General features: G+C 43.2%; 2 protein-coding genes across 7 annotated transcripts in view; one reads left to right on the top strand and one right to left on the bottom strand.

Annotated features, from left to right (window-relative positions):
• Positions 1–4,234, top strand: part of LOC135513282 (kynurenine--oxoglutarate transaminase 3-like) — a 9,444-nt gene extending 5,210 nt beyond the window's left edge. For all 5 annotated transcript variants that reach the window (XM_064936154.1, XM_064936157.1, XM_064936156.1 and 2 more), the window contains exons 8-14: positions 524–644; positions 821–897; positions 1,580–1,669; positions 1,913–2,099; positions 2,658–2,731; positions 3,328–3,414; positions 3,591–4,234. In XM_064936154.1, coding sequence (XP_064792226.1) covers positions 524–644; positions 821–897; positions 1,580–1,669; positions 1,913–2,099; positions 2,658–2,731; positions 3,328–3,414; positions 3,591–3,644 — 690 coding nt within the window. In that variant the 3' untranslated portion in view covers positions 3,645–4,234. The remainder of the gene's footprint in view (positions 1–523; positions 645–820; positions 898–1,579; positions 1,670–1,912; positions 2,100–2,657; positions 2,732–3,327; positions 3,415–3,590) is intronic.
• A 4,037-nt stretch (positions 4,235–8,271) lies between these two features.
• LOC135513283 (serine/threonine-protein kinase N2-like) lies at positions 8,272–58,532 on the bottom strand. 2 transcript variants are annotated; one of them, XM_064936160.1, is made up of 20 exons: positions 57,913–58,532; positions 28,129–28,405; positions 22,098–22,252; positions 21,747–21,870; positions 20,503–20,660; positions 19,821–20,034; positions 19,118–19,303; positions 18,697–18,806; positions 15,452–15,595; positions 15,243–15,318; positions 14,918–15,089; positions 14,650–14,773; positions 14,163–14,366; positions 13,796–13,887; positions 12,851–13,027; positions 11,145–11,207; positions 10,922–10,998; positions 10,274–10,524; positions 10,025–10,105; positions 8,272–9,872 (listed from the first exon to the last, which is right to left on the bottom strand). In XM_064936160.1, exons 1-20 carry the CDS (start codon positions 57,931–57,933, stop codon positions 9,669–9,671), a joined length of 2,910 nt encoding a protein of 969 aa, XP_064792232.1. In that variant the 5' UTR covers positions 57,934–58,532; the 3' UTR covers positions 8,272–9,668. The 2 variants fall into 2 exon arrangements, with proteins under 2 accessions (XP_064792232.1, XP_064792230.1); XM_064936158.1 differs by lacking the exon at positions 57,913–58,532 and adding an exon at positions 48,195–48,466.
• Between the last annotated feature and the right edge of the window lie 13,557 nt (positions 58,533–72,089).

Genomic DNA, 72,089 nt, shown 5'->3' on the forward strand with positions numbered 1-72,089 from the left:
ATCGTTAGAATGAGACCAGTGTGCAGCGTGATAGGAATACATTCTTTTATTTAAATGTTCCACCAAGGGGGAAAAAAACAATACAACGAATGAAAAGCTTCGTTGTGCAAACTACATGCACTCAAACAAAGACAAGATCCCACACTGAAGGAGGGGAAAAGGGCTGCCTAAGTATGATCTCCAATCAGAGACAATGAAAGACAGCTGCCTCTGATTGGGAACCACACTCGGCCAAACACAAAGAAATAGAGAACATAGAATGCCCACCCCAAATCACACCCTGACCTAACCAAATAGAGAAATAAAACGTCTCTCAGGGCGTGACAGTCCGAGAAACATTTTTCCAATTTATTCCATTGTCTGAACTATGTCCTGTTGGCGAAAAAGTCTCCCTTGTGAAGAAGTTATTCTGGCCTAAATGGTTCACCCTGGTTAAATAAATAAAGACTTAAATACATCACTACCCTGTCCCTATCACACTGACTTGTGAGTTTCTGTGTTTAATCCACGTCCCATATTCCAGATATTCACCAAGGGTGAGCTTCAGACTATCTCCGACCTCTGCATCAAACACGATACTCTGTGCATCAGTGATGAGGTGTATGAATGGCTCATCTACAAGGGACACCAACACATCAAAATAGGTACTGTACTTACATCGTTTTTAGGCTGTGAACACAATTCCTCACATCATATAAAGGAAACAGCTGTGTTTTGTGTTTAGTTCAGTGTAGTTTGTAGTTTTACTCCGTTTTAGTTCAGTTTAATAGTTTGTTTACCTAGGTTACGGTTTCCTCAACCCTGTGTTTTGTTTTGCTAGCCACTCTTCCTGGCATGTGGGACAGAACGATCACCATCAGCAGTGCAGGGAAGACATTTAGTGTGACGGGCTGGAAGGTAAGATGGGATTTCTGTTACCATGGGAAACCTCTGTCATGACTTTTAGAGATGAGGGATTTCTGTTACCATGGGAAACCTCTGTCATGACTTTTAGAGATCAGGGATTTCTGTTACTATGGGAAGCCTCTGTCATGACTTTTAGAGATGAGGGATTTCTGTTACCATGGGAAACCTCTGTCATGACTTTTAGAGATGAGGGATTTCTGTTACCATGGGAAACCTCTGTCATGACTTTTAGAGATGAGGGATTTCTGTTACCATGGGAAACCTCTGTCATGACTTTTAGAGATGAGGGATTTCTGTTACCATGGGAAACCTCTGTCATGACTTTTAGAGATGAGGGATTTCTGTTACCATGGGAAACCTCTGTCATGACTTTTAGAGATGAGGGATTTCTGTTACCATGGGAAACCTCTGTCATGACTTTTAGAGATGAGGGATTTCTGTTACCATGGGAAACCTCTGTCATGACTTTTAGAGTATTATGTGTGTGTTTCCCGTTTGTTTTATTATGTGTGTGTGTGTGTGTGTGTGTGTGTGTGTGTGTGTGTGTGTGTGTGTGTGTGTGTGTGTGTGTGTGTGTGTGTGTGTGTGTGTGTGTGTGTGTGTGTCCGTGTGTTCATGTGAAGTTGAGTTGAAATGGTTGTGTATATTCTAACCAGTCGTCTTTGTTGTGCAGCTTGGCTGGTCTATAGGGCCAGAACACTTGATAAAGCACCTTCAGACTGTTATGCAGAACACCTTGTACACCTGTCCCACGCCGCTACAGGTAAGGCCTGCTCATCATTGTAACAACACGTATTCCGTTGAAGTGTTAAGAAATCAAATGAGTGGAAATTCAAATATTGTTGTAAAACCCAAACCCCTCGTCAAAACAACGCATTTTGCCTTGTTGTGAGAGAATGGAAACCCGAAGAACATTTCTATTCCCTATATAATACACTACTTTTGACCAGGGCCCGTAGGGCTTTGAATAATGCATGTGTATCAAGACTATGATCTGTTTCTGCAGGAGGCTGTGGCCCAGGGCCTGCTGAGGGACTATGAGCTGATGGGTCGACCTGAGTGTTACTTCTCCTCTCTGGCCGTGGAGCTGGAGGGGAAGAGGGACCGCATGGCTGCTATCCTCCAGGACGTTGGCATGTCTCCTATCATACCCGAGGGAGGGTACTTCATGTGCGTGGACGTCACACCCCTTAGTAAGATACACTTTTATGAAAATAGTACGTTTTTACTTGGTTGTTGTGTAGATGTGACAGTGTGGTAAAGATTACATAAGATCTTCCATTTGCTTTAATGTCCAAGGAAATTAGGAAATAAAGATAAATTGGGCCAGGCTAACTCTAAGATGGGCCAGGCTAACTCTAAGATGGGCCAGGCTAACTCTAAACTGGACCAGGGTAACGCTAAGCTAGGCCAGAATAGCGCAAAACTGAGCCAGGCTAACTCTAAACTGGGCCAGGCTAACTCTAAGATGGACCAGACGAGCGCAAAACTGAGCCAAGCTAACTCTAAACTGGGCCAGGCTAACGCTAAGCTGGGCCAGGCTAACGCTAAACTGGACCAGGCTACCAAACAGGCTTGGGATGATCAGAAGTGGAGAGGTCCTATCTCTGTTTTACTTAACAGTAGATAACAAAGAGGATGGACCAAACATAAAGAGTTTCTACCTGCAGACTGTTTGGCATAACAACTACAAGGACTCTTCATTACTAACTGGCTATAGTTTGACCCTACTATATTTTTCATGGTTGTAGATGAGGACTTGTCTCATATGGGAGATGATGAACCTTACGACTACAAGTTTGTCAAGTGGATGATTAAGGAGAAGGTAAGAAAAACCAACAGCTTGATGCCACATCTTATCTGCGTTTCAAATGGCACACTATTCCCTTTATTTATTTAACCTTTATTTAACCTTTTATTTAACTAGGCAAGTCAGTTAAGAACAAATTCTTATTTACAATGACGGCCTACCCCGGCCAAACCCGGACGACGCTGGGCCAATTGTGCGCTGCCCTATGGGACTCCCAATCACGGCCGGTTGTAATACAGCCTGAAATTGAACCAGGGTCTGTAGTGACTCCTCTATGCACTGAGATGCAGTGCCTTAGACCTCGGCGCCACTCGGGAGCCCGAAAATTGCACCTCCTTTGGCCAGTCGAAAGTAGTGCACTACAATAGGGAATAGGGTGCCAATTTGGGACAGCTCTGTGGTAACAGTAGTTTTAGGGAACATTTTAACATGAAATATTAATATTACTATCACACGATGAATGCAGAGTAATCTCTGTATGTTAATTAACATTGTAGGTAGTATAAAAGGCTTGTTGAATGAAGCACAAGTTCACATGAGGATAATTACTATCAGCAAGTTGAACTCTCCAGAGTGTGTTGTTGAGTGTTGTTGTCGTGGTTTTGTTGTAGAAACTGGCAGCCATTCCGGTCACAGCGTTCTGTGGTGATGCTTCCAAGAAGCAGTTTGAGAAATACATCCGTCTATGCTTCATCAAGGTAAACATGGGTTCTCTCATTCAGAAAAAACAGACTTTCTCACAGGCCAGTTCATAAAGAGTGGACCGTGTTAAAATATATATATTTTTAAAGATGTATTCTTTCGGTTTGCTTTAACATGATCATGTGAATATTGAAGAACGTATCTCATCACCTGTCTCTGTGTGTCTCTGTAGCAAGACAGCACTCTGGATGCAGCCGAGGCTATTCTCAAGAACTGGAACAAGTAAAATTTGTCCTGTTGGATGTCAGGGTTTGTCTCAAGACCCTCTGTTTTCACTGTGACACCCCTATAACACGTTACTTTGTAGGACAGGTATGGAGCTGTTTGTAGGACAGGTATAGAACTGTTTGTAGGACAGGTATGGAACTGTTTGTAGGACAGGTATGGAGCTGTTCGTAGGACAGGTATGGAATGGTTTGTAGGACAGGTATGGAACGGTTTGTAGGACAGGTATGGAACGGTTTGTAGGACAGGTATGGAACGGTTTGTAGGACAGGTATGGAGCTGTTTGCCCTGTTTATATTTGTAGACATTTTCGTGTTTTTCTGTTCTTTTATTAATGTATTTTTAATTGCCTTTTTTTGTTTGAGTTTTAATCTCATTTGATTGGATTTTATATGACACTTGGAATGGATTAACTTCCAGGTTTGAATTTCCTCTTTGTGACATAAGCGCTCGCTGAGTGGCACGCGTCATCCTGTCAACATTGTTTTCCTGTACCCTTCATATGATGGGATAGAACAGTTTTGATCCTGTGCAGCCCTCCTGGTTTGGTGTTGTATTTCGTCTGTGAATAAAATAGAACTTTTTAAAATATCAGGAATTCAAGTCAGTTCTAACCGACATAGGTAACTAAAACGGAGTGTGGTTCTGTGTATGATGAGACTGTTTGTAAAATAACTTTTTTGTCACATTAATGTATTGGTAAAACACAGATAGTACACAAGAGGAGGCTGGTGGGAGGAGTTATAGATACATGATCTGATAGGACACGCCTACTGTAGAGGCATTATATACCAAGTGGAAATAAGCAGGGAGTATTTATGCCTACGCTGTGTGTACTTTGCACTAGCAATCCTAGCTCTCAGTAGAACCTTGTCTGCCTGATGAAGTTCGACCAGTGGATTGAGCTGGTGAATTATGGGCACATACAGTATCCTCCTACACCTTTTATAACGGAGGCCAGGTGTGTTTTATAAAGACTGATCATACTTCACAACTAGCTTGGTTTAATAAAGACTGATCATACTTCACCTCGAGCTTGGTTTTATAAAGACTGATCATACTTCACAGCTAGCTTGGTTTTATAAAGACTGATCATACTTCACAGCTAGCTTGGTTTAATAAAGACTGATCATACTTCACAGCTAGCTTGGTTTTATAAAGACTGATCATACTTCACAGCTAGCTTGGTTTTATAAAGACTGATCATACTTCACAGCTAGCTTGGTTTTATAAAGACTGATCATACTTCACAGCTAGCTTGGTTTAATAAAGACTGATCATACTTCACAGCTAGCTTGGTTTTATAAAGACTGATCATACTTCACAGCTAGCTTGGTTTAATAAAGACTGATCATACTTCACAGCTAGCTTGGTTTTATAAAGACTGATCATACTTCACAGCTAGCTTGGTTTTATAAAGACTGATCATACTTCACAGCTAGCTTGGTTTTATAAAGACTGATCATACTTCACAGCTAGCTTGGTTTTATAAAGACTGATCATACTTCACAGCTAGCTTGGTTTTATAAAGACTGATCATACTTCACCTCGAGCTTGGTTTTATAAAGACTGATCATACTTCACAGCTAGCTTGGTTTTATAAAGACTGATCATACTTCACAACTAGCTTGGTTTTATAAAGACTGATCATACTTCACAGTCATTGTATACCTTAGAAAAATCTTGGACTTATTGTCGTGGGCCCAAATGTGATCATGCTACCATTATCATGATTTTTCATTCATGCAAATATTTACAGCCAGCCAGACTCTTTCCCGAAGGACCGCCAGCCAGACTCTTTCCCGAAGGACCGCCAGCCAGACTCTTTCCCGAAGGACCGCCAGCCAGACTCTTTCCCGAAGGACCGCCAGCCAGACTCTTTCCCGAAGGACCGCCAGCCAGACTCTTTCCCGAAGGACCGCCAGCCAGACTCTTTCCCGAAGGACCGCCAGCCAGACTCTTTCCTGAAGGACCGCCAGCCAGACTCTTTCCCGAAGGACCGCCAGCCAGACTCTTTCCCGAAGGACCGCCGGCCAGACTCTTTCCTTCATTATCCACCATTACTGGTTAATTTCAACCCATTTTTTATCTGTTGATCTGTGTGGACAAGTTTGCTCCGTTATTTTGTGTCTCTTCCTGCCCCCCAGACAGACAGACTTCTCTGGAATGATCCCAAATTGACCAGCTCCAGGGCAGCGACCCCCCCCCTCTGGCTTATTTCATCACTTCCTCTTCCTTTTGGAGAAAGAATGGTATTTCACTGTACTTGTGCATGTGACATTAAAACTTGAAATTGAAAACTCTTCCGGTCTAGAAATCTGTCATTTCCCCTGGAAAAAGTTCGGCCTACATTAACATTTCTTTCCTGTCGGTCGATGAGGGACCTGAAGACAAGAACCCACCGAGTCATCCCTTTGGCTAAGGACATCCTGTTTGACCTAGTAATATATAATACTATATGTCTACTACTACCACCAATCTTGTATTCTGCTCATAATGTAGGTAGATTTACAGTCCAGTGAAAACTATGTTCAGTTTGGAAGAGAGTTTGGCGAATCCAAGGTTTTGTTCATTGTGAAGGTCTGATGTTTATCATGCTTAAGACCTTCAGTAGACAACACATTCCCATATATCACTTAGTAAAGGGGTCAGGAAAAAAAGAGTTTCCTATCAAACCCAATGTTGTAAAATCTTCCTGGAATGATATATCGCCACTGCTCTACCTCTACTTGTATGCATTTGATTAAACAGTATTGGGAATATCACCCTCTATCAGCAGTAGGTTTATACAGTGTCAGCATGGGTGGTTCCTGCTGTCAAACTACACACACACACACCCCGTTTCAGACCAGTCACGCAGGCTGGGGCACAGTACAGCCTCTTCCATGTGCAGCCCTGGACCGTGGGAGAGGGATCCTGTTTCTCAAGTCAGACTCATCTGAGTCAGAGTATACTTGTAGTGTAGCACGCACACGCGGTCTGAAAACGTGACTTGAGGCTTGTTTGTCAGGTTTCACTAGTGGTACCAGTTTGAGTGTTTCAGTTCAGGATGAAGTACCAGTCAAAAGTTTGGACACCTACTCATTCAATGGTTTTTCTTAATAAATTGACCATTTTTACATTGTAGAAGAACAGTGAGACAAACTATGGAATCATGTAGTAACCAAAATGTGTTATTCTAAATATATTTTATTTGAGATTCTTCAAAGTAGCCACCCTTTGCCTTTGACAGCTTTGCGCACTCTTGGCATTCTCTCAACCAGCTTCATGAGGTAGTCACCTGGAATGCATTTCAATTAACAGGTGTGCCTTGTTAAGTTAATTTGTGGAATTTCTTTCCTGCCTCAGTGTGTTTGAGCCAATCAGTTGTGTTATGACAAGGTAGAGGTGGTATACAGAAGATGGCCCTTTTTGGTAAAAGACCAAGTCCATATTAGGGCAAGAACAGCTCAAATAAGCAAAGAGAAATGACAGTCCATCATTACTTTAAGACACGGTCAGGCAATCTGTAAAATTTCAAAGAACTTTTAATGTTTCTTCAAGTGCAGTTGCAAAAACCAAGCGCTATGATGAAACTGGCTCGCATGAGGACCACCACAGGAAAGGAAGACCCAGAGAGGATAAATTCATTAGAATTACCAGCCAAATAAATGCTTCAGAGTTCAAGTAACAGACACATCTCAACAACTGTTGAGAGGAGACTGCGTGAATCAGGCCTTCATGGTCGAATTGCTGCAAAGATCCCACTACTAAAGGACACCAATAAGAAGAGACTTGGTTGGGGCAAGAAACACGAGCAATGGACATTAGACCAATGGAAATTTGGCCTGATGAGTCCAAATATGCGATTTTTAGTTCCAACCGCTGCGTCTTTGAGACACAGAGTAGGTGAACGGATGATCTCTGCATATGTGGTCCCACCGTGAAGGAGGTGTGATGGTGCTTTGCTGGTGACGGTGGTCTGTGATTTATTTAGAATTCAAGGCACATTTCACCAGCATGGCTACTACAGCATTCTGCAGCGATACACCATCCCATCTGGTTTGCTCTTAGTGAGACTATCATCTGTTTTTCAACAGGACAATGACCCAACACACATCCAGGCTGTGTAAGGGCTATTTGACCAAGGAGAGTGACGGAGTGCTGCATCAGATGACCTGGCCTCCACAATCACCCGACCTCAACCCAATTGAGATGGTTTGGGATGAGTTGGACTGCAGAGTGAAGGAAAAGCAGCCAACAAGTGCTCAGCATATGTAGGAACTCCTTCAAGACTGTTGGAAAAGCATTCCAGGTGAAGCTGGTTGAGAGAATGCCAAGTGTGCAAAGCTGTCATCAAGGCAAAGGGTGGCTACTTTGAAGAATCTAAAATATATGTAGATTTGTTTAACACTCTTTTGGTTACTACATGATTCCATGTATTATTTCATAGTTGATGTTTTCACTATTATTCTACAATGTAAAAAATAAGACACACCCTTGAACGTGTGTCCAAACTGTTGACTGATAGTGTACGTTACCAGACTGTGAACCGTATTCCCCTTTGGCCCCATGCCACACCATTAGTCCCTCAACAACCTATATCTCCTAATTACTAGAAGAGGAATTAGTCAGAGACTTTGTTTCCATTATATGAAGTATGTATTTAATTACTTGTGATATGTTGGTCTAATGTTTTCTTGACATGAGCTAGCCACACAGAACCATAGTTGTATAAATGACTGATAAAGCATGGTCCAATCAGCAGACATTCTGATTCAGCTAACAGACAGAGAGACAAAAAAAAAAAAAAAAAAAAATCCATCGAGCCCTAGAACATTTAAAACAGTCTAAAATTGAGATCAAAATACTGACGAGGTGGTTGGCACACCATCATGAACCATTCCACACAGGAGCAAACACCACCAGACTAGGACTGTCTTTTCAAAATGACTACAAAAAAAGTATTCTTGTTTCGGCATGTCACACACCAACAACAATTACACTATTGTTATTGTGAATATATATTTCTACATTCAGTTTGAAAATAGCTCAGTCTCTCACGAGCTGCCTGTCTGGCATCTCCATCTTCATATACCTGTATCCAAACATCCTGTAAAACATGATTTATACTGTACATCAGAGTCAACGTGATAGTGTTCTTTCTTATAAAACAGTATAAAACTAAGTTAGCTTTTTTTTTTCAATACATGACGTATGGGGTGGGGATTGCTTGTGTTTGAGAGGAGGAAAAACTGAACACCCATCAAAGAGGAAACACCGATTGGAGTTAAACTGCTATACAAGGTTCAAGTGCTCCAATCAACGTTTAATCTTGGCCAAGGTCTCTTCTGTCAGATGCAGATAGTTTGAGAAGAGAAGACTGAATAGGTTTTCAGTACCTGATGATAGTTACTGATTGAAAGCCCTTGAAAGCCCTTAAATTGTGTTAACATTAAACTGTGTAAGGCAACTTTAAAAGAAATACAATAACATCCTGCTAGATCAGTCAGAATGATACATGTGGTAACGCCTTTCATACATTTCTTGTTATTGGGCCATAATTCCGTTCCTACACGCCACAGTTACACCTCATAAGCTATTAACTTGATTTTCAGTCTATCCTTTTTTTGTTCAGAGAAATATCAAGAGCTGAAGATGACCTGAGAAGGTGATTATGTGGAATGACCCAGTGATCTGAGAAGGTAATTATGTGGAATGACCCACTAATCTGAGAAGGTGATTATGTGGAATGACCCACTAATCTGAGAAGGTGATTATGTGGAATGACCCAGTGATCTGACAAGACTAAATGATGGCTCTTAGCTGTCTCAAATTGACAGTTAAAAATAAAAAAGTTGTAAAACTTCATAAAATTGCCAATCCCTTACATGGCACAGACAGCAAGGAACAGAGTGCAGCAACATGTCGTTGATATCCTTAGGGGGGGGAAGAGTTGATATTGCTGTTGGTCTCTGTTACAGACAGTTCACAGTGTTAGGGAGGGTGTAGTAGTGTTGAGGAGGAGCAGGACGCTGGTAATTGGCTAACACCAGTCTGCGATGTAGTCAAAGTCGGCAAACATTTCCTGGTCCTCGGCTGTCAGAACCCTGGGCTCCCGGGGCGGAGTCAGGATTGGTACTTCCGAGGTGAACTCGTCGTCAAAGTTACTGACGTCCTCTCTACCCTTGATGGTGGGAATGAACTCTGGCCGCACCTTCTTAGCCAGTAGACCGTCCCAGTCCACACTCTGAGGGGATACAGACCGTCAAGAGAGAGAGAGAGAATTTCATTACGTATAACTCATACAGGTGTTATGAATGGGCTCATAATGCATCATGAAGAGTTCATAAACTTTTCACACTTTGCGATTGGGATCATAAACCAATACGGGGAACCTACCCTAAAGAACGGATGTTTCTTAACTTCTTCTGCATCTTTCTCACCAGCCCCAAGACGTCTCTCTGGGTTTCTCCTCAACAGCTGGGGAAGAGTCGAGTTAGTTACAAAAAGAACAGGCATTTATTTACATGTATACTCCATAAAATGGTGAACCAATAGTCCAGTAAACACGACTGAATTCTCAGTGTACGTTGAATTATTTTACATCTAAAATAACCATCCTGAGATCCACAAGTAAACAAACCATACCCTTCTCATGATGGAAATGGCTTCGGTAGAGAGGAATCGTGGGTAGCGGACTTCATCGTTTACGATGCTGTCAAACACCTCCTCTTCGTCATCTCCAGGGAATGGGGACTCACCCACCAGCATCTCAAAGATGAGCACCCCTAGGCCCCACCAGTCCACGGCCCGCGTGTACGACGTCTCTGTCAGCACCTCAGGGGCCAGGAACTCAGGAGTACCGCAGAACGTACTGGTGCGGTCCTGATACCCCATCCCTACAGGAACCAGCAGACAGAGAGATGATCAATGAAGACAACTATTACAAAGCAATACCAAAAATGGGGTTAATATTCAAGACTGAGGGAATTAGACATGTCTTGCATTAAACCCCGAGGGCCAGTTTCCCCAGACACAGATTAAGCTTAGTCCTGGACTAAAAAGCTGACGGTGTCGAACATTCTGAGGCGGCAGGCAGCCTAGTGGTTAGAGCGTTGGACTAGTAACCGAAAGGTTGCAAGATCGAATCCCCGAGCTGACGAGGTACAAATCTGTCGTTCTGCCTCTGAACAGGCAGTTAACCCACCGTTCCTTGGCCGTCATTGAAAATAAGAATATGTTCTTAACTGACTTGCCTAGTAAAATAAATAAAAGGTAAAATTAAAATTCACCCACCTTCTTTACATAGGCCAAAGTCAGCAATCTTCACGTATCCCTCTGTGTCCAGCAACAAGTTGTCTAGCTTCAGGTCTCTGAAGAAGACCATCACAGAAATACAAGAGAGGGGCATTCATCAACAATTGTAGTACCAAATCATCATATGTGGTGTTAATAAGGGACTAACCAATTCATGTATAGTACAGTAATATATACACACACAAACTGTATGTGGGCATACCTGTATACAATCTTATGGTCATGAAGATACTGCAATCCCAAGACAACACAAGCAGCATAGAACCTGATGGAGACAGGAAATAGAGTTGTTAGATATTAACAACATAAATCTACCCAACTGAGAATAAACAAAGATTATTATCCAATATGAAATTACAAAAAAAATTTAAAAAAATGCAACATTCAACAATTTCAGAGATTTTAACAGTTCATATTAGGAAGTCAATTCATTAGGCCCTAAATTTTTTTGATAATCTATGGATTTCACATGACTGGGAACATACAGATATGCATCTGTTGGTCACAGATATCTTAAAAAAAGGGAAGGGATGTGAATCAGAAAAATCAGTCAATATATTCAGGTCCAGAGCATCCCAAACATGCTCAATGGGTGACATGTCTGATGAGTACGCAGGCCATGGAAGAACTGGGACAGTTTATGTGTTCTCTGAATTGTGTACAGATCCTTGTGACATGGGGCCGTACATTATCATGCTGAAACATGAGGTGATGGCGGTGGATGAATGTCACGACAATAGGCCTCAAGATCTCGTCACGGTATCTCTGTGCATTCAAATTGCCATCAATAAAATGGCATTCTGATGCCTGCCTATACCATTACCCCACCATGGGGCACTCTGTTCACAACGTTGACGTCAGCGAACCGTTCGCCCACACTATGCCATACACTCTGTCTGCCATCTGCCCAGGACAGTTGAACTCGTGATTCATCCATGGAGAACACACTTCTCCAGCGTGCCAGTGGCCATCGAAGGTGAGCACTAGCCCACTGAAGTTGGCTACGACGCCAAACTGCAGTCAGGTCAAGACTCTGGTGAGGACGACGAGCACGCAGATGAGCTTCCCAGAGGTGGTTTCTGACCATTTGTGCAGAAATTCTTTGGTTGTGCAAACCCACAGTTTCATCAGCTGTCCAGGTGGCTGGTCTCAGACGATCCCGCAGGTGAATAAGTCAGCTGTGGAGGTCCTTGGTTGGCGTGGTTACACGTGGTCGGAGGTTGTGAGGCCAGTTGGACGTACTGCCAAATTCTCCAAAACAACGTTGGCTTATGGTAAAGAAAGAAACATTAAATTATCTGGCAACAGGTCTGGTGGACATTCCTTTTATTTTTATTCTACCTTTATTTTACCAGGCAGGTCAGTTAAGAACAAATTCTTATTTTCAATGACGGCCTAGGAACAGTGGGTTAACTGCCTGTTCAGGGGCAGAACAGATTTGTACCTTGTCAGCTCGGGGATTCGAACTTGCAACCTTTCGGTTACTAGTCCAACGCTCTAACCACTAGGCTACCCTATTTCTGCAGTCAGCATGCCAATTGCACGCTCCCCCAAGACTTGAGACATCTGTGGCATTGTGTTGTGGCAAAACTGCACATTTTAGGGCGGCCTTTTATTGTCCCTCAGCACAAGGTTCACCTATATAATGATCATGCGGTTTTAAATCAGGTTCATATGCCACACCTGTCAGGTGGATGGAGTATCTTGGCAAAGGAGAAATGCTCACTAGCAGGGATATAAACAAATTTGTGCACAAAAATTGAGAGAAATAAGCTTTTTGTGTATATGGAAAAATGTCTGGGATCTTTTATTTCAGCTCATGAAACATGGGACCAAACACTTTACATGTTGAGTTTATATTTTTGTTCAGTATAGAGTATGGAAAGAGAATAAAGAGTTGTTACTCACACGGCCCGAGGTTCTTGGAACACGTCTGTGTGTATGTGCATCATGAGGTCACCACCAGCTGCATATTCCATGACAAAGCACACGTGTTCCTTTGTCTGGAAGCACGCAAACAGGTTGACCAGGAAGGGATGTCTGACGTTGTTCACAGTCTCAAAGATACGCTTCTCACACATCAGGCTGAGGAGAGGACAAGAGGTCAGTTATTTTACTGCAGATCATTTCTAAGGCTTTTTAATGCATCAGAGAGACAATATACATCAATATAGATGCATCTCGAATTTATATTGAGTGGGAAAAACATTAAGAACACCTGCTCTGTCCATGAAATAGACTGACCAGGTGAATCCAGGTGAAAGCTATGATCCCTTGTTGATGTCACTTGTTAAATCCACTTCAATCAGTGTATATGAAGGGAGGAGACAGGTTAAATAAGGATTTTTAAGCCATGGACTGTGTGTCATTCAGACGGCAATAGGCAAAACAAAATATTGAAGTGCCTTTGAAAGGGGTATGGTAGTAGATGCTGGGTTTTTCATGCTCAACAGTTTCCCGTGTATGAAGAATGGTCCACCACCCAAAGGACATCCAGACAAATTGGGACTGTTCTGAGGGCAACTCCGTTGGGGGGGGGGGGTAAGTCAATATTAGGAAGGCGTTCTTTCCTTTTTCGTTCTCTCCCCAATTTTGTGATATCCAAAATTGGTAGTTATAGTCTCGTCTCATCGCTGCAACTCCCGTACGGACTCGGGAGAGGCGAAAGCCGAGAGCTGTGCCGAGAGCCTGCGACAGAGACTGGACTCGAACCCAGAATCTCTAGTGGCACAGCTAGCACTGTGATGCAGGACCTTAGACCACTGTGCCACTATGGAGGCCCCTAGGAAGTTGTTCTTAATGTTTTGCATGCTCAGTGTATATTGTCATTAAGTTGTCAGCGTTACTTCCCACCTGTCTACTTCATCACGTGATACAATGTCTCCTTTCTTCAGGGCCTTGATAGCAAACATCTCCCCAGTACTTTCATAGTCAGCCAGGAGCACCTGTTGAACAACAGAGAGCAGTTAGATCTAGCGTGTGACATCACGACTGCCTTTTTTTCCCTACCTTTATTTAACCAGGCAAGTCAGTTAAGAACACATTCTTATTTCAGGGGCAGAACGACAGATTTGTACCTGTTCAGGGGCAGAACGACAGATTTGTACCTTGTCAGCTCGGGGGTTTGAACTCGCAACCTTCCGGTTACTAGTCCAACGCTCTAACCACTAGGCTACCCTGCCGCCCCTTCCTGAGACATGAAGATCATGTGTGGCCTTACCTTTCCAAAGTGTCCTCGGCCCAGGACTGCCACACATTTAAAGTCTACGAGACTGAACTGGAATTCTTCCTTCTGCCTGGTATCCGTGGTGTGTTGGACAGGTAACCTCTCATTGGGCTGCTCTACAATAACACTGTCGTCTAGGTTACACTTCAACAAACTGTTCCTGCTCTCATTCAGGAAGTCAAATGTAGACATGGCTTCCTGGGAACAAAAAAACACCGAATCACAATCGAGGTTAGATCAAAATACACCAATCACAGTCAAGTAAAACCAACTTTAACAGTTACAGAACTGTCACGGCACGTTACGTTATAGACCATGTTCTCTAGAGCAACTTAAAAAGGGCAATTAAATACCATGGCTGAAGAACAGCATGAAACGAGTCAGAAAAACTGATTAAAACGGTCATGTCTTTACTAAAAAGAACCAACAGCAACGTGAATCTTTCAGAGTTTGTGAATTGATACATTGTATTCACAGCTACCTGTACTTTCTCTCCGTCTGCAATACTGCTCTCCAGAATGGGCTCTCCAATAGAAGCCACAGTGTGGCGCTTCAGGGGAAGTGGGGGCTCTTTGCCAAACTCCAGTTTGGTCACTATCAGGTCACTGAAGCGAGAGAGAGAGAGGTCATTTCAGAAGGGGACTAAACTGACAGTATCATGCAACTTTAAGTTTTAGATTTGTGTTCACTTCAACAATTTGTAAGGGGTGGACCAAAAGATAATCACTGGACGAGGCGTGTGTGTTTACCTAGGGGAGGTCAGGTGCAGGATGGACTGGGACTCAGGACCTAGCTCTGTCCCCATGTCCGGCAGCTGAGCTGGACTGAAGGAGTTGTTGACAGAGGGGATGGCTCTCCTCACCAGCCGACCCCACGTAGCGATATTTATGTTCATCTGAGGCGCACGCAGGAACGTCTTCCCTGGGACACAGAGGGTCACAACCATAGCTTCATTCATCCAATCAATAAAAATCAACAAACTTAGACCTTTATTCAACCAAATTATGTTACACAGCGCTTTAAAAATAACACCGATAACATTAAAGCTTGGACTTTACAGAATAAACTACTGACCTTGTTGTTTGGAGAATATCTTTTTTTGCCTTTGAAGTTTTGACCTCCGCTCAATAACTGGGTTGAAAAATGTAACCTGTGGGAACACACACACAGGTCATAGGTCATGAGTACATTTTGTAAATATTCGGAATAAATCAGTTTTTTTTTAAAGCAGGAAAAGGTAAACGTGGGTGTTTTGTTGGGAGAAGTGGGTAATTGAACCGTACCTCAGCAAACAGCTTCCCCTGAGGCTCCAGGTAGAGGCACATGCCATGTCGTTGGTTGTCCAGGAAGTCTTCCAGGCGAAGGAACTTGACGGCACACAGTGATCTCCAGTCCCTCCAGTAGACTGAGATCTCCAGCTCACGAGACTGTGGAAGACAAAAACTGTAACATCTCTCCACCGGGTCTCCTCAGTCACCAGTCATCGGGTCTCCTCAGTCACCAGTCATCGGGTCTCCTCAGTCACCGGGTCTCCTCAGTCACCGGGTCTCCTCAGTCACCGGGTCTCCTCAGTCACCAGTCACCGGGTCTCCTCAAACACCAGTCACCGGGTCTCCTCAAACACCAGTCACCGGGTCTCCTCTAACACCAGTCACCGGGTCTCCTCTAACACCAGTCACCGGGTCTCCTCTAACACCAGTCACCGGGTCTCCTCTAACACCAGTCACCGGGTCTCCTCTAACACCAGTCACCGGGTCTCCTCTAACACCAGTCACCGGGTCTCCTCTAACACCAGTCACCGGGTCTCCTCTAACACCAGTCACCGGGTCTCCTCTAACACCAGTCACCGGGTCTCCTCTAACACCAGTCACCGGGTCTCCTCTAACACCAGTCACCGGGTCTCCTCTAACACCAGTCACCGGGTCTCCTCTAACACCAGTCACCGGGTCTCCTCTAACACCAGTCACCGGGTCTCCTCTAACACCAGTCACCGGGTCTCCTCTAACACCAGTCACCGGGTCTCCTCTAACACCAGTCACCGGGTCTCCTCTAACACCAGTCACCGGGTCTCCTCAGTCACCAGGTCTCCTCATCGGGTCTCCTCAGTCACCAGGTCTCCTCATCGGGTCTCCAACACCAGTCATCGGGTCTCCTCTAACACCAGTCATCGGGTCTCCTCTAACACCAGTTATCGGGTCTCCTCTAACACCAGTCATCAGGTCTCCTCTAACACCAGTCATCAGGTCTCCTCTAACACCAGTCATCAGGTCCTCCCTAACACCAGTCATCAGGTCTCCCCTAACACCAGTCATCAGTTAGTCCCCTAACACCAGTCATCAGGTCTCCCCTAACACCAGTCACCAGGTCTCCTCAGTCACCAGGTCTCCTCATCAGGTCTCCTCTAACACCAGTCACCGGGTCTCCTCTAATACCAGTCACCGGGTCTCCTCTAACACCAGTCACCGGGTCTCCTCTAACACCAGTCACCGGGTCTCCTCTAACACCAGTCACCGGGTCTCCTCTAACACCAGTCATCGGGTCTCCTCTAACACCAGTCATCAGGTCTCCTCTAACACCAGTCATCAGGTCTCCTCTAACACCAGTCATCAGGTCTCCTCTAACACCAGTCATCAGGTCTCCTCTAACACCAGTCATCAGGTCTCCTCTAACACCAGTCAGTCCCCTAACACCAGTCATCGGGTCTCCTCATCAGGTATCCTCTAACACCATTCATCAGGTCCTCCCTAACACCAGTCATCAGGTCTCCCCTAACACCAGTCATCAGGTCTCCTCTAACACCAGTCATCGGGTCTCCTCTAACACCAGTCATCGGGTCTCCTCTAACACCAGTCAGTCCTCTAACACCAGTCATCGGGTCTCCTCATCAGGTATCCTCTAACACCATTCATCAGGTCCTCCCTAACACCAGTCATCAGGTCTCCCCTAACACCAGTCATCAGGTCTCCCCTAACACCAGTCATCAGGTCTCCCCTAACACCAGTCATCAGGTCTCCCCTAACACCAGTCATCAGGTCTCCCCTAACACCAGTCATCAGGTCTCCTCTAACACCAGTCATCAGGTCTCCCCTAACACCAGTCATCAGGTCTCCTCTAACACCAGTCATCAGGTCTCCTCTAACACCAGTCATCAGGTCTCTAACACCAGTCATCAGGTCTCCCCTAACACCAGTCATCAGGTCTCCCCTAACACCAGTCATCAGGTCTCCCCTAACACCAGTCATCAGGTCTCCTCTAACACCAGTTAGTCCCCTAACACCAGTCATCGGGTCTCCCCTAACACCAGTCATCGGGTCTCCTCTAACACCAGTCATCGGGTCTCCTCTAACACCAGTCATCGGGTCTCCTCTAACACCAGTCATCGGGTCTCCTCTAACACCAGTCATCGGGTCTCCTCTAACACCAGTCATCGGGTCTCCTCTAACACCAGTCATCGGGTCTCCTCTAACACCAGTCATCGGGTCTCCTCTAACACCAGTCATCGGGTCTCCTCTAACACCAGTCATCGGGTCTCCTCTAACACCAGTCATCGGGTCTCCTCTAACACCAGTCATCGGGTCTCCTCTAACACCAGTCATCGGGTCTCCTCTAACACCAGTCATCGGGTCTCCTCTAACACCAGTCATCGGGTCTCCTCTAACACCAGTCATCGGGTCTCCTCTAACACCAGTCATCAGGTCTCCCCATCAGGTCTCCCCTAACACCAGTTAGTCCCCTAACATCAGTCATCAGTTTCAGGCTTCAGGGGAAAGCAATAGATTCCTGCAGACTTGGTACCAGCCGGTCCTGCAGACTTGGTACCAGCCGGTCCTGCAGACTTGGTACCAGCCGGTCCTGCAGACTTGGTACCAGCCGGTCCTGCAGACTTGGTACCAGCCGGTCCTGCAGACTTGGTACCAGCCGGTCCTGCAGACTTGGTACCAGCCGGTCCTGCAGACTTGGTACCAGCCAGTCCTGGCATTCAGAGTTACAGTTGCACAACTCCAGAAGAGAGCTGCTCTCACTTTTCCTGCCTGGGTACGACGTGCTAATGAATCCGTGTGATTTGCTGAAGGTTGTGAAATAGAAACAATGACCCAAATACAAACAGAAATCTGGATAAAAAAAAGTGTTTGAGGCGATTTCAGACACTAATGGCATTGTATGGGAAAGGGGAAACCTTCCCAGAGTAATCGAGGTAAAGGCTAGGAGTTTTTCCCTAGCCACCGTGCTTCTACACCTGCATTGCTTGCTGTTTGGGGCTTTAGGCTGGGTTTCTGTACAGCACTTTGAGATATCACCTGATGTACGAAGTGCTATAGAAATAAATTTGATTTGACTTTGATTTGAAGTAGTTCGTGGTCTAGATTACCGTGTCTAGTTCCACAGTGGATATATAGTGAAGTAGTACGTGGTCTAGATTACCCTGTCTAGTTCCACAGTGGATTTAAAGTGAAGTAGTTCGTGGTCTAGATTACCCAGTCTAGTTCCACAGTGGATATTTAGTGAAGTAGTTCGTGGTCTAGATTACCCTGTCTAGTTCCAATGTAAACTTCTGGTCCCAGGACTGGTTGCTGACTGGTTTCCAGCTGGTCTGTCCCACTTCAGTGTTGTCCAACTTCAGCACAGCACTGATCTCATCTGGACAGAGCGAGAGAGAATACGTTTATTCAATCTGGACCCAGGGTAATGTTCAGTAGGCATGAAATGGACTGAAAACAGGGAGGACTTGTCCAATTGTCTGTACTCGCGCTTTAAGAAAACGCTTGTTTTGATTTTCTGTGCAAAACATTTTGAACACCAACCCCGATTTCACCCCTCTGTTCAAACCGCAGGCAAAACACTGAGCAATATTTCACAGCGAGACGCAAGGCATTAGTCAGAGCAGCTTCTCCGAGCAGCTTCAAGCCATCAGACGGAGACACATTGGGGTCAATAGAGCAACACTCAACTGGACAGGTCGTCGGTCTTGGAGAGGTTGCGTGAGCTGGCTCCTTTGTTCTTGTTGCTTCTGGACATGAAGGAGGATCGCTGTTCACTGGGGCTCCAGCCGGGGTGGGAGGCTGAGGGGGTCTTACAGCGACCTGGGACGTCCTCCAGCAGGTCCTGACAGCCCATCAGTCGCACCTCCAACGTACCTTGGTGAAAAACAGGTAAAAACACACTAGACAGTAGCCCAGAAAGACGAAGGCCGGGGGGCACACTGTATCAATCGTCTCAGAGTAAGGGTGCAGGTCTAGGATCAGGTCCCTCCTGTCCATGTAAATATTATTGTGATCTAGAAGGCCAAACTGATCTTAAAATCAGCAGTCCTCCTTGATACATACTGCCACTGCACTATGGACTTACACGTTGTTATTGTAAATGTAAAATGTTGCTCAAGTCTGACCCGAGTGGATGAGGCATTACATACCGACTCAATCTGAAGTTTATCATCGTCTAACAGCGGTTTATTCCATTTACAGTACAATGTGCACGTGTGTTTGGGATGAGGGTGGCTGTGTTATGCCGTGTCATCTCCGTTGACCTTATTAAGGAATGCCTCAGACAGAGCTTGGAACTTAAAGAGAGGCTGCTGTGTTTTGACATCTAGGGTATCCCGTAACGATAAAGACAACACTGAGTTATTGCTTCTAAAAAAAAGGACAGTCTTACCTGTGAGTGCAGCAGGCTTGGTGACCGTGCTGTACTGGTTGTATGTAGACATAACGCTATGGCGTGGGCTGAGTGGCGGGGACACCACCATGGCTAGCTCCTCCATGATGAGAAGGTTCTTAGGGTGGTTCTTCGGCAGCTCACTCAGTCGCTGCTCCAGAGATAACTTCAGCAGGTCCAACTTCTGATTGGACTCATTGAACCGGGCTTGAGCCTGGGGGGGGGGGGGAGAGAGAGACCAATATTAAAATGTTTAAACATACTAGCACATAACCATACGACTGGACACATCTGAAAACTTCAGTTTAGTGCAAAGCATTCAGAACGCATTCAGAGGTTAACACTATGGAACACCTGGGTGAGGAACGGTATGCTGTGGAATGTTTCTTTTTATATTCCTCACCGATGTGTTATGGTAAGCTGGCTTGACTCTCTGCAATATTTGACATTTACCATCATTCACAGAATTTCCATGATCTGAAAAGAAGATGGAAGATCGGCTTCTTCACACTTCAGCCAGCCCCCCCCAAAAAAACCTGCCTAGAGACTCCCAGATCTCCTGCTTATTCCCTACTTTTTCCTGGGAATCTTCCAACCAGGATTTCTGGGGGAAAAAAAACCTAGGAATTTTAGGTAAAGTAACCAGAATTTTGCAACCCTAGGTATACATCCATCGTCTCACCTCAGAGTGGGCCTTCTTCTCCGTAACTTTCCCAGAAGAGCCCAGCAGGATCATGACGTTCTGGGCTCCATCAGCTACAGCATGTTCTATCCTGGAGTGATGGCGCAACTCCTCTAGTCTCAGGTCCAGAGGACTGATGATGGGCTTGGACACAGAGACTGAGGACCAGAAATGTATCATCATTATCACAGAGACTGGGGAAGACAGGGGACCAGAAATGTATCATCATTATCACAGAGACTGGGGAAGACAGGGGACCAGAAATGTATCACCATTATCACAGAGACTGTGGAAGACAGGGGACCAGAAATGTATCATCATTATCACAGAGACTGGGGAAGACAGGGGACCAGAAATGTATCACCATTATCACAGAGACTGGGGAAGACAGGGGACCAGAAATGTATCATTATCACAGAGACTGGGGACCAGAAATGTATCATTACCACATTTTCATAACCCAGAAAATATTTGAACATGAAATGTTTGTTACGTGTAAAAATCAAATCATACAACATTTAAAAAAAGGGATGTACAAAGTCCAAAAAAAAAGCCTAATTCCCCACAAACACTTTACATAGCAGAGGGAAACGCCTAATCCCCCACAAACACTTTACATAGCAGAGGGAAACGCCTAATCCCCCACAAATACTTTACATAGCAGAGGGAAACGCCTAATCCCCCACAAACACTTTACATAGCAGAGGGAAACGCCTAATCCCCCACAAACACTTTACATAGCAGAGGGAAACGCCTAATCCCCCACATATACTTTACATGGCAGAGGGAAACGCCTAATCCCCCACAAACACTTTACATAGCAGAGGGAAACGCCTAATCCCCCACATATACTTTACATGGCAGAGGGAAACGCCTAATCCCCCACATATACTTTACATGGCAGAGGGAAACGCCTAATCCCCCACATATACTTTACATGGCAGAGGGAAACGCCTAATCCCCCACATATACTTTACATGGCAGAGGGAAACGCCTAATCCCCACATATACTTTACATAGCAGAGGGAAACGCCTAATCCCCCACATATACTTTACATAGCAGAGGGAAACACCTAATCCCCACAAACACTTTACATAGCAGAGGGAAGCGCCTAATCCCCCACATATACTTTACATAGCAGAGGGAAGCGCCTAATCCCCCACATATACTTTACATAGCAGAGGGAAGCGCCCTCCAACAGACAACCCATGCCCTTGGTGAGAGATGTGTTAGTGGTTCATACCGTCGTTATCACCGTAGTTGGTTTCACCAGTCTGGCTGGCTTTGAGGATCTGCATCCTAATAAACTCTATCTTGGTCTTGCTGTCCTGCAGCATCTGCTGAGCAGTGGCAAGCAGCTTCTTATCCTATTGAAGTTATGGGGGGGGGGGAGATACATGTAAGCATGTTAAACACGGGCTATTTCTTTGGCTCAGTGTTTTAACCATTTTGTTTTCACCATCTGTTTTGATTTCTCTTGGACTTTGTACGACTGTGTACATGGTCTTCCAAATGAGGTTAAAAGCATTGAGACATTCCAGCTCAACTCAAATCTAATTGCTTTTGAGGGTAGCCATACACAACCCCCCCGTACCTTGGAGGATCCATTGGAATACATTTGAATCATATTCTCAGCTCCTTGTTTGCATTTTAGCTCAATGTCGTTCTGCTTCTTCAGAGCCCCCAGTCTGCTACTGCACATTCTGGACTCACTGCTGGGGGTGTCTGGGGTCAGAGGGCAGCCGGGAACTACAATAACAGAATAGATATGAGGGCAGTCCAACTACAACACAAACAAAAAAACAAAAACAAGGATGAAATTAGACAATGTCATAATGCAAAAGGAAGCAGAGTGGACTCCCGAGTGGCGCAGCGGTCTAAGGCACTTCATCTCAGTGCGTCACTACAGACCCTGGTTCGATCCCTGGCTGTATCACAACCGGCCGTGATCGGGAGTCCCATAGGGCGGCGCACAATTGGCCCAGCATCGTCCGGGTTATGGGACTGTTTGGCCAGGAGTAGGCCGTCATTATAAAATAAGAATTTGTTCTTAACTGACTTGCCTAGTTAAATAAAAAAGGTTCAATTGTATCTTGATAGCCAATGTAATGGTCAGTGAGCTTATTTGAAAATGTACTGAATTGTACCCGACACAGTCTATGTTGATACTGTAAAAATAATCACTTAGTAATATAGGCCTAAATTAATCAAATTGAGCTGGTTTTTTTTTGGTATAAAGACAAATATGTCTGGGAAAAATTCTTTCTATTTAGAGGCTGTTGAGCAATATTGGTAGCTGTCAGATTGTTTCAATGTGGCATTGTTAAGGCTTGTACAGACAAGCTGAGTTTCACTGACAGACAGAGAAAAATCAGGTTTCAGTGAGACTGACTCCCAGGTGAAATGGAAAGAGTGGGGGCTCCCACACCACAACGGTACGTAGCGTACACATCCAGGCCACAGAACAGACTGAAACATTTCCCCCTTTTGGATCCTCAAGACACTTCCTAGTCCCATTTGGACAACATCTGACAATTATCAGTCTTCCATATAACCTTATAACCCCCCCCCACGGCATACCGAATCAAAGTAGTTTATTTCCCACAATAAAAAGCCCCTGTGATGTACAGGACAATCCCTCCCGATGTACAGAAGGGAGTCACATGACTTCATCCCCGTTTAGGTATTTTCCCTTTGGGTTACAACGTCGATCACAAAAGAGCACTGCTGTGCTGTACTCTGCGCCACTCCAGACTCCAGAAATTCATACCAGGTCGTACAGGAGACAACTTTCTATCATGAATGAATGATCCACTGTCCTGTCTATTTAACTCAACATACAGGCCCTACTGTACCTTTCACAAGAAATTACAAGAACACAATGTTTATACGATACTCTCCGTGTCTTAGGAAGACAGTCTGCTTGTTTAGACTGTAGTACAAATCACTCTTAACTAAGCAAGACATGTACAGTAACAATTCTCCATATCTTCAAAAAGACCTCCCTGAAATCTAAACACTTCCTACTTCCTGTATAGGGCACGCACATCAGCTCAGAAAGATGGAGGACAAGACAGATGATACTTGTACCTTCAGATAAGTGTCCAAGAAAAGAGCCACATAAAGCATCTTAATAAATAAGGTGTTTGGCCACCAGCAGCCAGAACAGCTCCAAAGCTCCTTGGCACAGATTCTACAAGGTTCTAGAACTCTATTGGAGGGATGCGACGCCATTCTTCCACAAGAAGAAGTGGCGGTGTTCAGAATCTCCCTTCCCGGCCGAGCAAAAACTGGTTGAACATAAATGTTGTTTCTACATCATTTCAACCCCCCCCCCCCCCAAAGAAATTCTAATGTGACGACATTGAATCAACATGGAAAACTGATTGGATTTGCAATGACATTTTTGGTTGATTTCACATTGGTTAACAACTCCACCAAATGCAAAATCAAATCTAGACAATGAACTGGCGTCTGAGCCCAATGGGATAGGTGCTGACACACATCCTTTATGGTCCGTTCAGACCACTCTTTCAAAGTCACGGAGATCTTTTCTTCTAGCCATGGTAGCCAAAACAATGGGGCAACTGGGTATTTTTATACCCTAAGCATAATGGGACGTTAATTGCTTAATTAACTCAGGTGTAGTACCTATGTGGAAGCACCTGCTTTCATTATACCTTGTATCACTCATCTCCTCATGTGTTTTTAATCATTTTGGCAGTTACCTGTACTACAGTGCTTCATCAACAGCATAGAGACGGTCCAGGTTCAACTTGAGGGAGGTCAATACAATACCATATAGTGTACAACATACTGTACCTGTAAGCCTACATAGATGACTGAGGTTTGATAAGACCTATACAAAAGGGCTCACAGAAAACAAGAGTGAGTGTGTCAGAGGATAAATAGATTTACAACTAGCAGCTAGGCTTGCAGAGTGAGCGTGTCAGAGGATAAATAGATTTACAACTAGCAGCTAGGCTTGCAGAGTGAGTGTGTCAGAGGATAAACAGATTTACAACTAGCAGCTAGGCTTGCAGAGTGAGTGTGTCAGAGGATAAATAGATTTACAACTAGCAGCTAGGCTTGCAGAGTGAGCGTGTTAGAGTTTGCATCCCAAATGGCACTCGATTCCCATATGGTGAAAAGTACTGCACTATATAGGAAATAGGGGCCCATTTGGGACTCACTCAGAGGCTGTGAGAAGGGCACTCTGTCTCAAGGCGACACACTGCAGCTTTAATGGAACTAGGAGACAAGGGTTTCCAGACAGACAGATGTAGTTTCCTAGCGAGCATATTGAAACATGGTTAAATAGACCTACTGGAGAACCTTTGTCACGTCCGAATCCCCCTTCACTCTGGAAAAATGTTTTTCCCTGTTCATGCTGCCTGATGTACACCTCGCCCCCTTTTCAGTCTCATCCATTTCACTAACAGGATGGCTATAGTCTGGTGGAGACTAGACTACTTGACTTGAAACTCTTCTTCCCGTCCTAAAGACCCTTGTTTACTGGAAGAGAGGGTCTGGACATAGAACAAGCCTCATAGCTCCTGCTTCCTGATGTCCTACTCAAACACGTTCACTTCCTCTCAAACACAGAGCTCCTGCTTCCTGATGACCTACTCAAACACATTCACCCATACAGATAGTTTGTGTTTATGTATTGATATGGGCCTTAAATTGTATTAATTATTTTTTTTAAAGTTGAATTGATTTAGTTCTGTTCTTGTCTATTAATGTTCTGTATTATGTTTCAGGTTCTGTGTTGGACCGCAGGAAGATAAGCTGCTGCTTTTGGAACAACTAATGTGGATCCTAATAAAATACCAGAAAAACATTGAGTCATTAACAACCAGGGGATTCAAAAATACACTGTCTACAGTAACCTTGCAGCAATCAAACTCACAGACTAGCAGAGCCCAGTGGGTAGAACAATGCATCTGTTCTCCATCTAGTAATCCTGAATATATCCAGAGCAACAATGTTCACATCCTCATTCATTTAACAGACCCAGCAGACACGGGGCAGAGCGAGAGCGCGAGCGACACGGGGCAGAGCGCGAGCGACACGGGGCAGAGCGCGAGAGCCACGGGGCAGAGCGCGAGAGACACGGGGCAGAGCGAGAGCGCGAGAGACACGGGGCAGAGCGAGAGCGCGAGAGACACGGGGCAGAGCGAGAGCGCGAGAGACACGGGGCAGAGCGAGAGCGCGAGAGACACGGGGCAGAGCGAGAGCGCGAGAGACACGGGGCAGAGCGAGAGCGCGAGAGACACGGGGCAGAGCGAGAGCGCGAGAGACACGGGGCAGAGCGAGAGCGACACGGGGCAGAGCGAGAGCGCGAGAGAAGGCTGTATAGCGGAGTATTTGGAAATGGCCACGGGATGGTTTTCATAGACCGTCAAAACATTTTATTTTAAGTTTCAATAAATCTGAATGTCTGTAGATACTTTTTACGTTAAAATCTGCAGTCAGGAGATAAAGCAGATTGTGTTATTTATGTCACATCATGTTATATTATGAAGGTTAACGTAGTAGAGCCAGTCAAATGTTGATTTGTAAATAGCACAACAGGAGCCGGTGAGTACATAGCGCACACACACAGAGTGGGGCAAAAAAGTATTTAGTCAGCCACCAATTGTGCAAGTTCTCCCACTTAAAAAGATGAGGCCTGTAATTTATCATCATAGGTCCACTTCAACAATGACAGACAAAATGCGAAAATAAATCCAGAAAAAAAAAAATCACTAGGATTTTGTAATGAATTTATTTGCAAATTATGGTGGAAAATAAGTATTTGGTCAATAACAAAAGTTTCTCAATACTTTGTTATATACCCTTTGTTGGCAATGACAGAGGTCAAACATTTTCTGTAAGTCTTCACAAGGTTTCCACACACCGTTGCTGGTATTTTGGCCCATTCCTCCATGCAGATCTCCTCGAGAACAGTGATGTTTTGGGGCTGTTGCTGGGCAACACGGACTTTCAACCCCCTCCAAAGATTTTCTATGGGGTTGAGATCTGGAGACTGGCTAGGCCACTCCAGGACCTTGAAATGCTTCTTACGAAGCCACTCCTTCGTTGCCCGGGCGGTGTGTTTGGGATCATTGTCATGCTGAAAGACCCAGCCACATTTCATCTTCAATGCCCTTGCTGATGGAAGGAGGTTTTCACTCAAAATCTCACGATACATGGCCCCATTCATTCTTTCCTTTCCACGGATCAGTCGTCCTGGTCCCTTTGCAGAAAAACAGCCCCAAAGCATGATGTTTCCACCCCCATGCTTCACAGTAGGTATGGTGTTCTTTGGATGCAACTCCGCATGCTTTGTGCTCCAAACACGACGAGTTGAGTTTTTACAAATAAGTTCTATTTTGGTTTCATCTGACCATATGACATTCTCCCAATCTTCTTCTGGATCATCCAAATGCTCTCTAGCAAACTTCAGACGGGCCTGGACATGTACTGGCTTAAGCAGGGGGACACATCTGGCACTGCAGAATTTGAGTCCCTGGCGGCGTAGTGTGGTACAGATGGTAGGCTTTGTTACCTTGCTCCCAGCTCCCTGCAGGTCATTCACTAGGTCCCCCCATGTGGTTCTGGGATTTTTGCTCACCGTTCGTGATCATTTTGACCCCACGGGGTGAGTTCTTGTGTGGAGCCCCAGATCGAGGGAGATTATCAGTGGTCTTGCATGTCTTCCATTTCCTAATAATTGCTCCCACAGTTGATTTCTTCAAACCAAGCTGCTTACCTATTGCAGATTCAGTCTTCCCAGCCTGGTGCAGGTCTACAATTTTGCTTCCGGTGTCCTTTGACAGCTCTTTGGTCTTGGCCATAGTGGAGTTTGGTGTGTGACTTTGAACTTGTTATCAGTATAAAATACACCTTTCAACAACCTCAAACAGGTGCCATTAATAAATGGTCGTTAGTGGAGGACAGATGAGCCTCTTAAAGAAGAAGTTACAGGTCTGTGAGGGCCAGAAATCTTGCTTTTTTGTAGGCGACCAAATACTTATTTTCCACCATTTTTTAAATAAATTCATTTAAAAAAAATCCTAATGTGATTGTTTTTTTTTCTCATTTTGTCTGTCATAGTTGAAGTGTACCTACGATGAAAATTACAGGCCTCTCATATTTAAGTGGGAGAACTTGCACAATTGGTGGCTGACTAAATACTTTTTTGCCCCACTGTGTGTGTGTGTGTGTGTGTGTGTGTTATATATATATATATACACACATCATATCATGAGCCACACATCAAGACTCTCTTATAGATATGTGTGTATTATATATATATATATATAATACACACATATCTATAAGAGAGTCTTGATGTGTGGCTCATGATATGATGAAACTCCACTTGTATGCAAATCACTGCTAAATGTCTAATATGTGCTATACTCTCCAGCTTTCTCCCATGTATTTCGTTACTTGTTAGTTAGCTAAGTGGCTGAATTAATTGTATTTACTATATCTAACTAGGCAAGTCAGTTGTCCGGGAGACTTGGTCCTTAAACCCTCACCTCATCCACTTTCCCAAACATGGTGTATAACAGGTATGTGTTCATTTCACCAGAACTAATAGTTCCTCTGGGTTAGGGGTAAGGGTTCTATACCTAGCAGGATCTCTGGGTCCTTGACCACGATGTGAGCGTTGAGCTCCTGAAGCTCCTGGTGCAGCTCCTCCAGCTTCCTGTTGCTCTTCTTCAGCTGGTTGTCAACGTAGGCCAGGCTCTTCTTGTCAGTGGTGACCTTCTTCAGGTTCTCAGCTCCTTCCTTAATCTTCAACTCCTTCCTGATCTCCCTCTTGATGTGGTCCTTGAGCTCCTCTAACCTCTGCTGCACCACGGTGTCTGACAGGTCCAGGTTCTCAACCAGACTCCTGGCGTCTCCCTGGAAAAAATAAAATAAAAATCAGAGTGATGCGTCAAACAAAATACTTTCAAATACTCGGTCTTCCAAATACTCAAAATCAGTTTAATAACCAGTGACTTGTTGGAAGGGTTGGGGTCAATTCCATCTCAGTTCAGTCCATTGAGGAATTACTCTGTGCACTTTGTTAAATTGACTGGATTTACCTCAACCAGCCCTTTTGGTTGGTGATGAGTGATGCTTCAAACATCATCACTTTCACACCGGTCTTACAGATCACAACTATATCAAATCGGCAGCCATCAATATTCACTTTCAGCAGTGAATCTGCTTTCCCCCACTTGGCAGGGTTGGGGTCAGGTTACAATTCAGGAACCAAAATGTACATTTTAGTCAGATGACTTCCTGATTCCTAAATGGACTGAATTGAAATGGGATTGGCGTTGACCCCACTGGCGTTGGCGTGAATAGCATCTACATGACCAACGGCTGTGTGTTGCTATACGCTGATCTTCATCACTTCTAGTGATGCACAGAGATTACATTTTTTTTGGCCGATAGCGATAGAGATTCTTCATTGTTTCATTATTTACTTGAGGCCAAATTGATTTTGATGCATTTTATTAAGTTAAAATAAGTGTTCATTCAGTATTGTTGTAATTGTCATTATTACAAATACAATTAAAAAAAAAAGAAAGTCAGATTAAATCGGTATTGGCTTTTTTGGTCCTCCAATAATCGGTGTTGAAAAATCATAAATCGGTCGACCTCTGATCCTAACTGCTCTCAGACAGGGAATTTTTACCAGGATTAAATGTCAGGAATTGTGAAAGACTGAGTTTAAATGTACATAAGGTGTATGTAAACTTCCGACTTCAACTGTACATATTACCTCAACTAACCAGTGCCCCCACACATTGTACCGGCACCCCCGGTATATATTATTTTTACTGCTGGTCTGTAATTACGTGCTACTTTTTTGAAACTGCACTGTTGGTTAGGGGGCTCGTAAGTCAGCAGTTCACGGTAAGGTCTACTACACCTGTTGTATTCATCATTTCACTGTTGTATTCAGCGCATGTGACTAATAACATTTGATTTGACGTAGCTGGCTAGCTATTTATTTTCATGGACTGGAGTTCAGTTTCAATAGAAATCCCCCGCTACGACCTCCAAAGTGCCATCAAAATGTCAAGGGCTTTGCAGACTATCACGGATTACAAGAGGGAAACCCAGCAGCGAGCTGCACAGTGACGCAAGCCTACCAGATGAGCTGGCAAGCAACACTGAACCATGCATGAGAGCACCAACTGTTCCGGACGACTGATCTTGCTCTCTGTAGCCAATATGACTAAGACCTTAAAACAGATTAACATTCACAAGGCTGCGGGGCCAGACTGATTACCAGGATGTGTACTCAGAGCATGCACTAAATGCCTTCACTGACATATGCAACCTTTACTTGACTCAGTCTGTAATACCTACACGTTTTAAGCAGACCACCGTAGTCCATGTGCCCAAGGCAGGCAAGGTAATTTGTGTAAATGACTATTGCCCGTAGGACTCCTCTTTAGCCTTTCAAAGCATTTCATGGCTAACATCAACATCCCAAACACCCTGGACCCACTCAAGTTTGCATACCACCCAAACAAATGACACAATTTCTATTGCACTCCACACTGCCCTCTCCCATCTGCACAAGAGGAACAGCTATGTCAGAATGCTGTTCATTGACTACAGCGCAGCGTTCAACACCATAGTGCCCGCCAAGCTCAGAACCCTGGGACTGAACATCTCCCTCTGCAACTGGATTCTGGACTTCCTGATGGGCCACCCTAAAGGTGGTGAGGGTATGCAATAACACATCCCCACACGCTGTTCCTCAACACTGGTGTCCCTCAGGGGTGTGTTCTTAGTCCCCTCCTGTACTCCCTGTTCACCCTCGACTGCATGGCCGCGCACGACTCCAACACCATCATTAAGTTTGTTTGCTGCCGACCCGACGGTGGTAGGTCTGGTCACCGACGACTAGGGCTGGGCGATACGGCAAATAAATTATGATAGATATATATTTTATCAAATAATGTTTAAAAAGGTCTACTTCAGACTCAAGAATGCCTGAACAAACCAAATGCTTCAATGTTTATTTATTGTCAGAAGTAGAACAATTTTTTTAATTTTTTTTTAGCTGTAAACCCTTTGAAGTCATGAGCAAGAAATAAATTAAATGGTGCAAAGCAATATGTATTAAAACTGTTAGCCTAATGGCACATCACAGTTCATGTTGGGGTAGTTGTTGTCTTACAAGTTACAAGCAAGAAAGACGAGTCTGTCTACAGGCTTTAAAGCTGCCCCATGGCAGGTCACTATGTTGCCACGTGCTAAAAACACGCTCTGAGGGGGAGCTGGTCGCAGGAATGCACAAGTAGAGCTTTGCCAGGTGGCTGACTTTGGTAAGGTTTTTTGGGGTGGCTCTTCCACAAGTCCAGTGGATTGGTTTCACTGTCAGCATCAGGAGACTGAAGGTAAAAGCCGGGTTTCTTCTCTACCAGATGGATTTCAGTAAGACCTGTGATGGGGGAACGCGGCTTTTTGAAGGAGAAAAAAACTGCAGTGACTTTTTTCTTTTTAGCTGGCAGTTGTTCATGAAGCTGTAGCCATGGAAACCCGAGCCCAGCACAGGGAGACGTGTACCTCATTGACCATTTCTGAGACAGCTCTTGCTTTTATATGTCCCACCTTCTCTTTGATGTAATATGTTTTTAAACTGAGGGTCGACCAACGAGGCTATGTCCAGGACGTCATCATGTGTCTCATTCAGATAGACCATGACGATCGTTTTTTGATGGTTTGGTTGTTTCGAGACCTTCAAGTCCCTGTGTCCACATCACTAAGGAATAAACATGGTCCACACACACACACACCAACACAGTCGTGAAGAAGGCACAACAACTCCTCTTCCACCCTCAAGAGGCTGAAAATAATTGGCTCTCAGATCCTCAAAAGGTTCTACAGCTGCACCAATTGAGAGCAAGGCGCTACAGAGGGCAGTGCGTAAAGTCCAGTACATCACCGGGGCCGAGTTCCCCGCCATCCAGGATCTCTACACCAGGCGGAGTCAGAAGATGACCCTAAAAATTGCCAAATCCTCCATCCACCCAAGTCAGACTGTTCTCTCTGCTACCACACAGGAAGCGGTACCAATGCACCAAGCCTGGAACCAACAGGATCCAGAACATCTTCTACCCCCAAGTCATAAGTCTGCTAAACAGTTAACCAATTAGCTACCCGGACTATCTGCATTGACCCCCTTTGCACGCTTTTGATTCATCACATATGCTGCTGCTCTGCTACTGTTTATTGTATCCTGTTGCCTAGTTGACGTTATCCCTGGTTGATGCTTATTCATAAAACCCTCTTAGGCCTCACTCCCCCCAATGTGAGATATCTACTGCAGCCCTCATCTTCCACATGCAACACCCGTTCTGCCAGTCACATTCTGTTAAAGGTCCCCAAAGCACACACATCCCTGAGTCACTCGTCTTTTCAGTTTGCTGCAGCTAGCGAGTGGAACGAGCTGCAATAAACACTCAAACTGGACAGTTCTCAATCTCTTCATTCAAAGACTCAATCATGTACACTCTTACAGACAGTTGTGGCTGCTTTGCGTGATGTATTGTTGTCTCTACCTTCTTGCCCTTTGTGCTGTTGTCTGTGCTCAACAATGTTTATACCTTGCTTTGTGCAGCTACCACATTGTGTTGCTACCATGTTGTTGTCATGTGCTGCTGCCATGTCATATGTTGCTACCATGCTATGTTGCCATCTTAGGTCTCTTTATGTCGTGATGTGTGTTTTGTCCTATATTTTTAATTCCAGCCCTCCGCAGAAGCCCTTTTGCCTTTTGGTAGGCTGCCATTATAAATAAGAATGTGTTCTTAACTGACTTGCCTAGTTAAATAAATAAAATAAAAATATAGCCAAGTTATCCTTCCTCATTGTGTTTATTCCTTGTATATAGCCAAGTTATCCTTCCTCATTGTGTTTATTCCTTGTATATAGCCAAGTTATCCTTCCTCATTGTGTTTATTCCTTGTATATAGCCAAGTTATCCTTCCTCATTGTGTTTATTCCTTGTATATAGCCAAGTTATCCTTCCTCATTGTGTTTATTCCTTGTATATAGCCAAGTTATCCTTCCTCATTGTGTTTATTCCTTGTATATAGCCAAGTTATCCTTCCTCATTGTGTTTATTCCTTGTATATAGCCAAGTTATCCTTCCTCATTGTGTTTATTCCTTGTATATAGCCAAGTTATCCTTCCTCATTGTGTTTATTCCTTGTATATAGCCAAGTTATCCTTCCTCATTGTGTTTATTCCTTGTATATAGCCAAGTTATCCTTCCTCATTGTGTTTATTCCTTGTATATAGCCAAGTTATCCTTCCTCATTGTGTTTATTCCTTGTATATAGCCAAGTTATCCTTCCTCATTGTGTTTATTCCTTGTATATAGCCAAGTTATCCTTCCTCATTGTGTTTATTCCTTGTATATAGCCAAGTTATCCTTCCTCATTGTGTTTATTCCTTGTATATAGCCAAGTTATCCTTCCTCATTGTGTTTATTCCTTGTATATAGCCAAGTTATCCTTCCTCATTGTGTTTATTCCTTGTATATAGCCAAGTTATCCTTCCTCATTGTGTTTATTCCTTGTATATAGCCAAGTTATCCTTCCTCATTGTGCATTTATTGTATATAGCCAAGTTATCCTTCCTCATTGTGCATTTATTGTATATAGCCAAGTTATCCTTCCTCATTGTGCATTTATTGTATATAGCCAAGTTATCCTTCCTCATTGTGTATTTATTGTATATAGCCAAGTTATCCTTCCTCATTGTGTATTTATTGTATATAGCCAAGTTATCCTTCCTCATTGTGTATTTATTGTATATAGCCAAGTTATCCTTCCTCATTGTGTATTTATTGTATATAGCCAAGTTATCCTTCCTCATTGTGTTTATTCCTTGTATATAGCCAAGTTATCCTTCCTCATTGTGTATTTATTGTATATAGCCAAGTTATCCTTCCTCATTGTGTTTATTCCTTGTATATAGCCAAGTTATCCTTCCTCATTGTGCATTTATTGTATATAGCCAAGTTATCCTTCCTCATTGTGTATTTATTGTATATAGCCAAGTTATCCTTCCTCATTGTGTTTATTCCTTGTATATAGCCAAGTTATCCTTCCTCATTGTGTATTTATTGTATATAGCCAAGTTATCCTTCCTCATTGTGCATTTATTGTATATAGCCAAGTTATCCTTCCTCATTGTGTATTTATTGTATATAGCCAAGTTATCCTTCCTCATTGTGTATTTATTGTATATAGCCAAGTTATCCTTCCTCATTGTGTTTATTCCTTGTATATAGCCAAGTTATCCTTCCTCATTGTGCATTTATTGTATATAGCCAAGTTATCCTTCCTCATTGTGTATTTATTGTATATAGCCAAGTTATCCTTCCTCATTGTGTATTTATTGTATATAGCCAAGTTATCCTTCCTCATTGTGTATTTATTGTATATAGCCAAGTTATCCTTCCTCATTGTGTTTATTCCTTGTATATAGCCAAGTTATCCTTCCTCATTGTGCATTTATTGTATATAGCCAAGTTATCCTTCCTCATTGTGTATTTATTGTATATAGCCAAGTTATCCTTCCTCATTGTGTATTTATTGTATATAGCCAAGTTATCCTTCCTCATTGTGTATTTATTGTATATAGCCAAGTTATCCTTCCTCATTGTGTATTTATTGTATATAGCCAAGTTATCCTTCCTCATTGTGTATTTATTGTATATAGCCAAGTTATCCTTCCTCATTGTGCATTTATTGTATATAGCCAAGTTATCCTTCCTCATTGTGTATTTATTGTATATAGCCAAGTTATCCTTCCTCATTGTGTATTTATTGTATATAGCCAAGTTATCCCTCCTCATTGTGCATTTATTGTATATAGCCAAGTTATCCTTCCTCATTGTGTATTTATTGTATATAGCCAAGTTATCCTTCCTCATTGTGTATTTATTGTATATAGCCAAGTTATCCTTCCTCATTGTGTATTTATTGTATATAGCCAAGTTATCCCTCCTCATTGTGCATTTATTGTATATAGCCAAGTTATCCTTCCTCATTGTGTATTTATTGTATATAGCCAAGTTATCCTTCCTCATTGTGTATTTATTGTATATAGCCAAGTTATCCTTCCTCATTGTGTTTATTCCTTGTGTTATTAGTTTTATATATCGCTCTGCTTTAATGGGAAGGGTCCAGAAGTCAGCATTTATATGTATGTTTTAACACCGGTTGTTTACGAAGCATGTGACAAGTAACATTTGAGTCTTGTTGGTCTGTAATCTGGCAATACAGTCACTTGGCAGGCCATCATCGGCGGCTCTGTGACCGTTATGTAACGGACTAAAGGGAAAGCAGCTAATCTGTGGCTGGTCAGCTGGTCAATACTCAGTGGTGCTGCTAGTCTACTGTTACCCCAAAATGGCACCCTATTTCCTATATAGTGCACTTCTTTTGACCAGGGCTCTATAGGCTCTCGTCAAATGTAGTGCACTATAAAGGACATAGGGTGTCATTTGGAACACAGATTATACACTGGGCCAAACACACTAGGCCTTACCAGCTGACCTTAACAAAAGTCCTCTGGCTTGCTGGTTAAACAATGACAGGGAATGCAGAGGAAAACGTCACTGCAACAGGACAGACAGAGAGGGCCTCCCCCACAGACCAAGTACACTGTTGTGGGTTACATAGCCTTCCGTATTGTTCACATCAATTTAAGGATAAGCGACAAGCATTTCCTCGACTGACCTGAAGTCAAAATGTAATTGTGGCCTGGCCTGACTCGAGTTACTGGGCATCACTCTTTGAAACATCTATTCACCGGTTGTAAAACAGGTGACGGCTAATGTTATTTAGTACGGAAGCAAACCCTGAATTTGGACTTAATAAGCTGACCACCACATTCTTCTTGGATTTTTTCAACTCTGAGTCGCTATTTAAGAGCTGGGTTTCAGCGGGCATAGCTCTGGACCGGCCTTCACTTGACCCAAACATAACGACCATGATTGGTTTAGATTTGGTCTCCAATTATAGATGTCTGTTTTACAAGTTTGGACAGTAGAATAGAGTATAGTCCAGTACAGTCCAGTCTAGTACAGTCCAGTATAGTCCAGTAGAGTAGAGTACAGTATAGTCCAGTACAGTAAAGTAGAGCATAGTCCAGTACAGTAAAGTAGAGCATAGTCCAGTACAGTAAAGTAGAGTATAGTCCAGTACAGTATAGTCCAGTAGAGTAGAGTACAGTCCAGTACAGTCCAGTAGAGTACAGTCCAGTAAAGTAGAGTATAGTCCAGTCCAGTAAAGTAGAGTCCAGTACAGTAAAGTAGAGTATAGTCCGGTACAGTATAGTACAGTAAAGTAGAGTATAGTCCAGTCCAGTAAAGTAGAGTATAGTCCAGTCCAGTAAAGTAGAGTATAGTCCAGTCCAGTAAAGTAGAGTATAGTCCAGTCCAGTAAAGTATAGTCCAGTCCAGTAAAGTAGAGTAGAGTCCAGTACAGTACAGTAAAGTAGAGTACAGTCCAGTAAAGTAGAGTATAGTCCAGTCCAGTAAAGTAGAGTAGAGTCCAGTACAGTACAGTAAAGTAGAGTCCAGTACAGTCCAGTAAAGTAGAGTCCAGTACAGTCCAGTAAAGTAAAGTAGAGTCCAGTCCAGTAAAGTAGAGTCCAGTCCAGTCCAGTCCAGTATAGTCCAGTCCAGTAAAGTAGAGTAGAGTCCAGTCCAGTAAAGTAAAGTAGAGTCCAGTCCAGTCCAGTATAGTCCAGTCCAGTAAAGTAGAGTATAGTCCAGTCCAGTAAAGTAAAGTAGAGTCCAGTACAGTATAGTCCAGTAGAGTAGAGTAGAGTACAGTCCAGTAGAGTATAGTCCAGTCCAGTAAAGTAGAGTCCAGTCCAGTCCAGTAGAGTCCAGTCCAGTATAGTCCAGTAGAGTCCAGTCCAGTATAGTCCAGTATAGTCCAGTCCAGTAAAGTAGAGTTTAGTCCAGTCCAGTAAAGTAGAGTTTAGTCCAGTCCAGTAAAGTAGAGTATAGTCCAGTCCAGTAAAGTAGAGTATAGTCCAGTCCAGTAAAGTAGAGTATAGTCCAGTCCAGTAAAGTAGAGTATAGTCCAGTCCAGTAAAGTAGAGTATAGTCCAGTCCAGTAAAGTAGAGTATAGTCCAGTCCAGTAAAGTAGAGTATAGTCCAGTCCAGTAAAGTAGAGTATAGTCCAGTCCAGTAAAGTAGAGTATAGTCCAGTCCAGTAAAGTAGAGTATAGTCCAGTCCAGTAAAGTAGAGTATAGTCCAGTACAGTCCAGTCCAGTAAAGTAGAGTCCAGTATAGTAGAGTATAGACCGGTACAGTATAGTACAGTAAAGTAGAGTCCAGTAAAGTAGAGTAGAGTCCAGTCCAGTAAAGTAGAGTAGAGTCCAGTCCAGTCCAGTAGAGTAGAGTCCAGTCCAGTCCAGTAAAGTAGAGTATAGTCCAGTCCAGTAAAGTAGAGTAGAGTCCAGTCCAGTAAAGTAGAGTCCAGTCCAGTCCAGTAGAGTAGAGTCCAGTCCAGTCCAGTAGAGTAGAGTCCAGTCCAGTCCAGTAAAGTAGAGTATAGTCCAGTCCAGTAAAGTAGAGTAGAGTCCAGTCCAGTAAAGTAGAGTAGAGTCCAGTCCAGTAAAGTAGAGTAGAGTCCAGTCCAGTAAAGTAGAGTAGAGTCCAGTCCAGTAAAGTAGAGTATAGTCCAGTAAAGTAGAGTATAGTCCAGTCCAGTAAAGTAGAGTAGAGTCCAGTCCAGTAAAGTAAAGTAGAGTCCAGTCCAGTAAAGTAGAGTCCAGTCCAGTCCAGTATAGTCCAGTCCAGTAAAGTAGAGTATAGTCCAGTCCAGTAAAGTAAAGTAGAGTCCAGTACAGTATAGTCCAGTAGAGTAGAGTAGAGTACAGTCCAGTAGAGTATAGTCCAGTCCAGTAAAGTAGAGTCCAGTCCAGTCCAGTAGAGTCCAGTCCAGTATAGTCCAGTAGAGTCCAGTCCAGTATAGTCCAGTAGAGTCCAGTCCAGTAAAGTAGAGTTTAGTCCAGTCCAGTAAAGTAGAGTTTAGTCCAGTCCAGTAAAGTAGAGTATAGTCCAGTCCAGTAAAGTAGAGTATAGTCCAGTCCAGTAAAGTAGAGTATAGTCCAGTCCAGTAAAGTAGAGTATAGTCCAGTAAAGTAGAGTATAGTCCAGTCCAGTAAAGTAGAGTATAGTCCAGTCCAGTAAAGTAGAGTATAGTCCAGTCCAGTAAAGTAGAGTATAGTCCAGTCCAGTAAAGTAGAGTATAGTCCAGTCCAGTATAGTACAGTAAAGTAGAGTAGAGTCCAGTACAGTCCAGTCCAGTAAAGTAGAGTCCAGTATAGTAGAGTATAGACCGGTACAGTATAGTACAGTAAAGTAGAGTCCAGTAAAGTAGAGTAGAGTCCAGTCCAGTAAAGTAGAGTAGAGTCCAGTCCAGTAAAGTAGAGTAGAGTCCAGTCCAGTCCAGTAGAGTAGAGTCCAGTCCAGTCCAGTAAAGTAGAGTATAGTCCAGTCCAGTAAAGTAGAGTAGAGTCCAGTCCAGTAAAGTAGAGTCCAGTCCAGTCCAGTAGAGTAGAGTCCAGTCCAGTCCAGTAGAGTAGAGTCCAGTCCAGTCCAGTAAAGTAGAGTATAGTCCAGTCCAGTAAAGTAGAGTAGAGTCCAGTCCAGTAAAGTAGAGTAGAGTCCAGTCCAGTAAAGTAGAGTAGAGTCCAGTCCAGTAAAGTAGAGTAGAGTCCAGTCCAGTAAAGTAGAGTATAGTCCAGTCCAGTAAAGTAGAGTATAGTCCAGTAAAGTAGAGTATAGTCCAGTCCAGTAAAGTAGAGTATAGTCCAGTCCAGTAAAGTAGAGTATAGTCCAGTCCAGTAAAGTAGAGTATAGCCCAGTCCAGTAAAGTAGAGTATAGTCCAGTAAAGTAGAGTATAGTCCAGTCCAGTAAAGTAGAGTATAGTCCAGTCCAGTAAAGTAGAGTATAGTCCAGTCCAGTAAAGTAGAGTATAGCCCAGTCCAGTATAGTCCAGTCCAGTAAAGTAAAGTAGAGTATAGTCCAGTCCAGTAAAGTAGAGTATAGTCCAGTACAGTATAGTACAGTAAAGTAGAGTATAGTCCAGTACAGTCCAGTAAAGTAGAGTCCAGTATAGTAGAGTATAGACCGGTACAGTATAGTACAGTAAAGTAGAGTCCAGTAAAGTAGAGTATAGTCCAGTCCAGTAAAGTAGAGTAGAGTCCAGTCCAGTAAAGTAGAGTAGAGTCCAGTTCAGTAAAGTAGAGTCCAGTCCAGTCCAGTAGAGTAGAGTCCAGTCCAGTCCAGTAAAGTAGAGTAGAGTCCAGTCCAGTAAAGTAGAGTCCAGTCCAGTCCAGTAAAGTAGAGTAGAGTCCAGTCCAGTAAAGTAGAGTAGAGTCCAGTCCAGTAAAGTAGAGTATAGTCCAGTAAAGTAGAGTATAGTCCAGTCCAGTAAAGTAGAGTATAGTCCAGTCCAGTAAAGTAGAGTATAGTCCAGTCCAGTAAAGTAGAGTATAGTCCAGTAAAGTAGAGTATAGTCCAGTCCAGTAAAGTAGAGTATAGTCCAGTCCAGTAAAGTAGAGTATAGTCCAGTCCAGTAAAGTAGAGTATAGCCCAGTCCAGTAAAGTAGAGTATAGCCCAGTCCAGTATAGTCCAGTCCAGTAAAGTAGAGTATAGTCCAGTCCAGTAAAGTAGAGTATAGTCCAGTACAGTATAGTACAGTAAAGTAGAGTATAGTCCAGTACAGTCCAGTAAAGTAGAGTCCAGTATAGTAGAGTATAGACCGGTACAGTATAGTACAGTAAAGTAGAGTAGAGTCCAGTACAGTAAAGTAGAGTAGAGTGCAGTAAAGTATAGTAAAGTAGAGTAGAGTCCAGTACAGTAAAGTATAGTAGAGTCCAGTACAGTAAAGTAGAGTAGAGTCCAGTACAGTAAAGTAGAGTAGAGTAGAGTAGAGTCCAGTCCAGTAGAGTAGAGTCCAGTCCAGTAAAGTAGAGTCCAGTCCAGTAAAGTAGAGTATAGTCCAGTCCAGTAAAGTAGAGTATAGCCCAGTCCAGTCCAGTAAAGTAGAGTATAGTCCAGTATAGTCCAGTAAAGTAGAGTATAGTCCAGTCCAGTAAAGTAGAGTCCAGTCCAGTCCAGTAAAGTAGAGTATAGTCCAGTCCAGTAAAGTAGAGTATAGTCCAGTCCAGTAAAGTAGAGTATAGTCCAGTCCAGTAAAGTAGAGTATAGTCCAGTCCAGTAAAGTAGAGTATAGTCCAGTCCAGTAAAGTAGAGTATAGTCCAGTCCAGTAAAGTAGAGTATAGTCCAGTCCAGTAAAGTAGAGTATAGTCCAGTCCAGTAAAGTAGAGTATAGCCCAGTCCAGTATAGTCCAGTCCAGTAAAGTAAAGTAGAGTATAGTCCAGTCCAGTAAAGTAGAGTATAGTCCAGTACAGTATAGTACAGTAAAGTAGAGTATAGTCCAGTACAGTCCAGTAAAGTAGAGTCCAGTATAGTAGAGTATAGACCGGTACAGTATAGTACAGTAAAGTAGAGTAGAGTCCAGTACAGTAAAGTAGAGTAGAGTGCAGTAAAGTATAGTAAAGTAGAGTAGAGTCCAGTACAGTAAAGTATAGTAGAGTCCAGTACAGTAAAGTAGAGTAGAGTCCAGTACAGTAAAGTAGAGTCCAGTCCAGTAGAGTAGAGTAGAGTCCAGTCCAGTAAAGTAGAGTAGAGTCCAGTCCAGTAAAGTAGAGTATAGTCCAGTCCAGTAAAGTAGAGTATAGTCCAGTCCAGTATAGTACAGTAAAGTAGAGTCCAGTATAGTAGAGTATAGACCGGTACAGTATAGTACAGTAAAGTAGAGTCCAGTAAAGTAGAGTATAGTCCAGTCCAGTAAAGTAGAGTAGAGTCCAGTCCAGTAAAGTAGAGTAGAGTCCAGTCCAGTAAAGTAGAGTATAGTCCAGTCCAGTAAAGTAGAGTATAGTCCAGTCCAGTAAAGTAGAGTATAGTCCAGTAAAGTAGAGTATAGCCCAGTCCAGTAAAGTAGAGTATAGTCCAGTCCAGTAAAGTAGAGTATAGTCCAGTCCAGTAAAGTAGAGTATAGCCCAGTCCAGTATAGTCCAGTCCAGTAAAGTAAAGTAGAGTATAGTCCAGTCCAGTAAAGTAGAGTATAGTCCAGTACAGTATAGTACAGTAAAGTAGAGTATAGTCCAGTACAGTCCAGTAAAGTAGAGTCCAGTATAGTAGAGTATAGACCGGTACAGTATAGTACAGTAAAGTAGAGTCCAGTAAAGTAGAGTATAGTCCAGTCCAGTAAAGTAGAGTAGAGTCCAGTCCAGTCCAGTAGAGTCCAGTCCAGTCCAGTAGAGTAGAGTCCAGTCCAGTCCAGTAGAGTATAGTCCAGTCCAGTAAAGTAGAGTCCAGTCCAGTCCAGTAAAGTAGAGTAGAGTCCAGTCCAGTAAAGTAGAGTCCAGTCCAGTAAAGTAGAGTATAGTCCAGTCCAGTAAAGTAGAGTATAGTCCAGTAAAGTAGAGTATAGTCCAGTCCAGTAAAGTAGAGTATAGTCCAGTCCAGTAAAGTAGAGTATAGTCCAGTCCAGTAAAGTAGAGTATAGTCCAGTCCAGTAAAGTAGAGTATAGCCCAGTCCAGTAGAGTATAGCCCAGTCCAGTAAAGTAGAGTATAGTCTAGTCCAGTAAAGTAGAGTATAGTCCAGTCCAGTAAAGTAGAGTATAGCCCAGTCCAGTATAGTCCAGTCCAGTAAAGTAAAGTAGAGTATAGTCCAGTCCAGTAAAGTAGAGTATAGTCCAGTACAGTATAGTACAGTAAAGTAGAGTATAGTCCAGTACAGTCCAGTAAAGTAGAGTCCAGTATAGTAGAGTATAGACCGGTACAGTATAGTACAGTAAAGTAGAGTAGAGTCCAGTACAGTAAAGTAGAGTAGAGTGCAGTAAAGTATAGTAAAGTAGAGTAGAGTCCAGTACAGTAAAGTAGAGTAGAGTGCAGTAAAGTATAGTAAAGTAGAGTAGAGTCCAGTACAGTAAAGTATAGTAGAGTCCAGTACAGTAAAGTAGAGTAGAGTCCAGTACAGTAAAGTAGAGTAGAGTAGAGTCCAGTACAGTAAAGTAGAGTCCAGTCCAGTACAGTAAAGTAGAGTCCAGTCCAGTAAAGTAGAGTAGAGTCCAGTCCAGTAAAGTAGAGTATAGTCCAGTCCAGTAAAGTAGAGTATAGTCCAGTCCAGTAAAGTAGAGTATAGTCCAGTCCAGTCCAGTCCAGTAAAGTAGAGTATAGTCCAGTAAAGTAGAGTATAGTCCAGTCCAGTAAAGTAGAGTATAGTCCAGTCCAGTAAAGTAGAGTATAGTCCAGTCCAGTAAAGTAGAGTATAGTCCAGTAAAGTAGAGTATAGTCCAGTCCAGTAAAGTAGAGTATAGTCCAGTCCAGTAAAGTAGAGTATAGTCCAGTCCAGTAAAGTAGAGTATAGCCCAGTCCAGTCCAGTCCAGTCCAGTAAAGTAAAGTAGAGTATAGTCCAGTCCAGTAAAGTAGAGTATAGTCCAGTACAGTATAGTACAGTAAAGTAGAGTATAGTCCAGTACAGTCCAGTAAAGTAGAGTCCAGTATAGTAGAGTATAGACCGGTACAGTATAGTACAGTAAAGTAGAGTAGAGTCCAGTACAGTAAAGTAGAGTAGAGTGCAGTAAAGTATAGTAAAGTAGAGTAGAGTCCAGTACAGTAAAGTATAGTAGAGTCCAGTAAAGTAGAGTAGAGTCCAGTACAGTAAAGTAGAGTAGAGTCCAGTACAGTAAAGTAGAGTAGAGTCCAGTCCAGTAAAGTAGAGTCCAGTCCAGTAAAGTAGAGTATAGTCCAGTCCAGTCCAGTAAAGTAGAGTATAGTCCAGTCCAGTCCAGTAAAGTAGAGTATAGTCCAGTCCAGTCCAGTAAAGTAGAGTAGAGTCCAGTCCAGTAAAGTAGAGTCCAGTCCAGTCCAGTAAAGTAGAGTCCAGTCCAGTCCAGTAGAGTATAGTCCAGTCCAGTAAAGTAGAGTATAGTCCAGTCCAGTAAAGTAGAGTATAGTCCAGTCCAGTAAAGTAGAGTATAGTCCAGTCCAGTAAAGTAGAGTATAGTCCAGTCCAGTAAAGTAGAGTATAGTCCAGTCCAGTAAAGTAGAGTATAGTCCAGTCCAGTAAAGTAGAGTATAGTCCAGTCCAGTAAAGTAGAGTATAGTCCAGTCCAGTAAAGAGTGCAGTAAAGTAAAGTAGAGTGTAGTAAAGTAGAGTAGAGTCCAGTACAGTAAAGTATAGTAGAGTCCAGTACAGTAAAGTAGAGTAGAGTCCAGTACAGTAAAGTAGAGTAGAGTCCAGTACAGTAAAGTAGAGTAGAGTCCAGCACAGTACAGTATAGTTCAGTACAGTACAGTACAGTAAAGTAGAGTATAGTCCAGTACAGTAGAGTAGAGTCCAGTACAGTAGAGTAGAGTCCAGTCCAGTAAAGTAGAGTCCAGTAGAGTATAGTCCAGCCCAGTAAAGTAGAGTATAGTCCAGTCCAGTAAAGTAGAGTATAGTCCAGTCCAGTAAAGTAGAGTATAGTCCAGTCCAGTAAAGTAGAGTATAGTCCAGTCCAGTAAAGTAGAGTATAGTCCAGTCCAGTAAAGTAGAGTATAGTCCAGTCCAGTAAAGTAGAGTATAGTCCAGTCCAGTAAAGTAGAGTATAGTCCAGTCCAGTAAAGTAGAGTATAGTCCAGTCCAGTAAAGTAGAGTATAGTCCAGTCCAGTAAAGTAGAGTATAGTCCAGTCCAGTAAAGTAGAGTATAGTCCAGTCCAGTAAAGTAGAGTCCAGTATAGTAGAGTATAGACCGGTACAGTATAGTACAGTAAAGTAGAGTATAGTCCAGTACAGTAAAGTAGAGTCCAGTAAAGTAGAGTAGAGTCCAGTAAAGTAGAGTAGAGTATAGTCCAGTACAGTATAGTCCAGTACAGTAAAGTAGAGTCCAGTATAGTATAGTAAAGTAGAGTAAAGTACAGTTCAGTAAAGTAGAGTATAGTCCAGTCCAGTAAAGTAGAGTATAGTCCAGTCCAGTAAAGTAGAGTATAGTCCAGTCCAGTAAAGTAGAGTATAGTCCAGTCCAGTAAAGTAGAGTATAGTCCAGTCCAGTAAAGTAGAGTCCAGTATAGTAGAGTATAGACCGGTACAGTATAGTACAGTAAAGTAGAGTATAGTCCAGTACAGTAAAGTAGAGTCCAGTAAAGTAGAGTAGAGTCCAGTAAAGTAGAGTAGAGTATAGTCCAGTACAGTATAGTCCAGTACAGTAAAGTAGAGTCCAGTATAGTAAAGTAGAGTAAAGTACAGTTCAGTAAAGTAGAGTAAAGTAGAGTATAGTACAGTAGAGTCCAGCACAGTAAAGTAGAGTATAGTCCAGCACAGTAAAGTAGAGTATAGTCCAGCACAGTAAAGTAGAGTATAGTCCAGCACAGTAAAGTAGAGTATAGTTCAGTACAGTAGAGTCCAGTAAAGTAGAGTATAGTACAGTAGAGTCCAGTACAGTAGAGTATAGTTCAGTACACACTAGAGCATTAGCGGTACGAGGGAGGGAAGAAAAAAAATCACTGGGGAACACAAACTCGCTCAGTTGTGCTCAACGAAGCTTGGCAAGTTATTTATTTTTGTAAATACATTTTTTGCCAAGAGAGGCCAGATGTTTGCTGGCTTCCCTTACCTTCAATGCTTCAGGAGGCAACAATGTCATACCCTTTTTGACCAGACAGCATAAGATAAATGGGCTACACATAGAGAGACAGAGGGGCGCTGTTTCACTCGCTCGGATGCTTTCTCCTGTGAGATACATTCAGCCTCTAGAGAATTGAAGAAAAATATTTAAAAACACACAAAAAAGAGACGAAAGATAATTATGTTTTTTCCATTTTTTGTCTTGGTCTATTTTTTGGGGAGGCCTGGCATCCATGAATACACCACTGCACACTAGATTGGATCATTACGAAGTTGTCAAAGTAGAACAAAATGTTCTTATACCAACATGATAGGTTTTATTAAAAAGATAAATTGTCAGTTGCGTCGTCAACTCTGCTATAAATCATAAATTAATATTTTTATAAAGACAAAACACATTTATCCAAAAGGAACAAGTAACCTACACAGTTATAAAACACATCTTCAAAATATTATATTTATATAAAATACATTTGTGAATGACCTGTCCTAAAAGGCTATTCGTATGAACATTTTAATTAAGAAATAACAAAAGCACAGCTGTTTTGAAATACAATCTAGGATTCTAATTTAATATAGCCTTTGGCATGAATATTTGAATAAGGCCAAATAAAAAACAAAACATGTTGTCGACGAACACCAGGGCCGGCTGGTCATGGCTAAAAGGGATCAGTTTAACGTCAGATTTGACATTTCGTAGCAGGTTAGGAGAACTTACAGAGCAGGTCAGGATCATTAAAGTAGCCGGTTAGGAGACTTAAGTTGAGGTTAGGAAAATTGTTAGCTAAAATGCTAAAAATTTCTACTTTTGACGTTAATTTGACAGAAGCTGGATCCCTTCTTTTAGGGAAAGGGGGATACCTAATCAGTTGTACAACTGAATGCCTTCAACTGAAATGTGTCTTCCTGCATTTAAATCAGGAAGACACATCGTCGTCCGCGGCCGGGGAACAGGGGGTTAACTTTCTTGCTCAGGGGCAGAACAACAGATTTTTACCTTGTCAGGTCGGGGATACGATCCTTTCAGTTACTGGCTCAAAGCTCTGACCACTAGACTACCTGCTGGTTACTGGCCCAACGCTCTAACCACTAGACTACCTGCTGGTTACTGGCCCAACACTCTGACCACTAGACTACCTGCTGGTTACTGGCCCAACGCTCTAACCACTAGACTACCTGCTGGTTACTGGCCCAACGCTCTACCACTAGACTACCTGCTGGTTACTGGCCCAACGCTCTAACCACTAGACTACCTGCTGGTTACTGGCCCAACGCTCTAACCACTAGACTACCTGCTGGTTACTGGCCCAACGCTCTAACCACTAGACTACCTGCTGGTTACTGGCCCAACGCTCTACCACTAGACTACCTGCTGGTTACTGGCCCAACGCTCTAACCACTAGACTACCTGCTGGTTACTGGCCCAACACTCTGACCACTAGACTACCTGCTGGTTACTGGCCCAACACTGACCACTAGACTACCTGCTGGTTACTGGCTCAAAGCTCTAACCACTAGACTACCTGCTGGTTACTGGCTCAAAGCTCTAACCACTAGACTACCTGCTGGTTACTGGCTCAAAGCTCTAACCACTAGACTACCTGCTGGTTACTGGCTCAACGCTCTGACCACTAGACTACCTGCTGGTTACTGGCCCAACGCTCTAACCACTAGACTACCTGCTGGTTACTGGCCCAACGCTCTGACCACTAGACTACCTGCTGGTTACTGGCCCAACGCTCTAACCACTAGACTACCTGCTGGTTACTAGTCCAACGCTCTGACCACTAGACTACCTGCTGGTTGCTGGCCCAATGCTCTAACCACTAGACTACCTGCTGGTTACTGGCCCAACGCTCTGACCACTAGACTACCTGCTGGTTGCTGGCTTAACGCTCGAACCACTAGACTACCTGACGCCACAGCAGAAGGAAGAGGACACTTCGCGTCCACAAAAATGAATAAATTATAAAACTGATGTTGGACAATCAAATTCGATATGTAACTCCATTTTTACAAGGCTGTTTCATTGAGGAAAAGCTCATTCTGACCCTGTGAAATGAGGCCGGCGGCATCCATTTTATGAACGCACTTGTTTCCAAAACTCAAATAAAAAAAATTGTGAGTTAACAGTTCTACTGGATGAGCTTAAAGAAAAAGCTTTAACGTCCTGACTGATGTCTTGGGATGTTGCTTCAATATATCCACATTTTCCTTTCTCATGATGCCATCTATTTTGTGAAGCGCATCAATCCTTGCTGCAGCAAAGCCCCCCCACAACATGCCACCCCCGTGCTTCAAGGTTGGGATGGTGTTCTTTGGCTTGCAAGCATCCCCCTTTTCCTCCAACATAATGATGGCCATTATGGCCAAACAGTTCTATTTTTGTTTCATCAGACCAAGTACGATCTTTGTCCCCATGTGCAGTTGAAAACCGTAGTCTGTCTTTTTTAAGGCGGTTTTGGAGCAGTGGCTTCTTCCTTGCTGAGCGGCCTTTCAGGTTATGTCGATATAGGACTGGTTTTACTTATTGATTACAACTATATGGCTCATTGATTACAACTATATGTCCTAATATAGGTAGTTGGCTGCCTATATTAGTGATTAACATTGTTACTCTCTGATATGAATGGTTGGCAACGATGATTCGTTTCTAAGTGCTACTGAATAAGTTCAACTGAAATGCATGTGATACAGATAATTACTCAATCAATCCATTCCAAATCCTTATACATAACGCGGGGGGGGGGGGGGTTGACCTGGCCGAGGACAGCAGCAGAGCTGCTAGGACTGGGCCTGACAAGCACAATCACTTGCCCTCTAATTTAAGTGCATTTGAGGAGGAACTTGGCCTGCTCAGAGTGAGCGGCTGCTGTCGGGAAGTGCAAACTGTCCAACTCAGTAGCTCGATGTGCATCAGCCTCATTACTTTGACCTCAAGAAAGAGTGATCTGGAGGGCGTCTTTACTCTCGTTTTTTGGGGAAATAATCCTCTCTCTCGGCAGGCAGGCACACTAGAGAAGGGGATAATCAACACAATCTTCAAACAGTAATACACCCAACACTAATTTCCCAGCAGCTTGAGGATTTAATATGAAGTATGTTAGCCTTTGATGTTGGAGCACATCGACTGGTATTTCCGTCAATGAATAAAAAGCCTTATTTTGAAATGGATTTTTGTTGTCGTTGACGATTTGGGTCAGCAACCATTTTATTTAACAGCTTTTCTTTTCTTTTTGAAAGCCGGCATTTACCAGGAAACCCTGATTCATATCCAGAATTACGTGTGTGTGTGTGTGTGTGTGGGGGGGGGGGGTACAGAGCAGGGAACCATGACTACATTCTGTAAATCCACTTCACTCACCATAGTTCAATAACCAAAATAAAAAAAAATTCTAAAGTCATAGCTGACATCTTTGAATCTTGAGCAGATATTTTTTGGGAAAACGTAGTCAAACTGAAGGAGATTTGACAGAAATTCTGTTAATAAACGTTGAATCTGTTCTAGTAAATGTGTTCTTGTTAAAAGAATTCTATGTAAATTGTTAAACGGTGTCCTTGTGCATAGAGTTTAATGGTTTGTTAAACTTTGAAATCAATGGTTTTGGTTTGGGAAACATTCTAAGTGAAAAATCAGAGTATCAGCGCAATTGCATTACTGTGGAATTGCTGTACTGGATTTAAAAAAAAAGGCAAAGATCTCTTCACAAATATACAGTATCAACTTCAATGGAGTTGTAGACAAGCTGTTTAAATGATCTGACGATGTGGCTATACTGCGTAGACAAAGCAGGCCATTGTGTTATCTGACCTTGTTTAGCGAGTTCATCTTGAGCTATAAACCACAACTCATACAGAAATGCTGACTGCCATAATTAGTATAGAGAAGAACTTGACATGCACTATGATGAATGTAATGAGGGAGACAACTCCTAAAGAGCTGAACAGGTTTTCCTTACCATGTCCATGACATTACGCACAGAGGCATGAACCGATCCAAGCATTTTCGAATGTACTGTACAAGCCCCCCCCTCTGTTTCCTTGGTTTGAAACAAGTTCACAAACTGGAGAGGTAGTATAATCCACTGCTATGAAGCACCACGGCCATATTGGTTGGTACTTCGTACAGGAGTCTGCAGTCACTCAGCTTGGTTTAGTTATGGTGTATTTTGTTTTCACAGCCTGCTCCTCGCGGCGTCAGAATAGCTGATAAGCAGTTTGGAGAGGACTGAGGAGGACAAATCCCGCTAAGCTGTTGTAGTGGATAAAACCCCAGTGATGCAAGCAGAGGAGTTAAGTATCGTTTACACCCCAGGGTTGGGTGTTTAAAGGAACACGGTTCCCAAAACCACAGACGAGAAGAATAACACATCCACATTTCAACCCAATACCGCCATGAAAAAAAATATCCTCCATCCATCCTCTTGCCAGACAGACAAGGGATATTTCAATGTAGCCTGAGGCGGTGATTGAACCACCGCGTAACTGACGGTTAAGTACGAAGACCGTCACGAACATAAAATAGCCGTCAAAACTGTTAAAAAATTTAAAAAAATAAAATGGCCTACATTCATCATCACTTTTATTTATTAGCTTTATTTTCATGTAGACAAACTTGACCTAACAGTGGGAGTGTTTACTAATGATTATAAAGTCGTTGTTTTGCGAACTTAAGTCAGTCTACATCTCTCCCCAACTGCCGTCTGACGATCCAGTAGCTCATCCGCTAGATATGCGGGGCGTAGAAGCTCTTGCCTATAGGCTGTGTGGACTTTCTTTTATACAATGGTTTCATTTCTGTCTAGTGAATAAATACATTGGTCTTGTTTTAAATAAAAGATGGATGTGTCTGACTATTCAATAATTATTCAACAGCAGTCAACAAGGTTGTTCTGGCGCTGAGGCCCGACAATGAGCTAATGTGTCAAAATGGACAATCCAACAAGGCATATAGGTTATAATTTGACACAGATTATTTTCTTACATTTTCTTAATTTATATAGACTACTCAACACTGTTAAATAGGCTCTTGACATGTTGCATGTATTTGTTCACATTTGAATGGATTGTCAATTGGGGCGGCAGGGTAGCCTAGTGGTTAGAGCGTTGGACTAGTTAACTGGAAGGTTGCAAGTTCAAACCCCCGAGCTGACAAGGTACAGATCTGTCGTTCTGCCCCTGAACAGGCAGTTAACCCATTGTTCCTAGGCCGTCATTGAAAATAAGAATTTGTTCTTAACTGACTTGCCTAGTTAAATAAAGGTAATATATATAAATTGAGATTGATTGTAATATATATAAATTGTGTCAAATTATAACCTATATGCCTTGTTGGATTGTCCATTTTGACACATTAGCTCATTGTCGGGCCTCAGCGCCAGAACAACCTTGTTGACTAATTAATTAATATATATATATATATATATATAATATTTATTTATATATATATATTATAAATACAAATATATATAAATAAATACAAATATATAAATAAATACAAATATATAAATACAAATATACATACAAATATATAAATATACATATAAATATACATATAAATATACATATAAATATACATATAAATATACATAAATAAATATATAAATATAAATAAATATATAAATATATAAATTGCATCTTCATGTTCCCACATTGTTGCAGTGTCAGCAAAGGTGTGAGGAATGATGACAGGTGAGAGTTCAGCCAAGCTCCTTTCATGGTTCATCCTAGCTATAGGATGAATAGCCCATATCCTAGCGTCCTCTCCTGCCAATTTGACCGCAGCAGAGTTTGTGACGTTATGCAAATTGTTCAAAAATGTGCATCAATCTATTTTTCAGAATTCCTCTCGAATCTGACATTCCTTACATTTGTATACTCGACTAATATTTAGAGGTAATAATACCAAAATGTTACTGATAATAACGAATTGTAACCGTAACGGATCTACTGTAACCTGTTGTACCGTAGCTGTCAACACAACAGTCACTAGGTCACCAAGGAAACAGCCTGGTTGTCCAGACACCAAAACACACAGAACTCCGCCATTTAGCCTCAGAGCCTAAAAACACTAGAACCTCCAACGGACCAATGACGTTTGGATTTTGTAAATAAATAAGCCAACAAATATATTTTTTTTTAAAAGCTTCACTTGCTTCTTTCCTGACTTTGCCGTAATGTTTGTATTTTACATGTCATTACAAATCAAACATATTGAGCAATGAGTTTAGATTTTTCTTTTACTGTTAATTAAAAATAATAATAATTGCGCCTCTCTCCTCTGAATGAATGACAGGCTAAATGGAGGAATGGGCGATAGAAACTGATAATTGTGCACTTTACTTCGCAATCGAATTTAAAATTAGGCTGAATGATAAGGAGGGTGAAGCCGTGGATTTAATGTAGAACAATAGTGCAATGAAGAATTGTGGCCATGGTGACTGAAATCGTGAGTTTAGAGAAGAGAAAACGAGATGACGGAGTCAGTCATTAAAAGGCACAATAAAGGGTCCCGTACAAGCAATAAATGACAATGGTTTTCATACACTATTATATACACACACAAAAGTATGTGGACACCGCTTCAAATTAGAGGATTCGGCTATTTCAGCCACACCCGTTGCTGACAGGTGTATACAAATCGAGAAGACAGCTAGGCAATCTCCATAGACAAACATTGGCAGTATAATGGCCTTACTGAAGAGCTCAGTTACTTTCAACGTGACACCGGCATAGGATGCCACTTTTCCAACGTCTAGGAGCAACACTTCCTCAGCCGCAAAGTGGTAGGCCACACAAGCTCACAGAATGGAACCGCGTGTAAAAAAAATATCATCCGTCCTTGGTTGCAACACTCACTACTGAGTACCGAGTTCCAAACTGCCTCTGGAAGCAACGTCAGCACAAGAACTGTTCGTCAGGGACTTTATGAGATGGGTTTCCATGGCCGAGCAGCCACACACAAGCCTAAGATCACTGTGCACAATGCCAGGCATCGGCTGGAGTGGTGTAAAGCCATTGGACTCTTGAGCAGTGGAAACTCGTTCTCTGGAGAGATGAATCCCGCTTCACCATCTGGCAGCGTGACAGATGACTCTGGGTTTGGCAGATGCCAGGAGAACACTACCTGCCCCAATGAATTGTGCCCACTGTAAAGTTTGGTGGAGGAGGAATAATGGTCTGGGTCTGAATGGAAGCAAGTCCGGCAGCAAATGTTCCAACTTCTAGTGGAAAGTCTTCCCAGAAGAGGTGGAGGCTGTTATAGCAGCAAAGGGGGGAGGGACCAACTTCATATTAATGCCCATTATTTTAGAATTAGATGTTCAATTAGCAGGTGTCAATTAGCAGGTTCTCTTAACTTCGGTCATGTAGTGCATTTTGTCATTTTCACACATTTTAAAGCTTTACATTTGTGCCTATTTAACAGCGTTGGCGCTCATGTTGATATTTTCCATTACTGGACTATCATTCACTATAACTCTAATACTAATGAAAACATGCTGTGTGTTGCAGTAGGCCATTAGAATAATGCAAAACATATAATTGACTCTATTCAAGTTGATGACGGAAGGGAAGCGAACGATGCCAGTCAGCCAGCACATCGAAACTACACCTAAACTAATTTCACACATAATAAGAATTATTATGTTGTCAAATTGTACACACCTTGGAATTGGCACAGGCAGGGAGAGGAGCAGAGTCACAAGCAGGTAAAACAGTTTTGATTTCTATATAGTATCAGAAAAAGCTGCAGTTTCTATGATACTTACCTTCGTCAAATAACTACATTCAACAGCTCAATTTCCAAATATAACTTTTTACAAGTATAACCACACTGTCTGTGTTCAGCACATGAACACTCATGGCAGCTTTGCTCAGGCTACTAAGCAAAGACTAGTAGTAACTAGTCTAACTTCCACAATGTTTGTTTAGGGATGCACAACATGTCGGTGAACATATCGGAAGATATTAGCTAAAAATGCCAACGTCGGTATCGGCCCGATGTCTGGTTTAAAGCCGATGTACATAACATGACGTAATAACGCCACGTAAAATGTAGCGCTACACGTGCAACACAGCATTCCTAACCTGGCCCACAATGTCTGTGGATCGAGCGGTCAACAAGTCAAAGTCATTTGAACAGCATTCCTAACCTAGCCCACAATGTCTGCTGTGTGGATCGAGCGGTCAACAAGTCAAACAGTCAATTGAAATTTGAGTAAGAACATTTCAGAGAGGAAGCGCCAAGATACTGGAATTCATTGCCCTTGACAATCAACCGTTCTCTGTCGTGGGTGATGTTGGCTTTCGCCGACTGGTTGTAGCGACCGGTACACACCAACATTACCATGTGCGCTATTGTTCAGATGTTTTCCTACCGGAGTTACACAGTAATAGTGTCACTGCTATTAGCTTCACTACATACTATGGAACGCCGGTTGGGTCTTTGCTTGTCAAAAAAGATGTCAAAATAGTGTTATTTGACTCGTTAAATAAGCTTTTAATTTGGACACGTAAAATAACACAGTTCTATTATAGAATGTTGTGTGTTCTGAATTTGCACGTGAAAGCCAAGCGCCACCACTATTATCAGTAGCACTGTCAAAGCTGTACGAAACAAGTGTTGAACGATGCCATATTTAGAGTAGATAATGGTAAACAACGTTGGAATGTGAAGCAAATGAAATGGGGACAGTCTACTCGGTGACACCCACAGAACACAACTGAAGAATTTACGCAAATACTAGCCTTGTAGCTCTTATCGCGGGACTGTTACTGTGTGAATCACCTTCCCAGTCAGCCTATTGTGTGTATCGACATTCATACGTCACTGTACAGCTTTACCTAAGGATTGGGGATCAGTCTACTCAATACCTAATATCTTTTTTCCCAACGTCCTCGGAGATATTCGACTTCAAAACATCCATGCGGTATTGTTTTTCCTCTGGGATAGTGTTCAATACACAGGTTGACAATAAATGTGGATCAATTCACAGTTGTTTGAGTGCCGCAATAAGAGCTACGATGCTAATGTTCTCTGGGTGTCACTGTAGACTGATACCCCCGGTCATTGATCCACAATCCATAGGAAAGGCTATGCAGTGAAAAAAGATGCGCCCAAAGCAATTCTAAAGTTTAATACATCCAGTGTGATTTCAACAGCTTTTTGTCAAATTAACAAATTCATGTCTTTTGTTGATTTTATATAAACAACATTCCAACCTCGTTTAGCATGATCTATTCAATTACGGCATAATTCTACTATTTGTAATCATTTGCATCACTGTCAATGACATACTTCTATTTTGAAGGCTAACCGTTAAGTCCACTATTGTGGCTAATCCTTATTATGGCTAGCTTCACATAGATGGGTCCGACCACCATTAATCAAATAAGAAGTCTTGTAAAAAATCAGGGTCATTTTAGATGACACGTAGCTATATAGTTAGCTACAAACTATATAGCTACTGAAACAGATGTCGTTTTGCTATGTTTTAGGGGAAGAACATTGTTTGCATCCATGAGCTAGCTAGCTTTTTAAAATGTATTTTTATGACCAGCACTGTAGATGCACGAAACAACTTTACCAGCATCATAGCATCCATAATCGATGAATCGTTGTGCCTTATGAAATACGAGTGACAATGAAATCGGTGTAATAACTACGTATAAAATGTATGAACGCGTTAAATTATGTGACGTGCAGTCATATTCAGGTCCTGATTGGTCAACAAGCTTACATGACACATCATAGTGTTATGTGACGTGCAGTCATATTCAGGTCCTGATTGGTCAACAAATCTTTTTGACACATCATAGTGTTATGTGGCGTGCAGTCATATTCAGGTCCTGATTGGTCAACAAACCTATTTGACACATCATAGTGTTATGTGACATGCAGTCATATTCTGGTCCTGATTGGTCAACAAACCTATTTGACACATCATAGTGTTATGTGGCGTGCAGTCATATTCAGGTCCTGATTGGTCAACAAGTTTACATGACACATCATAGTGTTATGTGACGTGCAGTCATATTCAGGTCCTGATTGGTCAACAAACCTATTTGACACATCAGTGTTATGTGACGGGCAGTCATATTCAGGTCCTGATGTGTCAAAAAGGTTTGTTGACCAATCAAAGTGTTTGACCTGCAAAGACCCAAACGGCGTTCCATAGAAATCCTGGTTGAGAATGAAACAACTGAACAATGAAACAGGACAGCAGGTAAGTGAAAGAAATAGGTTTTGATTATGTTTTACTGGTAATGGGGACATAAGTAAATACCCCAAAAAATAATTTTTGGTCTGTGTGGTTTGTGTAACCTTTTTTTAACTAGGCAAAAGTCAGATAAGAACAAATTCTTATTTACAATGACGGCCTACACAGGCCAAACCTGGACGACGCTGGGCCAATTGTGAGCCACCCTATGGGACTCACCAATCACGGCCGGATGTGATACAGCCTGGATTCAAACCAGGGACTATAGTGACACCTCTTGCACTGAGATGCAGTGCCTTAACACATACACATGGATGTAGTGGTCTAACTATTGAACTGTACGAGGATGCTTAAAAGGCCTCTAAAATGTGTAATATCGGTATCGGGTTGTTTGGCAAGGAAAATATTGGATATCGGTATTGGCCAAAAATACCATGTGGGTGCATCACCAGTTTAGTCCTTTTAAAATGCAGTCATATAAATGTACATTTGTGATAGATTTAACTCTTGACCTAGTTGTTTTTCATTTTTATTATGTGTTGTTGTTGGAAGTGCGCCATGGTCAGTTTAGCTCAGAAAATGTCGCCCATGTCAATCTCCCGCCACACGAAGCTACATAGTTCTACCTAATGAGCGGGCCGGCCGTGCTACAGTGTTGTACTTCTATGACCCTCAGTTGATTTTGCAACATGCTTATTTGCTGAAAGGGCCGGCGGCTTTAGTGTTAAGAGTTTCAGTTTAGAAAGATGAGTCAGACTCCGACAGAAGAATGTAGAAATGTAGTTTCAGGCATTCCTCCAACATTGGAACCAACCTCCAGCAAAAAATAAAATGTGCTGGGCTGAAGGACAGGGTCTTAGCATAGCGAGAGACAGAGAAAGCGAGGGGGAGAGAGAGAAAGCGAGGGGGAGAGAGAGAAAGCGACAGACACAGATGAGACAAATGGCAGCCTGATTGCGTAACTCACTAATTCCCCCTGTGGGATAACAGGTGTCCACGTGCTGTTTAAAGCAAAAGACTATTGGAGGTACACTGTTGTACTTTGTAACCCTCAGTCTTTTTCACAAACATGCTTATTATGACTGACTGTAATAACAATTTAGAGTCATGGGTGTAGTCCAAAATGGCCTCTTAACCCACACATTTGACTAGTCCCACTCCATCCACACTGACTAAATGGATAGCGTTGGCCTATAAACCAACATTTAGGGGAGACCTCAACCTCTTTATTAAAATGTGTTATTGTACCACGACATGTTGAATACTGATACTGCTATTAATATCTGATTAATCTTGTCCGTTTTAGCCTGGATCCAGATTTAGCCTGGATTCGAACCAGGGAATTGGTTCTTGCACTGAGATGCAGTGCCTTAGACCGCTGTGCCACTCAGAAGCCCATCCGGTAACAGAATTACATCATGGGTGCCTGATTTGTACTATACAGAAGTGCATCATTATGGATATGAATATCATTCTCAACGTCTGTTTCACAAGTTTGGACATCACGGCACAGCATTACTTTGACCACCAAACAGAAAGGGGAAAACATATGAGGTGAACATAACAGTATGACATTGGAAGGGAAGACAGGAGCAGGAGACCCTATGAGGTGAACAGTGGAAGGGAGGACAGTAGCAGGAGACCCTATGAGGAGAACAATAGAATGGAGGACAGTAGCAGGAGACCCTATGAGGTGAACAGTGGAAGGGAGGACAGTAGCAGGAGACCCTATGAGGAGAACAATAGAAGGGAGGACAGTAGCAGGAGACCCTATGAGGTGAACAGTGGAAGGGAGGACAGTAGCAGGAGACTCTATGAGGTGAACAGTGAAAGGGAGGACAGTAGCAGGAGACCCTATGAGGTGAACAGTGGAAGGGAGGACAGTAGCAGGAGACCCTATGAGGTGAACAGTGGAAGGGAGGACAGTAGCAGGAGACCCTATGAGGTGAACAGTGGAAGGGAGGACTGTAGCAGGAGGCCCAACTGTGGTTTATGATCAACTACTATGATTTCCCATTGTAGCCAATTCAATTGCAGTATTTCTGATACCAAAATCTGTTTTTATTAAACGAACAGAATTACACATTTTAATCACTTAATAAATCATAAGCAAACCTGATATCAGTAAAAACACTTTTGGTAAAGAGTTAAGACACAAGGCAATGTTTCTTAAACTTACAGAAGGCAATTTTTTTAAATCAAAAACTAAATAAAGTAGTTGTCAGGGGTCTTTAATTCAACAATAGTGTCTTTTGATGAATTTCTAATACATTTTAAAGACTTTCTGGTAAATGTCTAAGACCCCTTTACCGAAGTCCTTTGCGTAGGCTTATTACACATTTTGGGGATAGATAAATGGTTATACATGCCTTAATTTCACCCCATAAAACATAGAGGTATATCAAATAGAAGCCAAGAGTCTAACTTCACATGGTGGTGCTCATGGGTCCTTTTACAGGTTACAGGTGCAAATTAGCCTGGGGAACGAGGTCACATTCAACACAACCCTAAAGTGCCCCTCCAGACCATAAGGCAGGGGTTGTACCAAGTCATTCATAAAGAAGGCCTAACTCAGAGGATATACATCCAACTGTTGGAATTCCATGTTCTTGATAACCACAAGAGGAACAATCCCCTTCCTTGTTTGTAAAACCCCTTCCATAACCCCCTTACCCTCTGCTCTCCCCTCACTGCTCTGAACCCAAAGAGCTATACTCTAGTCACCTGAAGTTAATGAATCAAATCTAATTGTATTTTGTCACATGCGCCGAAATAGAACAAGAGATAAATAATTTTAAGAGCAGCAGTAAATAACAACAGCGGGGCTATCCTAGGTGGTCAGTTGGTGGACATTTTGCTGATTCATAACGATAAATAACCTATAGAGCCCTACCAGAGAAACGTGAAGTTTGAACATAAATAACTTTGCTAGTATAGGTGATTGTTCATATGACAATTGATAGGTATAACATTCAAATTAGTAGTTGTAAGGGTCATACAAAAATAAAATAAAACGATGGTGCACATTAATGTTGTAATCGTATCGTTCAATATATCGTTATAATGCAATACGTTTATCGCAATAACGATTTTTGTCCATATGACCCAGCTCTGTGAGGTGCTTTAAACAAACTGTCACACCCACAGACAGAGATTGGTTTGACATAATCTGACTAACAGAGATTAGGGCATATTACTTTATTGATCACGTGAATAATTTCACTTCCGCTTTAAGAAGCAATCAAACAAAATAGGCTAGGGAGGGATTATGCAAAGGAATACAATCACATTTTGTCTGTAACACTACAGCCACAGTTAGGACACAGCGTAACAAGGTATAAACAAATTCCTACCAAGGCCAGTCCTTCACAGAAATAACCATGACCTGAAAACGAAAGATGTCATTATAGGCCCACAAACTGTTGTAAAACAAAGCGTTTAGTTGCAGAGCTCTTACCTGTAGGGAATCCGCCGCCATCTTGGTTTTTCAACTTTGAATAAAACTCGGGACAGAGGATATGGGACGACTCATATGAAGAAAAAATGTTTTTCCTCCCGTAGCCTATGCAGGATATTTTCCTAAAAATACGAATTCCTACTTCGTAAATCTGAAATCATCAGTAATCACCTCTCTTCGTGGTTAACATAGGAACTTTCCCATTACTGTATTTTTAGACTTCATTATGTAGGCTTTTCAAAAAGATTCAACCGCAAAACAATCCCAAAATATTATCTTGTAGTTCTCTCCTTATGTATAACTAAAAATACTAAACGCAAGCGCTCCTATCCTGAAATCGACCTCAGAAACACACCGAATTAAAAACTTTATGCGCTGTTCCGACTGAACGTTGTCTGCCAGTCCAGCAACAAATTCACACACTATTTGTAGCTTTCAAAACAACTGTGAACTCGGAAATATCCGACTTCAGTGCGTTCAAGACAACTGGGAACTGGGGAAAAACGAGCTCTGACTGGGAAAAATCTTTTTGAACGGTCATCCAACTCGGGAACTCTGTAGAGTTTCGATTTTCCGACAAGAAGATCACTGACCCAGTTGTCTAGAAATTACCATAACCTATAGTCGCAGAGTGTGCTTTCCACACGCCCATTAATTTTCTTTCGACACACCCACTCGTCCATTCCCCGGTCGCCATATTGGGATGCAGCTACACCCCCTTCTTGCTCTAACCAATATAAACCACAGCCTGGCGTTTCCAATGGGAATAAATGCGCCATAGTGGGAAAAACAAGCAAGGAGGGGGGCAGAGCTAAAGACGAGTTTGTGAGATCCTATTGGCGCGTTCTAGCCTCATCTGCATATGTCCGTTAGGGAACGCCTACTTTGTGAAGTGCGCGTGTGCAATAACTCAATTCGCCTTTGCTTTGCACTCTTTCTAAACAACATGATTAAAAAAAAAAACTTTTGCAAATGGTAAAGTATAAAAATCGCGGTCCACTCTGTTCATAACATATTCTAGTTTTGGGAACATCAAACTGTACTGAGATCACACGTTTCATCGCTGAGAACATTTGCAGAATTTTGGCCAAAATCCATCTTGTTCCATCTTCTCCCGCTGCCCGTGGGCTTCCTCTCACTACCATATTTGGTAGTGGGTGTAAACGCTAAGCGGATGCTTCACATTTAAACATCCAGTGAAATTTCTGTCTCATTGTTCTATCTGTGCTCTAACGAGGCAAGATGAGGTGGGACCATTCTAGCCAACGAGAGAGCGGACACACGTGTGAACAACAGGCACAACGGTTTCCACTCGTTACAGCAGCCACAAAGTCAGAAGAGTGCTGTATTAAGGTCAGCCATAAGGTTATTGTTAGGTTTAAAATCACATTTTAAGAAGAGACAATGCAGAAATAAGTGGGGTTTACGACTTTGTGGCTGTGGTAACTAGTGACAAGTGAAGACAACGGCGATATACAGTGTTTTTCTCAAAATTGCCGGGATGTCACGGTATTTATTTTTAATTTTTATTAAACCTTTATTAAACTAGACGAGTCAGTTAAGAACAAATTATTTTTTACAATGACGGCCTGCCCAGCCAAACCTGGACAACGCTGGGCCAATTGTGCGCTGCCCTATGGGACTCCCAATCACAGCCAGATGTGAAGCTGCCTGCATCAGTACACTTTTCAATACACTTGTAACGACCTAGCTAAATCAAATCAAATGTTTATTGGTCACATACACATGGTTAGCAGATGTTAATGCGAATGTTGCGAAATGCTTGTGCTTGTAGTTCCAACAGTACAGTAATATCTAATAACAAGTAATCTAACAATTCCCCAACAACTACCTAGTACACACACATCTAAAGGGGTGAATGAGAATATGTACATATAAATATATGGATGAGCGATGACTGAGCGACATAGGCAAGATGCAATAGATGGTATAAAATACAGTATATACACATGAGATGAGTAATGTAAGATATGTAAACACTATTAAAGTGGCATTATGTGCATTGTATAAAGTGACTAGTGATCCATTTATTAAAGTGTCCAGTGATTGGGTCTCAATGTAGGCAGCAGCCTCTGAGTTAGTGATGTCTGTTTAACAGTCTGATGGCCTTGAGATATAAGCTGTTTCTCAATCTCTCGGTCCCAGCTTTGATGCACCTGTACTGACCTCGCCTTCTGGATGGTAGCGGTGTGAACAGGCAGTGGCTCGGGTGGTTGACGTGCTTGATGATCTTTTTGGCCTTCCTGTGACATCGGGTGCTGTAGGTGTCCTGGAGGGCAGGTAGTTTGCCCCCGGTGATGCGTTGTGCAGACCTCACCACCCTCTGGAGAGCCTTACGGTTGTGGGCGGAGCAGTTGCAGTAACAGGCAGTGATACAGCTCGACAGGATGCTCTCGATTGTGCATCTGTAAAAGTTTGTCTGTGTGGGGGTACCATTTCAGTTTGTCTGTGATGTGTACGCCAAGGAACTTAACTTTCCACCTTCTCCACTGCTGTCCCTTCGATGTGGATAGGGGGGGTGCTCCCTCTGCTGTTTCCTGAAGCCAATGATGATCTCCTTTGTTTTGTTGACTTTAAGTGAGAGGTTGTTTTCCTGATACCACACCCCGAGAGCCCTCACCTCCTCCCTATTGGCTGTCTGTTCGTTGTTGGTGATCAAGCCCACTACTGTTGTGTCGTCTGCGAACTTCATGATTGCGTTGGAGGCGTGCATGGCCACGCAGTCGTGGGTGAACAGGGAGTACAGGAGTGGGCTGAGCACACACCCTTGTGGGGCCCCAGTGTTACGAATCTTCTATTCGACCACAATAAGCCACACGTAGACCCAGTGCGAATAATCCATACTTTTTTTTAGTTAGCTTGGTTTCCATCCTATTGGCAACATATTTTTCTTATGATTATTCCGAAGTGCACATAAAAATACCTTTTGTGATTCAATTCCCATGTATGCATGCCAAATAAAAAAATACAAGTTAAATGGGTTTTCATTGCATTTTCTCACAAATAAATGTTGCAGTGATATAGGGGGTGTGACCACTGTGGTTTTGGCAAGTCGTGTGCTCTAGACCAGGTTTCCCTGTAGTGTGACTCCAAGTTTACATTCATATGATGGTTATTATATCAACATTTGCACATACAAGTGTTTCCACCGATATTTCCTTGCATAATTCATTTTACCGACACTAAAAATATCCCACGGTGTCGAACAGACAAATGATCTTTCTGGAATTTATACAATTGTACCAAAACTTCCTGTTTGCATCACAGCTGTGATTTAAAATATATATATATACGATATGACTTTACACGCATTCAAACTGGATGGAAACATGGTTATTGACCTCCATACAACAACTCCTTGCTTGGTGAGCGGGAAAAAAAACACCACCTGCTGGTGAAGACAGATTTGAGGCCCAGTTATCCCTTTCTCCTCTTCTTCTCTTCTTCTCTGGTGACACTCCAGCTTAACTCCTCCACACTTACTGGATTGGTTGAAAAGAGAAGAAGAAGGAACACCAGTAGCTCATTCAGGTATATTACATAAAAGTTATAAAATAGTTACGTCATGATGATAATATCATAGAAATTTTGGGTGAGAGAAAACATCAAGTCGTTAGCAGAGTAATAAACAAACAAGAGGGATACACTAAGATGTCTCTCAGAACTATGTCAATAGGGTCTCACACACACACACACACACACACACACACACACACACACACACACACACACACACACACACACACACACACACACAGCCCCCTTTGTTGATATGATGCCAAACGTGCCAGTCATTATGCGAACGTTGAGTAATGCTCTCGTGCAATGCATTGTCAACATGTATGGAATTTGCATATGGATTATAGACTAGATTTGTCTTTTTTTCTCTATTATCAGAGAGTGCCTAGACCACCAAGATAATAAAGGGATGGAAACAGGGATTCACTTTTCCATCCCCCGTTCGCAATACCCAATTACTTTAAGCCTAAGTTGGAACAGGTATGTGGTGTATTAACCATGTATGTCTTTATTATATATACTGTACAATTCTACCTATATTCAAATAATAATTACATCAGAAAATTGGTGGCTCATAAGAATTTTCTGAATTGGTTTATTTTTGATAATTTTCAACACAATACAACCATACATGAAGCTGCAGGTTGCCTAGTGGTTAGAGTGTTGGACTAGTAACCAGCAGGTAGCCTAGTGGTTAGAGTGTTGGACTAGTAACCGGTAGGTAGCCTAGTGGTTAGAGTGTTGGACTAGTAACCAGCAGCCTCTGATCTGGTGGACTCACTAAACAGAGAACATCCCTGGTCATCCCTACAGCCTCTGATCTGGTGGACTCACTAAACAGAGAACATCCCTGGTCATCTCTACTGCCTCTGATCTGGAAAACGGCCAATTTTTCAGTTTTTGATTTGTTAAAAAAGTTTGAAATATCCAATAAATGTCGTTCCACTTCATGATTGTGTCCCACTTGTTGTTGATTCTTCACAAGAAAATACAGTTTTATATCTTTATGTTTGAAGCCTGAAATGTGGCAAAAGGTCGCAAAGTTCAAGGGGGCCGAATACTTTCGCAAGGCACTGTACCTGTGTTTTCTATTTGTCTGTTGCCAGTTTGTCTTGCTTACCAGCGTTTGTCCTGCCAGCGCCTGGGTTTCCCCAGCCTCTCTCTTTCTTGCCCTCCTGGTTTTTGACCCCTCTGCCTGAACCTGACCCCTCTGTCTGAACCTGACCCCTCTGTCTGAACCTGACCCCTCTGTTTGAACCTGACCCCTCTGTCTGAACCTGACCCCTCTGCCTGAACCTGACCACTCTGCCTGAACCTGACCCCTCTGTTTGAACCTGACCCCTCTGTCTGAACCTGACCCCTCTGTCTGAACCTGACCCCTCTGTCTGAACCTGACCCCTCTGCCTGAACCTGACCACTCTGCCTGAACCTGACCCCTCTGTCTGAACCTGACCACTCTGCCTGAACCTGACCACTCTGTCTGAACCTGACCCCTCTGTCTGAACCTGACCACTCTGTCTGAACCTGACCACTCTGCCTGAACCTGACCACTCTGCCTGAACCTGACCACTCTGTCTGAACCTGACCACTCTGCCTGAACCTGACCACTCTGCCTGAACCTGACCACTCTGTCTGAACCTGACCCCCTGTCTGAACCTGACCCCTCTGCCTGAACCTGACCCCTCTGCCTGAACCTGACCCCTCTGTCTGAACCTGACCCCTCTGCCTGAACCTGACCCCTCTGCCTGAACCTGACCCCTCTGCCTGAACCTGACCCCTCTGTTTGAACCTGACCCCTCTGTCTGAACCTGACCCCTCTGTCTGAACCTGACCCCTCTGCCTGAACCTGACCACTCTGCCTGAACCTGACCACTCTGTCTGAACCTGACCACTCTGCCTGAACCTGACCCCTCTGCCTGAACCTGACCACTCTGCCTGAACCTGACCCCTCTGTCTGAACCTGACCACTCTGCCTGAACCTGACCACTCTGTCTGAACCTGACCCCTCTGTCTGAACCTGACCACTCTGTCTGAACCTGACCACTCTGCCTGAACCTGACCACTCTGCCTGAACCTGACCACTCTGTCTGAACCTGACCACTCTGCCTGAACCTGACCACTCTGCCTGAACCTGACCACTCTGTCTGAACCTGACCCCCCTGTCTGAACCTGACCCCTCTGCCTGAACCTGACCCCTCTGCCTGAACCTGACCCCTCTGTCTGAACCTGACCCCTCTGCCTGAACCTGACCCCTCTGCCTGAACCTGACCCCTCTGCCTGAACCTGACCCCTCTGTCTGAACCTGACCACTCTGTCTGAACCTGACCCCTCTGTCTGAACCTGACCACTCTGTCTGAACCTGACCCCTCTGTCTGAACCTGACCCCTCTGTCTGAACCTGACCCCTCTGCCTGAACCTGACCCCTCTGCCTGAACCTGACCCCTCTGTCTGAACCTGACCCCTCTGCCTGAACCTGACCCCTCTGCCTGAACCTGACCCCTCTGCCTGAACCTAGGAGTAGAACAATCCCTCAGTGTCTCAAAATCATCTTTGTAACTGGGAAACTAAGCCAGGGTGGGGTCAAGACAACAACCCCGTGCAGATAACGACAGGATGAACCTAGAGTGGCTTATGATGCTCCTTGGTCTGCATGAGAGGGGTTGAACAAACCATGAATGAGCATGGTTAGTGTCAGCTATATATAGTACTCTGCATTTGTGTAAAGGTTAGGTTACTCAGTCCAACACTCAAGGGTGTGGGGTCGACCAGTCTCATCATTGCAATAATTAATCAATACTAAATAAAGATGCTTGTTTGAAGAAACGACAAAGTCTCTCTCACTCGATTAGAATATTCCAGGACAATATTTATTGTACCCCAGCACAAGGTTCACCTGTGTGAACACCTGTCAGGTGAATGGATTATCTTGGCGAAAGGAGAAATACTCTCAAACAAGGGGGTGTAAACAAATTTGTGCCCAAAATTTGAGAGAATTAAAGCTTATTTTTTGTGTACTTCTGGAACATGTCTGAGATCTTTAATTTCAGCTCATGAAACACGGGGACCAACACTTCACACGTTGCGTTTTATATTTCTGTTCAGTGTCTTATCAATAAGGAGGAAACTGCGAAAGGAATGAAATAGGTTACCAAGTAACATTGATTCTAAACAATCTATACCCTCTTGAAGCCTGTGCAGTTTTAAAGGATTTTGCCCATAAATCATTTCTTAAGGTTTATCTTAAAATTCCCTGGCGGAAGTGCTGTATTTTTTACATGTTTTGGTGCACCATTCCATTCCTCTGCACCAGTGTTAAGGAAGTAGCTTTTTCCGGCCGGCTCCTATAGCGCAGCAGTCTGCTATTGGCAACACTGGCTCTGATGTCATTCTATGAGAGTCTAATGAAATTCAAATAGCCAGACCTGTAACTTGGGGCAAGGTCATCTAGAACTTTAAAAACAATCAACAGTTTGATCTACTCTGCCTGGAGATCAACTGGAAGCCAGTTCAGTTTCCTGAAATTATTAGGACGAATGTGTGTCCTAAGGGCTGAGCTTGAGTATAATTCTCATAATTTTTTTTGGGGGGGGGCAGTTTGAAGCTTGTTCTTCAGATTGTTGCTCATGCTACTGAACCATGAGATACAAGCATACCAAGTCATAGTGACGTTGGATCAGAGATGATGCCAGGGTCCTCATAGTGTCTGTTTCCAGGAACTTGGCTACCTTTGCCAGGAACTTTGTCCTGGAGTGAACCTTCCCAATGACCTTCAGAGCCATGAGTTCACCTGTCATCTGTTGGTCCAGTTCACACCCAAAGTATGCAACAGAGCATTTCTCCATTACCAGTTGGAAGAGTTTCTCAGTTTGTTTTCTGGAAACAAACACAGTACATTCTGTCTAAATGCAGGGACAGTTTATTGTCGGATAACCTACTGACTTTATGGTTTGAGCATGTTGATCAAGAGTTCAAGGTGGATACAGCTGTCCTGGTCCTGGCCATGAATTTACCTCACTTCCTTAGCAACCACAGAACAATTGAGAAGGTCGGTGGATTTCATTGGCTACATGTACAGTATAGTGTTCATTTTGAAGGCCATCTAATGTAAAATAATGCACGTCGGTGTGCATCCCAAATGACTCCCTATTCCCTGTAGTGTGCACTACTTTTGACCAAGACCCATAGGGGTAGTGCACTACTTTTGACCAGGGCCCATAGGGGTAGTGCACTACTTTAGACCAGGGCCCATAGGGGTAGTGCACTACTTTTGACGAAGACCCATAGGGGTAGTGCACTACTTTAGACCAGGGCCCATAGGGGTAGTGCACTACTTTTGACCAAGACCCATAGGGGTAGTGCACTACTTTTGACCAGGGCCCATAGGGGTAGTGCACTACTTTAGACCAGGGCCCATAGGGGTAGTGCACTACTTTTGACCAAGACCCATAGGGGTAGTGCACTACTTTTGACCAGGGCCCATAGGGGTAGTGCACTACTTTAGACCAGGGCCCATAGGGGTAGTGCACTACTTTTGACGAAGACCCATAGGGGTAGTGCACTACTTTTTACCAGGACCCATAGGGGTAGTGCACTACTTTAGACCAGGGGCCCATTGGGGTAGTACACTACTTTAGACCAGGGCCCATAGGGGTAGTGCACTACGTTTGATGAAGACCCATAGGGGTAGTGCACTACTTTTGACCAGGGCCTATAGGGGTAGTGCACTACTTTAGACCAGGGGCCCATAGGGGTAGTGCACTAATTTAGACCAGGACCCATAGGGGTAGTGCACTACTTTAGACCAGGGGCCCATAGGGGTAGTGCACTAATTTAGACCAGGGCCCATTCCCCATTTAGTTCACTACTTTTGACCAGAACCCATAGCGGCACCATTGGGGACAAAATAGGGTGCAATTTGGGATGCAACCTCTGGCTGTTTTCTTAAGGGAGTCGGCCGTTAAAGAAACAACTGGTGGTCACTGAGGTTATACAGACAGGCTCTTACAATTAGAGTTTTAAACACATTCAACTGACATTCAACCAAGGGGGGTGCAACTGAATATTAGGAAGGTGATTCAAATGTTTGGTATACTCAGTGTTTGATTTGTGGCTAATCTCAAATCAAATCACATTTTATTGGTCACATACACATAGTTAGCAGATGTTAATGTGAGTGTGCAAAATGCCTGTGCTTCTAGTTTCGACAGTGCAGCAACATCTAACATGTAATCTAACAATTCCCCAACAACTACCTTATACACACAAATCTAAAGGGGTGAATGAGAATATGTACATGTGAATATATGGATGAGCGATGGCCGAGCGGCATAGGCAAGGTGCAGTAGATGGTAAGTGTGTCACTTCTACCTGCCTCTATCCACTGCCTCTATCCACTAGGCTGCCTGCCTCTGTCCACTAGGCTACCTGCCTCTATCCACTAGGCTACCTGTCTCTGTCCACTAGGCTACCTGCCTCTGTCCACTAGGCTACCTGCCTCTGTCCACTAGGCTACCTGCCTCTGACCACTAGGCTACCTGCCTCTGTCCACTAGGCTACCTGCCTCTATGCACTAGGCTACCTGCCTCTGTCCACTAGGCTACCTGCCTCTGTCCACTAGGCTACCTGCCTCTGTCCACTAGGCTACCTGCCTCTGTCCACTAGGCTACCTGCCTCTGTCCACTAGGCTACCTGCCTCTGTCCACTAGGCTACCTGCCTCTGTCCACTAGGCTACCTGCCTCTGTCCACTAGGCTACCTGCCTCTATCCACTAGGCTACCTGCCTCTGTCCACTAGGCTACCTGCCTCTATCCACTAGGCTACCTGTCTCTGTCCACTAGGCTACCTGCCTCTATCCACTAGGCTACCTGTCTCTGTCTACTAGACTACCTGCCTCTGTCCACTAGGCTACCTGCCTCTATCCACTAGGCTACCTGCCTCTGTCCACTAGGCTACCTGCCTCTGTCCACTAGGCTACCTGCCTCTATCCACTAGGCTACCTGCCTCTGTCCACTAGGCTACCTGCCTCTATCCACTAGGCTACCTGCCTCTGTCCACGAGGCTACCTGCCACCCCAATGATCGAAGCTTGATGATTAGTTGATTATATGAAATCAGCTGTGTAGTGTTAGGGCAATTAAAAAAACGTGCTACCTTTGGGATCCCGAGGACCGAGTTTGGGAAACATGGGATTAAAGTGTATTGTTCAGCAAGTGGTAATGGAAGCTCCCAATAGTGTCATCCACTAACATTGTGCTGGCTGTTACCCTACAGGTGCTACTTCATAGAACTGCCTCTACTTAGTTCATCAAGTCTACATTTGTATGTGGTGTCATTTGCATATTAACTTGATTCTGCTTTGACCTGTTACCACTTGTGATATTAGAGGGAATGTTTCCTCACCCTAAACTTGCTACTGCTTGTTTATCTCCATACTGTTATAGCGCCCTCTGGTGATATTGGTGCATTACTGCAAGAGTTGAGTTGGTAGATTTCACATGTGGCTTTTCCACCACTGGAGGGAGACAAAGTATATCAAAACAGATCTTTTGACCCTTTTTCCAACTCTGATGTTTTCTTTATCAAATCTATGAGGTAGTGAGGCATCTGAATATATAAAAAAAACTATATTGTCAATAGCATTCCCTCCAAAATAACCATTAGCCTATCAGATATCACTGACAGTTTATTTAGGCTGTTACTGCCAAGCCCTTTATTTTACATTTACTGGCCTGTAAGTAAGGCTTTAGCAGCTGTAGTTGCACAATGTGAAAAATAATGTAAATTTAAGAAGCCAACAGCTGTGTAAGACAATCGGTAATGGTGCAGCAGTATACACACAACATACTTGTCAATGGTAAGAAAAAAAGTTATACTAGTTTGACCAACAGCAAGACAAGTTGTCCACTTTCTGCAAGACAAGTTGTCCACTTTCTGCCATTTTGAAACCTTCATGTTCTCTTCCTCCCATCTCAGTGAACTGTTGTGGTCAAGAGCCACGGAGGCAGGTAATGTCAGGTCTGGGGAACTTGAAACCTGCACGTTTGAATAACCATACTGAACTGTGTGAAGGAACAAAAAACAAAACAATTACACCTGTCTGTGGGAACCAGATCCTGTGTCGTTAAATAAACACACTTCTTCTGCAACCAAACACCTTCTTCTCACCTGCCTTTTCACTACATTCATGAATTTGGAATACGGACGGACGGTAATAAATGAAATCATGAATGTTTTGTAACATACAGCCGGTAATTAATGCATATATTTCAGGACTGGTCGTCACTGGACCGTTATCCCTACTGTATCCTACAGCCCATTCGCTTTGTAGTAAATAAAACGACATCTTCTTGAATGTCCTTTACATTTGCAGTGGATCACTTTCCTAGCAGATTCAATTTCATCTCATTTGGAGAGTAATCCTCACCACCGGAACAGATGGCAGGAGTCATGTTTATCAAAAAGACAAAAATGAGACTGGGAAACGGGAGGATTCAAATGTGTCCGTACCACACATTTATTTTTTATTTAACCAGGCAAGTCAGTTAAGAACAAAATCTTATTTTCAATGACGGCCTAGGAACAGTGGGTTAACTGCCTGTTCAGGGGCAGAACGACAGATTTGTACCTTGTCAGCTCAGGGGTTTGAACTCACAACCTTCCGGTTACTAGTCCAATGCTCTAACCACTAGTCTGATACCACCTCATGCTTACATGCCCTCTTCTTCCTTCTCGCCCCCCTCATTCCTAAATATATGTATGAGAACTTACTTGAGTCCTCCTGACATACGTGCCCTTTTGCCCATGCGCCTCCTGATTATATGAGAACATACACTATGCCATCCTCGCCACCCTCGCCACCCTCGCCACCCTCGCCATCCTCGCCATCCTCGCCATCCTTGCCATCCTTGCCCATTCCATGCTTACATATATGCATGTAATTAAACAAACAAACAAAAACAGGATCTGATGCAAGTTGAAGGGAAGCCATAATTAAACGTGTCAAGATAAGTTAGGTCTTAGCAGCACAAAATAACTTCAAACAATACACAACCTTACTCAGCATTCCCCAGCCATATGGCCGAACTTCCCTCTGACCAGCACCTTCTGCCGGAAGCCGGTCTTAAGATAAAATAAGTAAGAGGGTAAATGGGTTAGGGTTAGACAAAAGATATAAGTGCCTTTACAGGGTATGGTAGTAGGTGCCAGGCGCACCGGTTTGAGTGTTGAGTGTCATTTCTGAGGGCAAAAGGGGGTGCAAGTCAATATTAGGAAGGAGTTCTGAATATTTTGTACACTCAGTGTATGTGTAACAGCTGTCCAGGAGAGACAAGAAGACTGTGGTACATAGTGAACTCATACACATTGTAAATAGGTGCTTCTTGTAAATACACATTGTAAATAGGTGCTTCTTGTAAATACACATTGTAAATAGGTGCTTCTTGTAAATACACATTGAAAATAGAATAGAAGTATTTCAGAACGTGACATACCACTTTCATGTTAATATTGTCCCTGTCTGCAAGCATGACCAATGACACAACACCTTATTAACATCTGACTTGAACCAACCAATTAGAATACATAAACATCAAATACATATTTCTGCAGTGTGAAGTGAAAACATAATCAACCCAGTTACATATATATGATAGCTTGGTGTACCTGAGTCCTAAAACACACATCCCCTCTTTGCCCATGCATCTCATGCTTACATAACTCTGCCCATCTCATACTTACATGACTCTGCCCATCTCATGCTGACATGACTCTGCCCATCTCATGCTTACATGACTCTGCCCATCTCATATTTACATGACTCTGCCCATCTCATGCTTACATGACTCTGCCCACCTCATGCTTACATGACTCTGCCCATCTCATGCTTACATGACTCTGCCCATCTCACACTTACATGACTCTGCCCATCTCACACTTACATGACTCTGCCCACCTCATGCTTACATGACTCTACTCACCTCACACTTACATGACTCTGCCCACCTCACACTTACATGACTCTACCCACCTCATGCTTACATGACTCTACCCACCTCACACTTACATGACTCTACCCACCTCACACTTACATGACTCTACCCACCTCATGCTTACATGACTCTGCCCACCTCACACTTACATGACTCTACCCACCTTATGCTTACATGACTCTGCCCACCTCACGCTTACATGACTCTACCCACCTTATGCTTACATGACTCTGCCCACCTCATGCTTACATGACTCTGCCCACCTCACACTTACATGACTCTACCCACCTCATGCTTACATGACTCTACCCACCTCACACTTACATGACTCTACCCACCTCATGCTTACATGACTCTGCCCACCTCACACTTACATGACTCTACCCACCTTATGCTTACATGACTCTGCCCACCTCATGCTTACATGACTCTGCCCACCTCATGCTTATATGACTCTGCCCACCTCATGCTTACATGACTCATGCTTACATGACTCTACCCACCTCATGCTTACATGACTCTGCCCACCTCATGCTTACATGACTCTGCCCACCTCATGCTTACATGACTCTGCCCACCTCATGCTTACATGACTCTGCCCACCTCATGCTTACATGACTCTGCCCACCTCATGCTTACATGACTCTGCCCACCTCATGCTTACATGACTCTGCCCACCTCATGCTTACATGACTCTACCCACCTCATGCTTACATGACTCTGCCCACCTCATGCTTACATGACTCTGCCCACCTCATGCTTACATGACTCTGCCCACCTCATGCTTACATGACTCTGCCCACCTCACACTTACATGACTCTACCCACCTTATACTTACATGACTCTGCCCACCTCATGCTTACATGACTCTGCCCACCTCATGCTTACATGACTCTGCCCACCTCATGCTTATATGACTCTGCCCACCTCATGCTTACATGACTCATGCTTACATGACTCTACCCACCTCATGCTTACATGACTCTGCCCACCTCATGCTTACATGACTCTGCCCACCTCATGCTTACATGACTCTGCCCACCTCATGCTTACATGACTCTGCCCACCTCATGCTTACATGACTCTACCCACCTCATGCTTACATGACTCTACCCACCTTATGCTTATGTCTTTAAACGTCACCCATCACAATGACTTAGAAATGTTCAGCAACAGAAGTTGAGACGAACCACACCTAGGCCTGCATTCATAAAGGGTCTCAGAATATGAGTGCTGATCTAGGATCAGGTCTTCCCTGTCCATATAATCTAATTCATTATGCTTTAAAATAGAAAACTAATCACAGATCAGCACAACTCTCAGATGCTTCATGAATGTGGACCTGGTCTGTTTTATTGCTTGGCCCTGTTGTGTTCAATAATGTGAGTCTGGTCTGGAGGTGAATATATTCTTTTGTACGGTTACTGGGTTCATATGTGTTCCTTAATAACCTCTGGGTGTCTATGTTACCCAGACAGATATGTGTTCCTTAATAACCTCTGGGTGTCTATGTTACCCAGACAGATATGTGTTCCTTAATAACCTCTGGGTGTCTATGTTACCCAGACAGATATGTGTTCCTTAATAACCTCTGGGTGTCTATGTTACCCAGACAGATATGTGTTCCTTAATAACCTCTGGGTGTCTATG

Source organism: Oncorhynchus masou, chromosome 24 (genome assembly GCF_036934945.1).
Source record: "Oncorhynchus masou masou isolate Uvic2021 chromosome 24, UVic_Omas_1.1, whole genome shotgun sequence".
NCBI classification, from domain to species: domain Eukaryota; kingdom Metazoa; phylum Chordata; class Actinopteri; order Salmoniformes; family Salmonidae; genus Oncorhynchus; species Oncorhynchus masou.

Excerpts from the sequence above, each read along its gene's own strand:
- LOC135513283 (XM_064936158.1), bottom strand. The coding sequence starts at position 48,239 with ATGCTTGGATCGGTTCATGCCTCTGTGCGTAATGTCATGGACATG. Across the intron at positions 20,661-21,746 it reads CAACTACGGTGATAACGACG|TCTCTGTGTCCAAGCCCATC; the intron begins GTATGAACCACT and ends TCTGGTCCTCAG. Across the intron at positions 14,367-14,649 it reads CAGACGGAGAGAAAGTACAG|GAAGCCATGTCTACATTTGA; the intron begins GTAGCTGTGAAT and ends TTTTGTTCCCAG.